The 56,968-nt window shown below is 40.1% G+C and overlaps 2 protein-coding genes across 2 annotated transcripts; one reads left to right on the forward strand and one right to left on the reverse strand.

The window, feature by feature from the left end:
- Positions 1 to 468: 468 nt before the first annotated feature.
- Positions 469 to 20,940, forward strand: PDZD9 (PDZ domain containing 9). Its single transcript, XM_036741473.1, has 4 exons — positions 469 to 565; positions 2,608 to 2,784; positions 17,167 to 17,362; positions 19,117 to 20,940. Exons 1-4 carry the CDS (start codon positions 490 to 492, stop codon positions 19,517 to 19,519), a joined length of 852 nt encoding a protein of 283 aa, XP_036597368.1. The 5' UTR covers positions 469 to 489; the 3' UTR covers positions 19,520 to 20,940.
- A 465-nt stretch (positions 20,941 to 21,405) lies between these two features.
- On the reverse strand, positions 21,406 to 47,423 carry LOC118834032 (cytochrome b-c1 complex subunit 2, mitochondrial). Its single transcript, XM_036741472.1, has 14 exons — positions 46,852 to 47,423; positions 44,296 to 44,382; positions 44,043 to 44,192; positions 42,551 to 42,615; positions 42,380 to 42,436; positions 42,135 to 42,259; positions 40,424 to 40,521; positions 36,497 to 36,554; positions 36,144 to 36,239; positions 33,537 to 33,736; positions 30,632 to 30,712; positions 25,013 to 25,089; positions 23,080 to 23,233; positions 21,406 to 21,672 (listed from the first exon to the last, which is right to left on the reverse strand). Exons 1-14 carry the CDS (start codon positions 46,882 to 46,884, stop codon positions 21,583 to 21,585), a joined length of 1,371 nt encoding a protein of 456 aa, XP_036597367.1. The 5' UTR covers positions 46,885 to 47,423; the 3' UTR covers positions 21,406 to 21,582.
- Between the last annotated feature and the right edge of the window lie 9,545 nt (positions 47,424 to 56,968).

Here is a 56,968-nt window from a genome sequence, read left to right on the forward strand (position 1 = left end):
GCGTCTTACCTAGCTCCCTTTCTCCTCTTATCCCCTTAACATCCTTCTGTTGCACTTCCTTCCCAAGCTTCCTTCCCACTCCTCCAGGGCCTGCCAGAGTGAGCTCCCCGCCCCTTCTCTCCCCACCCCTCCCCTCCCCTCCCCTCGCCAGCATTCAGAGAACGCCAGTGCGGCTGAGCAGCACCCCCTGGCGGCGTTGACTGGGCGCGCAAGGCTGGATCCTGGCGCCTGTGCTTCGCCTTAGCCCCGCGCTCACGGCGCATGCCCCCGTAGCTGTCGCCTCTGGCTGAACCCCGTGGCGTTCGAAGCTGTTGCGGGGAGTTGGAGGCTACGCTTTGCCTCCTCGGTGGAGGTGGGGGCGGGGTGGGAGATTTGGGGTAGAGGTTGGCTGTGGGTTCCCCCAGAAGAGAGCTGCCGCAGTCTCGGGGGTGGCGCTCGTAAGCCATCTCGCCCCAACCTTCCCCCGCGGCCCGCCCCCTCCTCCTCCCCATGGACCCGGTCCCCTGGGCTGACCCCCGGCGCAGAGCCTTGGAGAAAGACAACTTTCCTTTCGATGGTAAGGCAGGTGACAGGAGCGTAGAACCCCCGCCGGCAGCCCTCGAGGTCACCCGCCACATGTTATGGATAAGGAAGCTGAAGCCCCCGGGTCGGGTGGCTGTGTTTGAAGCCCGGTGCTCCTGCCTCCCGGCTCGCTGGGCTGCCTCGGAATTGGGGGCGAGGACCGGCACGTTAGTCCTGCCTGGAGACGAAGGGATGCAAATACCGATAGGACGCGGCTTCTGCCCCCAGGGCACTGACTGACCGCCAAGGTGACCTTGCGCAGTGTCTTCACTTTCCGGGGACGTGAGCCCTCTGCTATTAACCAGCCTTGTGGCCTTGGCTCCTTCCGTAAAAACCGAGAAGGCTGTTTCCACAAAGCTCGTGAGGCAGTTACTGTGTGGCCGGCGCTGTACCAAGAGCAGGGCTACAAAGAAGGCGCCCACAACATGCAAACAACTGCATACAAAATCTATAGTGGGTAAATTGGAGGTGGTCTCCTAGGGAAGGCATTCGCATTAAAGGGGACCTGACTAGAAGTGGGTACATTTAAGATCTCTGTGGTACCTTCCATGTCCCAGTTTCTGTAAAGTAGAGGAGTAATACATTGGCCTTGGAAAAGAAGCACCTGCCCTCTCAGCTCTTTTGGTCAGCAATTCTGGGAGAAACTTATAATAGCTGGCTATTTATAGGTTTAACGATATTATTTAATTTAATATGACAACATTGTTAAATAGGTGCTATTCTTACTGCGTTTTACAGATGAGGAAACTGAGGTTTGGAGAGGGTCTTTGTCCAGGCCAGCGTCACACAGCTAAGGTTAAAATGCTGTTTTTTTGACACCAAGTCCAATGTTTTTTAATCTATGCCACATGATCTCTCCAGAGTCTAGAGCAGGGATGTTCAACCTTAGGTTGTCTTAGGGCCGCATTAAAATAAAATAATTATTCGAGGGCCGCAGCCAGAATAAAAAATACAGTACACTAATAGAAAGTGGGGAAATACCCATCATCAATAGGATAGGCGAAGGCACAAAGCAAGAAAGCAAACACAAAGTAACAAATTGACAACACAACAGTATAAAGGTAGGTGCTTACTGACTAGTCTGCATCGTGCAGACAGAATGCACCCCACAGATCAATTGCTATGTGTTCCATCCCTAATGCTGCTTAAAAACAGCAAAGAAAGTTAACATCGAGATTATTTATTAGCAATGGAATTAAAAAATGTAATATGCATTCCATGCAAATTATTTTTTTTGCTCGTGAAAATTAAAACCCACAGGTGGGCCACATAAAATTGCACTCTGAGGTGCGTGTGGCAGGACAGCCCTGGTCTAGAGCAATATATAATTTAAGATGTATTAATATTAATATTTTTTTATTTCACTTCTGCAGAAGGCCACTAAATTGTGGTAAAATTTAAAATAGCGGATTTTCACAGTTCTGAATTTCTTGAGCATTATGGAAAAACTTGTACCAACCTTCCTGTCTTTTGCCCTCTTTGGTGACCATTGTTTTCAAAGAGATTTCTGGGAAACAGAGTAGTTAAGTCATAGTGAATTGTCGGTTAGGCTAAGTATTTATTTCCACAGACTGAGTCCCTTCCAAAGCTTTGATGGTGAAGTAAAATTAGATGAAAGGGAATAAATTTTTAACCATGGACCAACTCTTTCTCCACCTTTAAGGAAGAGGTTACCAAATCATATTTGAGCGTTTCATAGCACTAAGTGGCACTTTAGGTAGGTGGAAGCTGAAGAAAGTGCAATATTTAGTAGTCTAAAAAGTCCTTAATTATTGACTTTCAAAATAGGAAATTATATGGAATCAGAGAGAGCTGTAAAAGTAGCAATTCGTATCATTTTTCTTTAAAAGATAATTTGTGAAATATTGGAAAGAGAATTATCCATGACCTGAAACAATTACTGTCAAAAGCATTTCCCTGGGAAAGTACTTAATGGATTGAACTTTTTAAAAATAATTCTTTAATCCTCAAGATGTCTATTATGAAATTTATCTCCATGGAAAATAGATATTAGATAGACGTTACTATCTTTCTTTCTATTTAAAGAGGTGTTTCCACATTTAATGGACCCTTCACAACACCCCTTGAGCACAACAGTGAAGACTTCTCTTAAAATGACAACCCAAGGACTAGGACTAATTATCTTCCAACATGGGCCCTATCTCCAGATATCCAACCTTGTGGAGAAAGGAACAGCTGCCAAAGATGGAAGACTAAAGCCAGGTGATAATTGGATACCTAGGTTTTAGAGATTAACATAGATTAATTTATATAGATTATGCAGATTAATTTATAGATTAACTTCTTTAATCCACCTAGAATATATATTTATTCCATTCCAGATGCTAGCTGTAGTGTGTTATGTCCATCTTGATAAGTGAGACTCTACCAGTTGGCCAAATGCTCTTTGTCCTGATTGGTCTGATTGGTTTTCTTTGTGGGTAAAGGTTTTCTCTTTAGAAGAGGAAAGAAATATTTTGAATTAAATCCAGCAAGTATTTATTGAGTGCCTATTGTGGAAGCTAGGTATGAAATGTAAGACTGCCTCTGCCTTTAAAGAAATGAAAATCTTACTGAGGGGACAACATTTATATAGTTGTAGTAATTAGAAATAATACAAACCAGTAAATTATCAAATGTTAAATTGCAGATAATCAAGTAGCATAGTATATGGCATTGACTATAGGTATGAGTGATCGTTCATTCAATCCAAAGGTATTTATTGAGTGCTCACTGTATGGCAGGTGTTTCCCTGTCCCCCCAATAATGTTTATCTTGGGCAGAAGCTGTCTCACTGTTGTCTTTGTGCTCTCCAGCACCTAGCTTGTTGAATCTTGTTGCACCAGGGATACGGAGTAAGGAGACAACATGTAAATAACTAAGTATGTACGTAGTAGATGGGAAGTAGTTTCAGAGGGGAAAGTGGTAGCAGCTGGGGATGAGAAAAGCTCCAGTAGAAGAGTTGAGCTGAGGCTTGAAAGAAGGAAGGATAGCTTAAAGAGGCAGAAGGGAAAGGGTAGAGCATTGCAGTGCAGAGTGGGGCCCTGGCTCTTGGAGGGGTGTCATAGAATGTATGCAGGGGACTGAACGGTAGGAAAGGGTATGATATGTATTATGGGCTTTAAATGCCAAACAGGGGAATTTATATTTGATCCTAATGGTAATAAGGAGTTTGGTGGGGGAGGGGGGGTGTCATGTCATGGTCAAATCTATGCTTTAGAAAATCACTTAGGCATCTTTCACTTTAAGTGAAGGTTGGATCGAAATGGGGAGACATGAGTCAAGGAGATCAATTAGAAAGCTATTGCAGTAGTTCACGTTGAGAAGTGACAAGAGTCTGAACTAGGATGGTGATTACATGTGGTAAGAAGGGAATACATATGTGTGATGTTGTGAAGGAAACACCAAGATTTGGCAATAGATTCCATCCGCAGGGAGAGACAGTGAGAAGTTGAGGGTGACACCTAGGTTTTGAATCTGGGTGACTTGGAAGGGTGGTACTGCCCTCAACAAAAGTGAAGTTGAGAAAAGGGATGGGTTTGGGGGAAAGAGAAGTTTTTCTGTTAAGTTTGAGATGCCTGCGTGACATCCCCTTTGATATTTCCAGAAGGCTGTTGGTGAGAAGGGATTAGAGATTAGGAAAGAGATTAGATATGGGAATCATCTGCATAGAGAATCAACAAGCTAGGTGCTGGAGAGCACAAAGACAACAATGAGACAGCCTCTGCCCTTGAGGACCACACTTACGTTCCGCTGGGGGATATAGCTTGTACACAGATAAGTAAATACGATATATATACAAGATAAACATATTTGGGGGGACAGGGAAACACTAGCAACTGGATGAAATCAGGAAAGGCCTTTTATTGGAAATAGCACCCAAGTTGGGCCTTGAAGTGAGGGATTTCCAAGAAGTTGAGATTAGGAAGAACATTTGTCATGAATTACAGCTTGTGCAAAGGCACGGAGACAAAACATGAAATGTTATTTACAGGCAGCAGTTAGCTGGCATATTTATGTAAGATATATAGTTAGTTTGGAAAAATCGGCTGGAACCAGATCATGAAAGACTTTAAATGCCAAACAGGAGTTTGTATTCTAGAGTCATTAGGGACTCAAGAAGCTTGAGGAAAATGACATGGCTGGATCTCTGCTTTAGGAGTATCAACCTAGCAACTGTGTGGGAAAGATGTTGAAGAAGAGAGAGGCTGGATTTGGGGACATAAGTTAGGAGTCTGTTGCACTCGGCTAGTAGAGAGGACCTGAACTGGGGTGGTTGTGGTTTGAAAAGAGAGAATGGATTTAAGAGATGTAGATGTAGAATCAACAAGTCTTAGCAATGTGACATATAAAAAAGTTTGAGAGACATAGTTTCTGGGTAATTGATTATTTTATTAATTATTGCTAGAGGATAATTAACAAAAGGGGTCAGTGGCACTTTCAAATTCCAAAGATGCACCATGGTGGCTTTTTGATGCTTATGATGCCCTTGGAAGAGTGGGTGTTTCTGACAGATGGCAATCAACTCTGATTTGTTAACAATTAATGAGAAGAATGAATATTATGATGAGAGGTAGACCTATTCTAATGAGGGATTGGGGGACTTGACTTTTCACTCAAATCTGTCTGACCAGAACACAATTTGGCAGGATTTCACCAGGATTAGATTTTCTTTGTAAGGTTTTTCTAGTTGGGCAGAGCAACAATTCCATCTAGATAAGATAGCCTGAGTGTGGTAAAATTTTGGGCTAGGTCAAACAATTTCTTTGAAAGACTAAGACTTTGAATGAAGGAATTGGAAAAAGGAAAAAAAAAACCCTAGCTCTCCACCATAATTGACTATTTAATATGAGAGAAATAATCATTTCTCTCAGCAACGCGTGTCCCAAAGAGGAGTTTGTTATGTGATACTAGAGGGAATAGAAATCCACTTGGACTTTTTGAGTAGGAGAGTAACATGGTCAGACCTGTGCGTTAGGATAATCATTTTGCGACTATTTGGAGGATGGATTGGAGAGCTCTCAGATGGCAAAAAACCTGTGCCCAGACCTAGAGGGGTTAGAGGCAGGGGCTGGAGGCTGGATAGAAGGAAACCTGAGTCTGGAACCTGGAAGAGGGGAGATCGGGTAGCTGGAGTTTTAGGGAAAGGGTTTATCCAAGGAGGTAGAGCTTGAGCCAAATTTTTTGTTTGTTTGTTTTTGAACATCTGTTTTTAAAACTTTGAGTTCCAAATTCTCTCCCCTCTTCCCTTCCCACCCACCCTCCCTAAGAAGTCAAGCAATTCAACATAGGCCACATGTGTATCATTATGTATAACCCTTCCGTAATACTCATGTTGTGAAAGACTAACTATATTTTGCTCCTTCCCAACCCATCCCCCTTTATTGAATTTTCTCCCTTGACCCTGTCCCCTTTCAAAAGTATTTGTTTTTGACTACCTCCACCCCCATCAGCCCTCCCCTCCATCATCCCCCCCATTTATTTTTATCTTCTTCCCGTTTCTTTCCTGTGGGGTAAGATTCCCAATTGGGTATGTATGGTATTCTCTCCTTAGGCCAAATCTGATGAGAGCAATGTTCACTCATTCCCCCCCTCATCCGCCCTCTCCCCTTCTCCCACAGAACTGCTTGCTCTTGCCTCCTTTATGCGAGATAATCCACCCCATTCTATCTCTCCTTATCTCCCTCTCTCAGTATGTTCCTCTCTAATCCCTTAATTTGATTTTATTTCTTTTAGATATCATCCCTTCATCTTCACCTCACCCTGTATCCTCTCTCTCTCTCTCTCTCTCCCCCTCTCTCCCTCTCTCCCTCTCTCCCTCTCTCCCTCTCTCCCTCTCTCCCTCCCTCCCCCTCTCTCCCCCCCCGCCCTGTCTCTCTCTCTCTATATATATACATACACACACACACACACATATATATATATACATACATATACATATATACACACATAGATATATACATACCTACACATTCACCCATATATATACATAAACATATATGTATGCATATTCCCTTCAGCTACCCTAATACTGAGGTCTCATGAATCATACTCGTCATCTTTCCATGTAGGAATGTCAACAAAACAGTTCAACTTTAATAAGTCCCTTGCAATTTCTTTTTCTTGTTCTTTTTCTTGATTACCTTTTCATGCTTCTCTTGATGCTTGTGTTTGAAAGTCAAATTTTCTATTCAGTTCTGGTCTTTTCACTGAGAAAGCTTGAAAGTCCTCTATTTTATTGAAAATCCATATTTTGCCTTGGAGCATGATACTCAGTTTTGCTGGGTAGGTGATTCTTGGTTTTAATCCTAGCTCCATTGACCTCCGGAATATCGTATTCCAAGCCCTTCGATCTCTTAATGTAGAGGCTGCCAGATCTTTGGTTATTCCGATTGTTTCCACAATACTCAAATTGTTTCTTTCTGGCTGCTTGCAGTATTTTCTCCTTGATCTGGGAGCTCTGGAATTTGGCGACAATATTCCTGGGATATTTGTTTTTGGGATCCATTTGAGGAGGTGATCGGTGGATTCTTTCAATTTCTATTTTGCCCTGTGGCTCTAGAATATCAGGGCAGTTCTCCTTGATAATTTCTTGAAAGATGATATCTAGGCTCTTTTTTTGATCATGGCTTTCAGGTAGTCCAATAATTTTTAAATTATCTCTCCTGGATCTATTTTCCAGGTCAGTGGTTTTTCCAATGAGATATTTGACATTGTCTTCCATTTTTTCATTCCTTTGGTTCTGTTTTATAATATCTTGATTTCTCATCAAGTCACTAGCTTCCACTTGCTCCAGTCTAATTTTTAAAGTAGTATTTTCTTCAGTGGTCTTTTGGACCTCCTTTTCCATTTGGCTAATTCTGCCTTTCAAGGCATTCTTCTCCTCATTGGCTTTTTGGAGCTCTTTTGCCATTTGAGTTAGTCTGTTTTTTAAGGTGTTGTTTTCTTCAGTGTATTTTTCAGTATTTTTTTGGGTCTCCTTTAGCAAGTCATTGACTTGTTTTTCATGGTTTTCTCGCATCCTTTTCATTTCTCTTCCCAATTTTTCCTCTACTTCTCTAACTTGCTTTTCCAAATCCTTTTTGAGCTCTTCCATGGCCTGGGACCAGTTCATGTTTTTCTTGGAGGTTTCTGTTGTAGGCTCTTTGACTTTATTAATTTCTTCTGTCTGTATGTTTTGGTCTTCTTTGTCAGCAAAGAAAGAATGCAAAGTCTGAGACTGAATCTGGGTGCGTTGTCGCTGCCTGGCCATATTCCCAGCCAACTAACTTGACCTTTGAGTTTTTCAGTGGGGTATGACTGCTTGTAGACTACAGAGTTCTATGTTCCACGTTTGGGGAGGAGGTGCCAGCTCTGTCACACCAGCACTGCTCCTTCCCCAAGAACCCCCAACCCGAACTGGGCTTAGATCTTCAGCAGGCTGTGCACTCCTGCTCTGATCAGCCACTTAATTCCTCCCACCAGGTGGGCCTGGAGCCGGAAGCAGCAACAGCTGTAGCTGCCCCACCTCCGCTGCCCCCGGGGCTGGAAGCCGAACCGCGAACTCCTTCCACTCCCACAGCTTTTCCCACTAACCTTATCTGCAGTCTTTGGTGTTTGTGGGTTGAGAAGTCTCGTAACTGCCGCTAGGGCATGCTCTGCTCGGTTGCTGGTCTTGTTGGTCCACGCCGCTCAGGCTGGGCTCTGCTCCACTCGGCTCCCAGCTCCCAGCTCCGTGTGGGATAGACCTCACCCAGAGACTATCCAGGCTGTCCTGGGCTGGAGCCCTGCTTCCCTCTGCTGTTTTGTGGGTTCTGCCGTTCTTGAATTGGTTCAGAGCCATTTTTTTTATAGGTTTTTGGAGGGACTCGGTACAGAGCTCACGCTATTCCCTGCTTACCAGCTGCCATCTTGGCTCCCTCTTAGAATTTCTTCTTGAGCCAAATTTTGAAGGCTGCTTTGGATGGGAAGAGAAGGGGAAGAGCATTCCAGGAGGAAGGAAGGATATGAACAAAGAGGCTAAGCAGAGGTTCTTGACTTGGGGTGTGTGATTTAAAAAAAAAATTTTTTTTTGAAAACTATTTCAACATTTTTTGGTTTCCTTTGTAATTCTTTGTATTTTTATGCATTTAAGAACATTCTTCCGAGAAGGGGTCCATAGGCTTTACTAGATTGTCCAAGGGATCCATGAAACACACAAAAAAATAGCCCCTGTTTGGATGGTGACTGACTTGATGAGAATAGACTATTCATAGCTTACAAAGGGAGAGGTTAGAATTAGATTATGAAAGGCCTTCCTTGAGCTAAGAGTTTGTCTTCTAAGCAGTGGGGAACAGTGTCAGATTCTTTAGCAGAATAGTGGCATGCTGAAAGTGGTGACTTAAGAACAGTGAAAGGATTAGAAACAGATAAAATACTGAGTGGTCCTGATGAATGAGGTAAAAAACTCCTATTACTTAGTTCACTTGTAATATATTTCCCTAGACATATATATTATTGTAGGCAAGTTTTTTTCCATAAAAATATAGCATCCTAAACATTGAATGAATTTTTAAAAAATACAGAATTGATAATTGTGTAAATAAACCCAACTTACTTTATTAAGATAATCTCCAAATGGATTTATTAAAGGAAAAGGGAACCAAGCTTTGGACTATAATTAATAAAATAAACTAGAGAGCTGGATCAAACTGATCATCTAGGATAGTCTGCAGTCCTCTTGTTCTCCTGAATCAGTTTGAACATCTTGATGTTAACATTGAGTATACAAATGGGATGGCGTAGGACCGTATAGTTGTTAATGTAAAATGGAAATTGACAGCAATCGATAGCATCAGTACAGTTTCAGGGGTACCCAGTCAGTGGTTTCATAGAATTTAAAGTTACTCTTTATGGTAAGCCAGTTGCATTATTCTCAGCCAGTCGGTTTTGAATTGTACCTGTACTTTATCCTTTTAATTTTCAGTGCCAATAAATAATTCTAAGATCTCAGCACCTGGCACATTTTTTAGTTCTCAGAAAATGTTGAGTTTCTAGATGATATGCCTAGCTTTTGGTCCAAAGCCCTCAAAATCTATTATTTTTTAGCACCAGAAACCTGGTTCTGATTTCTGAGCATTTAATTTTTTACAATTATGGTTTATGGTCATTGGTTTTGATTAATTACTGTTAATCAGGATTTAATTTACTGCAAGAAATTCCTGTTAATTATTGCTTGTCTTTAGAACTTAAGTACTGTTGAGCCTTAATACTAAACTCTAAAAGAGATTTTAATCAGTTAAAAAGCCTTGGAGAGTATAGGTTCCTTGCCAGCTGCTGCTCTTTTGAAATGATAGGTCTGTACTTTAATTGTTTGGTGGATCTGTTATCTCTTCTGTGTGTGAGCACTCCATTTCCTCATATAAATACTCCAGAGGAGGTATTCCTAATGTGTTGGGGACTTCCCTTTGGATCTTTTCACATTATATAGGTGCCAAAACAGTATTCACTTATTCTGTATGTTACCCTTGACTCTCATTAAATGATCAGTCATACATCTCTTGGATGATAATCTTTTTTGTATACATTTCCTTGTTTGTTATATATCGCTGCTCATTATGTCCATCATGGATCTCTTCATTGCTTTTAAGTGACCTACAATTTTGATTTCTCTGATGTTGTGGTTTCAAATGTTTTGCAGCCATGTAGTATCACTAGCACTTAGAAAAAAAGGATGGGATATTCTTTCAGGAAAGAATTTGGCATCATTGAAAGATGCAATCCTGTCATACTGTACAGAGTAAAAATAAAATCTGCGCCCTTTAGTAGTGGTATGGCTTAATATAAGGATGATTTAAAAAATATTTCCTATAGTCCAGGGGTGGGGAACCTGTGGCCTTGAGGCCACATGGGGCTTTCTAGGTCCTTGGGTGAAGCCTTTTGACTGAGTCCAAGCTTTACAGAACAAATCCTTTTATTACGGAGATTTATTCTGTGAAGTTTGGATTCAGTTAAAGGGCTGCACTTGCTACACTTCAGTAGTATATTGCACTATGTATAACTTTCCTAGTTCTGTTTACTTTATTCTCTATCAGATCATTAGTTTCTCTGAAATCCTCACATTTGTTGTTTCTTGTGGCATAGTAATACTTCTTTACATTCACGTAACCACAGTTTGTTAAGCCTTTCCTAGTTGACAGGCACTTGATTTGTTTTGAGTTCTTTATATCCACTAAAAGTATTGCTATGAATATTTTCATATATGCGGAACCTTTCTTCCTGTCTTTGACTTCCTTGAGGTATATATACTTCAACGAAATGTTTCTGGGTCACAAGTTATGGTAATTTTAATAAATGTTTTTTAGTATAATTCCAAATTACTTTCTTTTTTTAAAAAATTATTTAATATATTTAGTTTTCAGCATTGATTTTCACAAAAGTTTGAATTATAAATTTTTTCCCCATTTCTACCCTCCCCCCACTCCAAGATGGCGTATATTCTGGTTGCCCCATTCCCCAGTCAGCTCTCCCATCTGTCACCCCACTCCCCTCCCATCCCCCTTTCCCTTCTTCTCTTATAGGGCAAGATAAATTTCTATGCCCCATTTCCTGTGTATCTTATTTCCTAGTTGCATGAAAAAACTTTTTTTGTTGTTGTTGTTTTTGAACATCTGTTTTTAAAACTTTGAGTTTCAAATTCTCTCCCTTCTTCTCTCCTCATCCACCCTCCCTAAGGAGGCAAGCAATTCAACATAGGCCACATGTGTATCATGTAAAACCCTTCCACAATACTCATGTTGTGAAAGATTAACTCTGTTTTGCTCCTTCCTAACCTATCCCCCTTTATTGAATTTTCTCCCTTGACCCTGTTCCTTTTCGAAAGTGTTTGTTTTTGATTACCTCCTCCCCCATCTGCCCTCCCTTCTATCATCCCCCCTTTTTTATCTTCTTCCTTCTTCTTTCTTGTGGGGTAAGATACCCAATTGAGTGTATATGGTATTCCCTCCTCAGGTCAGATCCGATGAGAGCAAGATTTACTCATTCCCCCTCACCTGCCCACTCCTCCCTTCCTAGAGAACCACTTTTTCTTGCCACTTTTATGCGAGATAATTTACCCCATTCTATCTCTCCCTTTCTCCCTCTCTCAATATATTCCTCTCTTATCCCTTAAATTGATTTTATTTTTTTAGATATCATCCCTTCATATTCAACTCACCCTGTGCCCTTTGTGTATATGTGTGTGTGTGTATAAATATATATACCTACATATATACATACATAGATACACACATATGTATATATATATATGTATACACATATATATATGCATATTCCTTTCAGCTGCTATGATATTGAGGTCTCATGAATCATACACATCATCTTTCTGTGTAGGAATGTAAACAAAACAGTTCAACTTTAGTAAATCCCTTATGATTTCTCTTTCTTGTTTACCTTTTCATGCTTCTCTTGATTCTTGTGTTTGAAAGTCAAATTTTCTATTCAGCTCTGGTCTTTTCACTGAGAAAGCTTGAAAGTCCTCTATTTTATTGAAAATCCATATTTTGCCTTGGAGCATGATACTCAGTTTTGCCGGGTAAGTGATTCTTGGTTTTAATCCTAGCTCCATTGACCTCCGGAATATCATATTCCAAGCCCTTTGGCCACTTAATGTGGAAGCTGCCAGATCCTGTGTTATCCTGATTGTTTTTCCACAATACTCAAATTGTTTCTTTCTGGCTGCTTGCTGTATTTTCTCCTTGACCTGGAAGCTCTGGAATTTGGCAACAATGTTCCTAGGAGTTTTCTTTTGGGGATCTATTTGAGGAGGTGATCGGTGGATTCTTTCCATTTCTATTTTACCCTCTGGCTGTAGAATTCTCGTTGATAATTTCTTGAAAGATGATATCTAGGCTCTTTTTTTGATCATGGCTTTCAGGTAGTCCAATCATTTTTAAATTATCTCTCCTGGATCTATTTTCTAGGTCAGTGGTTTTTCCAATGAGATAGTTCACATTGTCTTCCATTTTTTCATTCCTTTGGTTCTGTTTTATAATATCTTGATTTCTCATCAAGTCACTAGCTTCCACTTGCTCCAGTCTAATTGTTAAGGTAGTATTTTCTTCAGTGGTCTTTTGGACCTCCTTTTCCATTTGGCTAATTATGCCTTTCAAGGCATTCTTCTCCTCATTGGGTTTTTGGAGCTCTTTTGCCGTTTGTGTTAGTCTATTTTTTAAGGTGTTGTTTTCTTCAGTATATTTTTCAGTATTTTTTTGGGTGTCCTTTAGCAAGTCATTGACTTGTTTTTCATGGTTTTCTTGCATCCTTCTCATTTCTCTTCCCAATTTTTCCTCTACTTCTCTTAACTTGCTTTTCCAAATCCGTTTTGAGCTCTTCCATGGCCTGGGACCAGTTCATGTTTTTCTTGGAGGCTTTTGGTGTAGGCTCTTGGACTTTGTTGACTTCTTCAGGCCATATGTTTTGGTCTTCTTTGTCAGCAAAGAAAGAATGCAAAGTCTGAGACTGAATCTGGGTGTGTTTTTGCTGCCTGGCCATGTTCCCAGCCAACTTACTTGACTCTTGAGTTTTTCGTCGGGGTATGACTGCTTGTATAGCAAAGAGTACTTTGTTCCAAGCTTGAGGGGATGCGCCGTTGATTTCAGAGCTATTACAGCCAGCTCTGCCACACCAGCACTCCTCCTTCCTCAAGAACCACCAACCTGGACCTGACTTGAATCTTCAGCAGGCTCTGCATTCCTGCTCTGATCCGCCACTTAATTCCTCCCACCACGTGGGCCTGGGGCCGGAAGTAACTGCAGCTGTAGTTCTGTAGCTGTACCTCCCCCGCTGCCCCTGGGGCAGTGGCTGAACTGTGAACTCTATCACCCTGTCCCCCGCAGCTTTTCCCACTAACCTTCTCTGTTGTCTTTGGTGTTTGTGGGTTGAGAAGTCTGGTAGCTGCCACAGCTCACTGATTCAGGGTGCTATGGCCTGTCCTGCCTGGCTCCTGGTCTGGTTGGTCCTGCTGCCTCTCACGCTGAGCTCTCCTCCCCTCCACTCCATGTGCGATAGACCTCATCCAGCGATCATCCAGGCTGTCCCGGGCTGGATCCCTGCTTCCCTCTGCTATTTTGTGGGTTCTGCAGTTCTAGAATTTGTTCAGAGCCATTTTTTATAGGTTTTTGGAGAGATGTGGTAGGGAGCTCACACAAGTCCCTGCTTTCCAGCCGCCATCTTGGTTCCACTCCTGGAAGTCAAAGTCTGCCCCAAATTACTTTCTAAAGTAATTGTTCCAATTTGTAGCTGCTGTAACAGCACATTAGTGTGCTCATTTTCATGCAGCCCCTTCAACATAGACTATTTCCATCTTTTCTCATCTTTGTCAATTTGTTGTGGCATGTGAAACCTCAAAGTTATTTTAATTTTCATTTCTTTTACTTTTAATAGTTTGGAACAGCCTTTCTCATGATTATTTAGAGTTTGAAGTTCTTTTGAGAATTTTTTGCTTGTATCTTTTTACCCGTTATGTATTGGAGAATGTGTCTTGGGCTTATATTTAGCTCCATCTTTCTAAGCATTTACTTCTTAGAGCACTGGAAGCATCTGGGATTGATAGAGGATAGATTATGAAGATTTTTACTTGGTTTGTCCATTAGCTTTTTAGAACAAGTTTGGATTCAACCTCTTGACATAAATTTAGGTGATTCTTACCAGGGCTTACTTTACTATATTTTAAATCTGCCCTTTGTAATGTTAGTCTTCAGCTGTCTCCCTAAGGAAGGTATTTAAGATGTTCTAGACCTACTGATTTATTCTCTGTTATTGGTTAACTTCATTAAGTGTAAGTTATAAAGTCACATTTGGAGCAAGGGTGAATCTGTTCTTTCCAGAAGTAGGTTATGTGTGTTTTTTCTTTCTCTGCATGATTCATGCTATTTTTGACCTTAGGGTTATTGCAAAAATTGTGCTCTATAAACTGTAAAGCACTATATAAGTGTGAGTTATTACTATTAAAAATCACCTTGTTTGTTCTTTCATTGCCTTGTGGAGAATTGTTTAACATTTTACAAGGACAGATGATTAGCATTAATTCATTTAACAAAAATTTATTATATATGTACAAAGCATTGTAGATAGATTTGAGGGGGACTTTAGAGCTCATCCAAGTAATTCTGTTCCAGGCCCTTGTAATTTTACAAAAGGAATAAACTGAGTCACAGAGAGGTTAAGTGATTTCACCCAAGGTAAGAGACAAAACATGGCTCCAAATAAGGTTTTGATTCTATATCTAGTGCTTTTTCCATAATACCAGAATCCCTTTTCCCTTTCTTGGGGCTTAATAGTTACAAGGAGCAATGGGATTTCAGAGAAAGAAGATTACTTATAATTTTTAACATAATTTAATTTATTTTCAATGAACAAAAGTCTATTTTTTGCTCTTTCCATCCCTCCATTGGGAAAAAAAAGAAAAACAAAACCATTGTAACAAATATACAAAGTCAAGCAGAACAAATTCCACAAGATTATTTCTGACTATTCAAGAATGATATGATCAGGAGACAGTATGATTGTCAGGTAGGTAAAATATACCATATTTAACCAATTTATTCATTATTTAATGTAAATGGACCATCCCTAATAGCCTAAATATTTAATTTGAAACTATAATTCTAAGAGCTCTTAATAGCAATTAAAATAGTAGAATGCATTTACCTTTATTATATTTCTGACCTAGGAAACATTTCAAGTATATCACCAGCATTGTTATTAGGAAACATTATCCTTTTACTCATACTTCCAAAGATTTAATAACACTCATGACTTTGAATCTTAAGACTGGTCTTGGCGTTATGTAATGAATGCTTTTCATAGACCAAGTAATCAACGTACATTTGTTAAGCACCTGCTCTGCTGGGCATCTGCTAGGCATTAGAGATACAAAGACAAAAATCAAAGTCCCTCAAGGAGCTTACATTGTCAGGGCAAAGAATACGTACACATTTATAATTATATACAAAATGTATACATTATTTTGCTGGGGAAGTACCGGAAGCTGAGGGATCAGGAAATGCCTCCTGGTGGAGGGGGCACTAGAGCTGAGCTTTGAAAGAAACTAGGGATTTGGGGCAGCTAGGTGGTGCAGTGAGTAGAGCACCGGCCCTGGAGTCAGGAGGACCTGAGTTCAAATGCGGCCTCAGACACTTGACACATGTACTAGCTGTGTGACCTTGGGCAAGTCACTTAACCCCAATTGCCCTGTTCCCCTCCCAAAAAAACAAAACAAAAAAAGAAACTAGGGATTCTAAGAAGCAGAAGTGAAGAGGAAGTGCTTCCCACACTTGGAGGAGGCAGCTTCAGCAGTGTTGTGGAGATAGGAGATGGGATGTTATTAAGAAAATCAGATTGACTAGACCTTAGAACACATGAAGGGGAGTAACATAATAAGCCTGGAAAGATAGGTTGGAAACAGGTTGTGTTCTTTAAATGCCAAACAGAAGGGTTTTTCTTTGATCCTAGAGGCAATAGAGCCACTGGAGTTTTTAAAGAGTGTGACATGGTCAGACTTGTGTTTTAGGAGTATCACTTTGGCAGTTATGTGGAGACCGGAGTGAAAGGAGAGAAAAAAACAGAGGGTGGGATGTGAAGATCCTACAAAGAAAACTAAAAAAGGAACAGACAGGAGAACCTGGAGAAGCAGTGTCTTGAAAATTCAGAGAGGGGAGAAAATCTAGGAGAGCATGGTCAGTAATGTCAGACGCTGCAGAGAGGTCGAGAAGAATGAGGATTAAGAAAAAAAGTCATCACTTAATTCTTCAAATAATATTGTGCCATAAGACATGAACAAAGGATCATTTTCAGAGAAATCTAGGAAGACTTATAACGAATTGATAGACACTAAACAGTGACTACAACACTGTAAAGAGAAACAACTTTGAAACTGAATTAGAATCAGTATTCTTGAGAGAGGTGATGAACTCAAGCAGAGTAAGAAATAAATTTCCCAATATGGCCATTGTAGGTGGGAATTTGTTTTGCTTGACTGCGTATTTGTTCTAAGGGTTTTATTTTTATTTTTTCCCTAGCTGGGGGTAGACTGGGATAGGGAAAGAGGGCCTAGGCATGTTGTGCCCTCCCCCAGCCTCCCCTTCCCAAGAGAGAGAGAAACAGACAGAGAAAAGGTTATTGAAACATTTTAAAAATGCACAGAATAGAACAGACCAGAAAGAATTACAGATAAGCAGGAAAGCTTTGAAAGTTATGTTGAATTTATTATATATTTAAAAAGAAAAGCTGTACATAAGAGATTTGGTTTCATATACAATCCTCTTTTTCTGCCCTGCTGTATATATGGAAATGTCCATTTTACTTGTTTAAAGTTCAGAATAAATAACATATTTGAAAGAGATTATTGATAAATGTGAAAGCAATTTCAGTTGAGTAACAGAGTCAGAAGCCAAATTGCCAAGCCATATCATGAGAAATGATATGAGAAGTGGAGGCAGTAAGAGTACAGATGTTTCTAGGAGTTTGGCTGTGAAGTGGAAGAAAGAGATAGAACAATAACTAGAAGTAACGGTAAGGTTCCAAATTGATTTGGAATGACTTAAACTGTTAACTAAATTGCTGATTTTTTTTCAACTTTTTTTTCAGGTGATGTTCTGATTTCAGTTGGCCATTCAAATGTGTTAGGATATACACTTCGAGAATTTTTACAGATTTTGCACCATATCCCCATAGGTGCAATACTCCAAATCAGAGTTTACCGAGATTTTATTGACATACCACCAGAATGGCAAAACATAGATGACTTAATCCCTGAGACTAAGCCTGCAGTGGTAATAGCTCAGTAAGTGGCTGGTGTTTTTTTTTTTAACTTTTTCTGTTTTGGTATAAGTTTATTATATAGTGAAAGATACTTATGTAGATAAGATGTAATCCATATTTAAAGCTAGAGTAGATCAGATGGGTAGAAAGGATATTGGTAATAATTAGGATTTGCTAAGTTTCAAGACACATTTCTAAAATTATTGTTTTGGTATGTGGGATTATGTGTTAGGAAAATGCCTTTTCCTCACAACAGATTCATTCAAGTACTTCCCCAATTTCACTAATCAAAAAACCTTTCTTCCCAATTTTCCCTAATTATTCCTATTTTATGTTGCTGTTAAATCTAGCAGTCATGTACAACTCACACTTTATAGTGCTTTAAGACTTATGGGGCACTTCACACCAGTCTTATTTGACAGTAGTATATCTCCTTCCTTTTACAGAGGGAACTGAAGGTCAGGAAGGCTAAGAGCCTGTAGTCACCCTGCTAGTTTTGGAGCTGGGATATGAACCCAAGTCTCTTGATTTCCAAGGCCAGTGTGCTTTCCTCACATAATGCTGTTGCTTGTCTATAAGGCTATTGACAAGTACACATTTTATTAAGAATGAGAAATGACCTATGGTCATTAATTTAAACCAATGCAATCATCTGAACATGTTGGGACTGCAGAGGATAGGATGAGCTTGTGAACATGTGTAGGTTCTAAGGTCTTTTGAATTTTCTATAGGGGTGGGTTATTGATCTAAACTCACAGTTTAAACAGTAAGGTAAGAACAATTTTGTTCCATTTGCATGTTTTTTGTTAAAAGTTGATAAATTTATCATGCAGAATAATCTAATTAAATATTTATGAACAAATCAAGTTGGCAGTTACCTGGTAACTGACTAGTAAGTTAGTGATTATAATAGCAACTTCATGAAATGTCAGTATGGCAGTATATTGTATTATAGTTTGGAAAGAGAGGACACTGGAGTTCACTTTTCACAAATACATGTTTACCCATCTGGGTGGTAGCAGGACTACATGTGGGTAGGGGTGGATAATGAGCCACATACGTGTGTGTGTGTGTGTGTGTGTGTGAGAGAGAGAGAGAGAGAAAGAGGGAGAGAGAGAGAGAGAGTTAGGAGAGGTACAAACTATTCTTCAAATTAAGGGAAAACCTTAAGGCAAATTGCAGAAAAGTTGTTGGAGGTCCTTAGGGAAAAAAAAAGGATGTAATTAAGTGAGCAGCAAGAAGACCCTTGGATGGAAAGTAGTAAAAGAACCACAAAGCAATATATAGAAACACAAGACTGAATATGTTAATTCCAGTAGATAATGAAAAGAAGCAATGAATTTCTATCATTACTACAAATAGAACTTGGACTGTTTTGAAGGTACTTACTACCACTTCATTTGAACCCCCAGTAGATATATTTGCTTTGTGATATCATTTCACCTTTACTCAGTCTCTAGATAGAAGTCAAAGGAGGCCAGGAGTAGCTGCTGTGGACTCCACAGTCCTCTAGGAACTGAACTGGATGCAGTAAGAACAATAAAGCATTGACTTTTAGTTCTTATTCTCACTCATAGAAAAAACCTGGGTTTAATTTTAACAGTTTTTATAAATAGTGCAAAGTATTTTAAAGTAAAATCTAGTAATGGAAAATATTAAAGGTTACTTAAAAATTTTAAAGGGAGGTTAATGCAGATTGTAGGATAATTAATTTAATAATTCTAAAAATACTGCAAATTTTAAGATTCATTTCATTACTTGTTTTTCCCATTTTAGTACATCAAAGAAATATGAGCAGGAGGAAGATACATCTTTCTCTAGCAGTGAGGATGATGATGTAGAGTTAGATGAACGATTTAAGTACTATATGTCTCCACAGTCATTTCGGCATCATTCTTCTAGGAAGCTATCATCAATCTCCACGGAATGGCATGGATATAAAAAAAAGAATCACATGTTTACTGTAGGAGAAGACATTGGATGTGACGTTATGATTCATAAGGATTCCGATGAGCAGAACATAGATGTTCCGAAAGACTTTAGAGCACCTTCCCCATATTGGACAATGGTAAAACAAGACAGTGACCTTTCTTCTTCTTCCTCTTCTACATCAGATGCTTTTTGGCTTGAAGACTGTGCCTATGCTCAACAGGAAAAGGACCAACATTTTACAGCCTAGGAAGTTAATTCAGGATTAGATGTTTAATTTTCCATGCCATTAAAGTGCTAAATGTTTAATTTTGGCACATCATTACATATAGATTTATTTTACAAAGGGATGCATTACTCCCAATTGAATGTGTAGTAGTTGTAATCCAGAAGCCTTCATGGATCTTTTTTTAGGTGATATCAAAACGTAATTATAACTAGCTCTGCAACTTCATTCCCAAAGGAGCAGCACAATCCAGAACATTATAGATACCCCTTTCTGGAGAATATCAGTGTATATGAATATGATGATACTGCGGGATTTTAGTACCAGAATGAAGTATGAGGATGTCAAGACATTGATCTTTACCATTTAAGGTGAAAGGAATAGACTTTGGCTTAGGTCAGTGTATGCAGAATATAATTATCCCACACTATACAAAGCAGATAAATTCTAGGATGAATATTTACTTAGAAATAGTCATTACTTTTAAAAGGGAACTTAGATTGTGTGATCTGCTACTGTATTTATATTGGTTTACAGATTACTACTTCAGAGAGGAGATCTTGGTGAGAGGAAAGCTGAAAATGAGTTATAACCTAAATTGTTTAGAAAACAGGACTTTGATTTACTTCCACTTTATGCAATCTTTCTTTAATATACCTACCATGGAGAAATCCAATCATTTATTTTACTCAAATAACCACTACCTCTATGAATTATTTATCATGGATCATTCTAACAATTCTGAAATATTGAATTGACTATCCAGTTAGCCCTACCAAATTCCTAATAATTTTTTCAAAAATATGTATTTTTTTGTTTCTGTCAGTTATTCCCCCATCCCTATTTCTTTTGAGAAAGAAAAAACAAAGTGATATCTGACAACATGTTTGATATTCTGGGCCAAGTAGTCCATCTCCTTGCCATGGTGGTAGAGAATGAGGGAAATTTTGTTTTATTATCTCTTTTCTAGAAGTTTCATTGATGTTTTAGTAACTTAAAAAGTTTAACTACATATTTTTTTTGCTTCTGCTTTTTCATGTACACTCTAGTTTCTCCGATTTGCTCATTTGTCATTTTTTACTGCACAATTATATTTGGCTATGGGGAGTTTAGTTACTTCTTACATAATTCCAAGTTGAAAGTCACAATGCCTGAGCCACTTCACAGCTCGACCAAGTGTACCAGATTGTACCTATTTTATGTTCACTCTTTCTACCTTTGCCAGTCTGTATGGTATGAGGAGAAATAATTCTTTAATATGTATTTTTCTTATACTTAGCGATTTGGAGTCTTATGATAGTTTAGGGTTTGCACTTTTTGGGGAAAACTTCATATGCATGGGCCATTTTGTTGAGAATGGCTCTTGGTGTAATACATCTGTGTAATTTCTGTATGTGTTTTGGACTTGATTTTATGCAAAAGCTTTAAAATCTTATGTGGTCAAATCTGCCTACTTTCTTTTATCCTTGTTTGAATTCAGATACCCTGCCCTCTCCTCAACCCCATAGTTGTAAAAGGTACTTGAAGTAGTTATCTTTTTTTTAATGGTGTAAACCTTTTATATTAAGAGAGGGTGTGACATGTTGGACTAAATCTAATTCCTTTCATAACGCTTTCTAGTTTTCTTGACAGCCCTTGTCACTAAGGGAGTCCTTTAAATAGTAATTTATGTTCTTGGGTTCACTGAACAAGGGGCTCCTGTTTTTTGCTTATCTAATAATCTGTTCTACTGATCTACTTTTCAGTTTTTGTAGTCTGAAATCTAAGTGATCTTTGTGCAAATTTCTTATGCTTTTTTACTCAAGCAAAAAATAACTACCCCTCCCCACCCCTCCTTAGCATACAATGAAGTAGGCATTCAATAAACACTTCATAGACTAAGAAAAATTTAGGAAAAAAATTTAGCTAAAGCATTTTAAATAAAACGTTTTATTAGCTTTACGTTATTAGACCAGGTCTGCATTTCTTTTGCCATTTTTCATAAATAAAAAGATGAATAGTGTTAATAAATTCTGATCTTTCACCAAGGGCTATTATTCTGCCAGTTGTGTTGAGAAAGTTTTTTGTTTTCTTCCATAATAGGTTCTTCATTTTTCTAATTCATCAAGGAATGGGGTATTGGCCAGATTTCCACTTGCTACCATTGACTTCTTGCCAGAAACAAATTTCTTTGCTGCCTGAAAATGTTGACAGGAATAATAAGACATACATCACTACTTAAAACAATTTGTTTTTTAAAGAGTGGAAATATAATTTTATTAGTGTAGAGAGCTTCAATACAAATTAGCACTTTCTCTGCAACTTAATCTTAGAGAGGTACCTGCTGCTTTAAGGATTTAGAACTTGAAGACTTATAGTCAATAATTTTCTGTTACCAGTTCTTCAGATTAGAGTAAAAAATCATGGCTAGTGGTGTTTCGCTTTAATTTGTTCCCTCACCCCAAACATTTTTAAAAACCAAATAACTGACATTTTGAACTCAATTTGAAGAAATCATGCCACCTAGCATAGCAATATATAATAGCTAATATTTATGCAGTGCCTACTAGTGCCAGGCAGTGTGCTTTACAAATATTATTTCACTTTTATCCTCACAACCACCCTAGCAGGTAGATGCTACTATTATTCCCATTTTACCATTATGGAAAACTGAAGCAAAGAGAAGTAAGGTGATTTGCTCAGGGTGTCACACACAGGGTAGGGAAGCACAGTGAAGAAGTGTCTGAGGCTAGATTTGAACTTGGGTCTTCTTGAATCTAGGCCCAGTACTCAATCCTCTGTGCCACCTAGCTGTGTGTGTGTGTGTGTGTGTGTGTGTGTGTGTGTGTAAAAACAAATATAGTCTTTCATTAATATATACTTCATTTAAAAACTATTCCACTTAAAAATTAATGAATCGAGACACCTTTTATCTTTTATTTGACTAAGTACCATTAAACTAGACAAACATTTAAATGACACGAGAAAAGTTCTAGAAGCAAGATAATTTAGTATTTCAGGTTAAGTATACATCTATAGGCCTACTCTTGTACTGCAAAGAAATTCCCAAAGCAAAGCTGGTTTTTGAGAAAGAAAGGTGGTGACAGCACCTGTGAGAAATAGTTCTTGACAAATAGTTCAGGTCATGTGGAAGGGAATAGATAAAAGTAGCTTTTTCTTGTACATTTTTAATTAAATATACAAATGTAAAGCTAATCCCTAACTCTGAGCCATGCACAAAAGTATCTGTGACCATGCTAATGTGCTGAGGATTTTACAGTCATTTGGGTCTGGATTTCACACAGACACACACACTTGCATGTGCAAATGATTATAGTTTGAATAGACTGGATTATCAGATCAACAGATATCCAAACTCTTATATAAGCAACTATTTGAGAAGAAAGCTATTGATCCAGTGTGAACCAGACCAGCTGAAAATATACCAAGAATCTAAAATATCTGCAACCCAAAGGAACGCTTAAAAACAGTTGTACTTTTTATATAGGTGAAAAAGCTACATCATACTTGTGTATAAAATCATGAAAGTTTTAAGTATAGAAATAATTACACTCCAGAATTACAAAGTGATGTATTTTACTTACTGTTACAATATCAGCAGAAGTCACAGAGTCAATTGTTTGAAGAACAGATGATGGTGTGACATATGAACCAGATGCCAGGGCCTGGGACCCAATTTCATCCAGAAATCCCTCTGAAGACTCAATTAGCATCAAGTACCCAGCTTTTAGTTTGTTTCTGGGCAAGAAAATGTTCATTATGAAGGATTTAAGTAACAAATTTTCAACATATAAACATTAAGGGTTTCTTCTAAATAACTAAAAGGCAGTTGCAAAGTACTCCTGTAGTTGTATGCACAATGCCCTCAAAATCTTAAAGGACAATAGTTTTCTAATCTATTTTCTTAATTTACCTAGTATTTATTACTTTTCATTTTCAAAACTACTGTACACAAAATCTAGTAGTAAGAGCTGTTAAGTTTAATTGAATTCCACAGAAAGTATTCTGTGATTCCTGCCTGGACCCACTTAAAACTCTGGAACTACAGATAAAACCTTACTTTTTCTTGTGGGCTCCCCTTCAATGGAAGTTTTCAAGCAAAAACTGGATAAACTGCTTGTCAAGTAGGTTGTAAAGAGGATTCTATTTCAGAAGAGGATTCTATTTCAGGTATGGGTGAGATTTTGTGATTCCTTCTTTTAACAGAAGGCCCTCAATGTGGTTTTTGGCTTTTTTTTTTTTACTAAATCAAAAAGCCTCCCTCTACAATTGCTGTTTACAATTCACAGTGCACTAATGACCATAATAATAACAAAATATCTAAAATCTATTCCTAATTCCTCAAACTGCTATTAACAAAACTAATGAAACAAGATGTTAGGTCTCTCAAAGCAGTATCCCTAAGTTTCTAGTAAATTAGGAATGTTCATACAGCATCTCAATTAAGTTCCAATAGGTCATTTTCAAACAGTCAGTATGTTAACCTAGAAATATGAGAATGATATTGGGAATGGAGGGGAAGGTCTGAGCTCAGCAATTGTTGACTATATAGTAAATGGCTGATCTGGAGGGTCTTGCAGCCAAGAGGATGTGTCTAAAAAGAAGGGTATATATAAGGATCATTTTGAATCACAAACTAAAGATGTTAACTACAGTTCTTGCTTTGCTACTCTAGACCTCCACATAAATCAGTTTTTACATGTGCAAATTTGCTCATAGATGTGATGTGGGAAACTGAGGGAGGCAGGAAAGGGGGAGCACACAGTTCAAGGGCATGTGGGGGACTGGGACAGAGAAGCAAGAGCAGGAGGAGGAACACAACACATGGGGGCTGGACATAGACAAAGACAAGAGAGGACGGGCAAAGCTTCGGGGCTAGGGACAAATGTCGTATCTAAGGATGGAGGACACACGAGGGCAGGTGGGTGGAGCTAGACAAAAGTCTCTTCTCTCCCAACTGGAGGTCTCAAGAAAAGCTCCCGGTTCAGTGGTGGTGAGGGTTCTTCTGCTTTCGATTGGAGGTTGGTTTTTCCAGGGGGGAGGCAGGGGGCATCGGGGTAGGGGAAGGTCATTGAACGCAAGGTAGGGGCAAAAATGGAGGGAGAGTACACAGTACAGCAAAGTTAAAGTTAACATAGGTGGTTTTTGGGGAATGCCAATTTTATGTAAAGTCAAATTTACATAAAGGGAGAACTGTCTGTACTCTCAAAAGTAGATTTTTTCCTGTGAAATTAAAGGTTTTCTTTCTAATTTAATGGAGGTATTGCTAGTTGAAGCCAATCTGACATGCTGAGAGAAATGTCAGATTAAAAGGTGTGCAGCTGGATTCTAAACAAACTCTGAACCCCTTTAAAGAACAACAAAACATTTTACATGCAGAAAAAATAAGGAAGATTTAAAAGGGTGTGCCAGAAATTTAAAACTCTGCACTGGAGCCTATTATGGCTCAATGCTAACTTGAACCAAGACAGCAATCTCACACTCACTCACTCTCTCACACTCTCTCTCTGTACTTACTTAGCTGCTGTGACATCTGCTTCAGGAAGGTTACCATGAGCAACTGCTTTTACCTGGTTGTAAGCAGACCTGATAACCTAGGCAGAAAAGTAAGTTTAATCAGTAACTTTCAGTGCCGCTTACCAGATGACAATACAACTTTGGCCAAATTTGGTTGCAGAGAGCTGTTTAGAGGACAATACTATTCACTTATAAGCACTAGCTCCAAATCTTCCAAAAAACAACCAAACCAAACCAAACTTGCCACTAGACCATTCTATAGTCTTCCTATCATAATACACTGACCTCCTCCCTTCATGGAAGAGTCTTAGAAAACGTTAAGGACACACAGTGGAGGAAAGCGTAAGGTGCTAGCATAGAACGAAAAGTGCTGATTGAAAAGCCAAATAGAGGTAAGAGAAGACTGGGTAGAGAAGATGAACTTTTCATTATTTGGGTAAAGAAATGAAGAGGCTGTAAAATTCGAGCTGAAAAGACAGAATACTTTTTTGAGGGGTTGAGGTCCTTTTCCGTAGGCTCGAGGTTTTTAGACTCCTATAGACTTTATCTACCTTTTGTCCGTTAAACATTTTAGTTGTTTAGTTGTAGAAAACTAGAAGGGCCAAGGTGAAGCTCAGGGCATGGAGTTGGGGCTTTAGGCTTCCTTCAGGGCTTAAGGGAGGAGGTAAAAGCACAATACTTCCCTCGGACACTTCTTCATCTAAATCACTCATGGGTTCTTCTCCTGCCTATTTCCTCACTATCCACCTTCTTTTCAAACTGAATGCAACTGGTTATCCTGTCCCTACCACTCTAGGGCAGCTAGGTGGTGCTGTGGATAGAGCACTGAGCCTGGAGAAGACCTGACTTTAAATCTGGCCTTAGATACTACTAGCTGTGTGACCCTGGGCAAGTCACTTAACTTGTAGATGCATCAATTTCCTTAACTGTAAAATGGTAATTATAGCATCCTCCCAGGGTTGTTAGGATCAAATGAGAATATTCATAAGGTACTTAGCACAGTATCTGACACATACAGGCACAGTTAATAAATGCTTGTTTCCCTCTCCTTCCCCCACTCTAATAAAACTACTTTCTAAAGGTTACCTGTGATTTCCTCACAGCCAAATTCAGCAGCTGTACTTATCCTCTTGATCTCTTTACATGGCCCCCACCTCTTGTTGGGATGCTTTCTCTCCCCTTGGTTTCAGGGATACCACAATGCTCCTGGTTTTCCTTCTGTATTTAACTGTTCCTTTTTATGTCTCCTTCAGTGGCTCTTCATCAACTTCCTAGCTTTTCAATGTGGGTGTTCCCCACGGGGGAATTTTCACTTTTTCTCTTGTTAGTTATCATTCCCAAGTTTTAACTACCCCCTCCATATAGAGGACTCCCAGTTGGATATCTATAGCTGCCTTTCTTAAACACATCTGTTCAAGTCTCTCCCTTGTTTGAAAATCTTTAGTGACTCACTATTCCTTTTTCAAACTATTGCAAACTATTTAATAATCTGTTCTCAATTCTCAGGACACATACACACAGAGAATGGACTACTAAATGGTTCAGAGCAAGGGACACATAGTCTTACTGAACTATCTTAATTGGATCACATCTTTAGTATTAAGTCCTAAATACCAGATTTTGAGGTAAGCCATTGATAAACTAAAGTACATATATAGGTAAAGAGATGAGGACAGTGAAGGGTTTTGAAACTATGACAAGAACAAAGGCTGAAGCAACTAGAAACTTTTAATTTATAGGGAAAAAACCCAGAAGGGATACAGTAAGTTGCTTTCAAGGGTGTCATGTGGAAGACACATTAGACACACATTACCATGGCTTTATATGGCATAAAAAAAGAAGTGGTGGGAAGTTATACCAAAGTGGATTTTAGCTCAGTATAAAGAACTTTCTAGTAATCAAGGCTTTCAAAAAATGAAATGGACCACCTTGTGACACTGTGAGCTCCATCATTAGAAATGTTCGAATAGAGGATGTATAAAAGCTATTCAGTACTGACATTGTAAAGAATGAATACCAACTTCTCAGACCTTTAATTTTGTATAAATATAAAAAAAATTCAGCTTTTACCGATTTTATTTTTATAGGGTAACTAGGCTGGTAGATCAGGGGAATTTTATAAAATATAATCTATTTTTATTTCAGCAAGGCATTTGACATTCACATATATCCATGGGCAAGATGGAGCAATATGGTTTGAAAGATAATAGTCAGCAGATTTATCATTAACATGTTATCTTTTTCGACAGGGCGGAGCCAAGATGCCGGCTGGAAAGCAGGGACTAGCTTGAGGTCCCCGCCAAGTCCCTCCAAAAACCTATAAAAAATGGCTCTGAACCAATTCTAGAACTGCAGAACCCACAAAATAGCAGAGGGAAGCAGGGCTCCAGCCCAGGACAGCCTGGATGGTCTCTGGGTAAGGTCTATCCCGCATGGAGCTGGGAGTGGAGCAGAGCCCAGCGTGGGTGGCGGACCAACCAGACCAGGAGCCGGGTGGAGCAGACCCTAGCGCCCTGAATCAGTGAGCTGAGGCAGTTACAAGACTTCTCAACCCACAAACACTAAAGACAACAGAGAAGGTTAGTGGGAAAAGCTGCAGGAGTGGGAGTGGAAGGAGTTCGCAGTTCGGCTACTGCCCGGGGGGGCAGTGAAGGTGGGGCAGCTACAGAACTAGAGCTGCAGTTGCTTCTGGCCCCAGGCCCACCTGGTGGGAGGAATTAAGTGGTGGATCAGAGCAGGAGTGAAGAGCCTGCTGAAGATCTAAGTCCAGTCTGGGTTGGGGGTTCTTGGGGAAGGAAGAGTGCTGGTGTGGCAGAGCTGGTGCATCCCCCCAGGATTGGAACATAGTTCTCTTAACTCTAAAAGCAGTCATACCCCGCTGAAAAACTCAAGGGTCAAGTTAGTTGGCTGGGAATATGGCCAGGCAGCGAAAATGCACCCAAATTCAGTCTCAGACTCTGGAATCTTTCTTTGGTGACAAAGAAGACCAAAACATACAGCCAGAAGAAGTCAACAAAGTCAAAGAGCCTACACCAAAAGCCACCAAGAAAAACATGAACTGGTCTCAGGCCATGGAAGAACTCAAAAAGGATTTGGAAAAGCAAGTTAGAGAAGTAGAGGAAAAATTGGGAAGAGAAATGAGAAGGATGCGACAAAACCATGAAAAACAAGTCAATGACTTGCTAAAGGACACCCAAAAAAATACTGAAATATATACTGAAGAAAACAACACCTTAAAAAATAGACTAACTCAAATGGTGAAAGAGCTCCAAAAAAGCCAATGAGGAGAATGCCTTTAGAGGCAGAATTAGCCAAATGGAAAAGAAGGTCCAAAAGACCACTGAAGAAAATACTACATTAAAAATGAGACTGGAGCAAGTGGAAGCTAGTGACTTGATGAGAAATCAAGATATTATAAAACAGAACCAAAGGAATGAAAAAATGGAAGACAATGTGAACTATCTCATTGGAAAAACCACTGACCTGGAAAATAGATCCAGGAGAAATAATTTAAAAATTATTGGACTACCTGAAAGCCATGATCAAAAAAAGAGCCTAGATATCATCTTTCAAGAAATTATCAAGGAGAACTGCCCTGATATCCTAGAGCCAGAGGGCAAAATAGAAATTGAAAGAATCCACCGATCACCTCCTCAAACAGATCCCAAAAAGAAATCTCCTAGGAATATTGTCGCCAAATTCCAGAGCTCCCAGATCAAGGAGAAAATACTGCAAGCAGCCAGAAAGAAACAATTTGAGTATTGTGGAAACACAATCAGAATAACCCAAGATCTAGCAGCTTCTACATCAAGAGATTGAAGGGCTTGGAATATGATATTCCGGAGGTCAATGGAGCTAGGATTAAAACCAAGAATCACCTACCCAGCAAAACTGAGTATCATGCTCCAAGGCAAAATATGGACTTTCAAGCTTTCTCAGTGAAAAGACCAGAGCTGAATTGAAAATTTGACTTTCAAAGAATCAAGAAAAAGAAATTGCAAGGGGCTTAACTAAAGTTGAACTGTTTTATTTACATTCCTACATGGAAAGATGATGTGTATGATTCGTGGGACCTCAGTATTAGGGTAGCTGAGGGGAATATGCATATATTATATATGCATATGTTTATGTATATATGTGTGTATGTGAGCGTGTATGTATGCATGTGTGTGTATATACAGAGAGAGAGAGAGAGAGAGAGAGAGAGAGAGAGAGAGAGAGAGAGCGCACAGGGTGAGTTGCAGATGAAGGGAAGATATCTAAAAGAAATAAAATCAAATTAAGGGATGAGAGAAGAATATATTGAGAGAAGGAGAAAGGGAGAGATAGAATGGGGTAAATTATCTCGCATAAAAGTGGCAAGAAAAAGCAGTTCTGTAGGAAGAGAAGAGAAGGCAGGTGAGGAGGAATGAGTGACTCTTGCTCTCATCAGATTTGACCTGAGGAGGGAATACCATACATACTCAATTGGGTATCTTACCCCACAGGAAAAAAGGAAGATAAAAAAAAAGGGGGGATGATAGAAGGGAGGGCAGATGGGGGGGGGGGAGGTAATCAAAAACAAACACTTTTGAAAAGGGACAGGGTCAAGGGAGAAAATTCAATAAAGGGGGATAGGTTAGGAAGGAGCAAAATCTTTCACAACATGAGTATTGTGGAAGGGTTATGCATAATGATACGCATGTGACCTATGTTGAATTGCTTGACTTCTTAGGGAGGGTGGGTGGGAAGGGAAGAGGGGAGAGAATTTGGAACTCAAAGTTTTAAAAACAGATGTTCAAAAACAAAAAAAAAGTTTTTGCATGCAACTAGAAAATAAGATACACAGGCAATGGGGCGTAGAAATTTATCTTGCCCTACAAGAAAGAAGAGAAAAGGGGATGGGAGGGGAGTGGGGTGACAGAAGGGAGGGCTGACTGGGGAACAGGGCAACCAGAATATATACGCCATCTTGGAGTGGGGGGGGGAGGGTAGAAATGGGGAGAAAATTTGTAATTCAAACTCTTGTGAAAATCAATGCTGAAAACTAAATATATTAAATAAAAAAGAGAAAAAAAAAATTGTGGCACCTTCCCCACCCCCCCAAAAAACCAAAAAAAACCCCATGTTATCTTTTTCTCTACTTTCTAAATTGATCTATAAGTATCCACCTGGAAGGAGGTCTCATGATGTACCATAGGGTGTTATACCTTTTGAATTTTTACCAATTACTTATATGGATGACAAAAATGGCCAAGGGAAATATTCACACTCCCCTTTTCTTGCCTTTCAAAAAAGCTTATGTTTAGGCAGTTAGGTGGGGAAGTGGATTGAATGCTGCTGGAAGAGCTACGTTAAAATCTCACCTCAGAATCACTACGTGTGTGATACTGGGAAAGTCTTTCAACTTCTCAACTGTTTTCTCCTCAAAATTATAATAGCACCTACCCTACAGGGTGAGCATCAAATGAATGCACGTAAATTGCTTTGCAAACTTCGAAGTGCTATATATATATATGCTAGCTGGTATTATTATTATAAATATTTATAAATATGCAAACTTGAAACGTGATTAATTGCAGTATTCAAACATTTTATATTTTAATAAAAAAATTATTTGGGGAGGGGTGGTAGACTTACATCCTCAGCAACTGCAGCTTGAGATACAGTATAAATTCCAAAGAGTCCAGAATCAGAGTAATTTGCATTAAAGGCTGAAACCTGAAAAACAATTCAGCTTTACTAAACATAGTAATAAAAGTCAAACAGGATATGGGGAAGAGATATTCTTCCTAAGGTTGGCCAAAGACTAGTGTCTTCCTTTCTAAGCAAAATACTTCATAATCCCACATAGTGAGATACTACACTTTCCCCTTCTTTTTCAAAAGGTATTTTTAACCTCACACTGTAGTCCGAACCTCACATTATAGTCCCAACACTGTGTCTGTGTTCCCTTCTAAACTTGCATCTTGATTTTTTTGAAAAGTGACTCATTCATTAACCATTTTTTCCTCCCCTATTTTAGTATTACTATCCCTCTCTTTTCTTCTTCCCTAACAAAAAATAAAAGTCCTTGTCTGTAACAAATATAATTATGAAAGACACACATTGGCTGGCTCATTCTGCACTAACTTTCTGAAAAGAGGTGGGAAGCATAATTCAACATTAGTCTTTTGTAGTCATGATCGGTCACTGCACTAATCTCACATTGTTGTAGTCTTCACTGTTCTGATTCTACTCACTTCATTCTCCAACAGTTCATATAAAGCTTCCCGTTTCTCCAGATTTTTTCCTTTCTCATTATTTCTTATAACACAATGATATTCCATTAATTCACATACCATAATTTGTTCTGCCATGCCCCAGCTGATAGGCAACCAGTTTTTTTTTTTCCAGTTTTTTGCTACAACAAAAAGTGATGCTACAAATATTTTTCCTTTAAGAACAGTCTGTGCATATCCTTGGACCATTTATCCATTGGGAAATCTGTTCTTGTTTACATACATACACATATGTATACACTACACACACACACACACACTCAATATATTGAGTGGTCTTCACTATTCAGGGTGGGTTCCAAAAGCTCTAATACAGTAAAACTTCATCAAGACTTTTGTGACTACCCTGTGTATCTTAGACATCTGATCTTTATTAGAGAAATCTGTTGCAAATTTTCCCCCCCAAATTCAATTTCCCCCCTCTAGTTCTAACTACAATGATTTTATTTGGGCAAAATCTTTTAAATTTAATGTTGAAAATTACTCACTTTTTCTCTTGTGATCCTTTCTACCCCTCATTTGGTCAAAAACTCTCTCCATCCACAGCTGTGAAAGCTATTTCCTTTACTGTTTTTCCTTGGTGAGATGTCCTGATTTCTCTTTTAGGTTCTTGGTGGTTTACTTTTGTTATAACTTTTTGATGGAAATCTTTCTAACATATATTATACTTCGCAGTTTTATTATTACTTCAGTACTTATAAGGATATTTGTACTTTTTACAATGACTTACCAATTGCAATTCTTCTACTCTTTCTGGTAGATATTTTCAAATTGTTGTAGCCCCACCCCAAATCATCATCCTTTAGCCAACCTAGTTACCTCAGTGAACTTAACTAGGCTGGGCCTCATGCAACAGACTCATAATCTGTACTCATTCATACTCAAAGCCATTCTAGTATGGTAAGAACACTCAGAGCTTATGTTCTTCCTAGTAATAGGTTATAAGCACTAAGACACTGGAGGACTTTATTGGGTTTTTTGTATAAAATGCTTTACTCTTTTCTTGATGACTGTCATCACTGTGAACACAAATGAATATGATACGCACACTATGCAGGAATATATTAGATATGTTTCTGAGATTTTAGGGGCCTATGGGAAGTGGTTCCAGAATGTTGTTCTTTTAATGATAATAAAAAAACCCCTAATTTACTTTTTATCTCTCTGTTGATGGCTGGCATTTTCTCAGATGTACTATTTTTATGCAAAACCATCTAGATCATGGCCTGAGGGTGGCTTGAAGCCCCCAAGAAATTAGAATGCACAAAATTTGTGAAAGTTTTTGTGAAAGTGCTCTAAATAGTTGAAGTGGTTGGAAATCTGACACTCAGATAAATAGGGTCTTACTGCATTATTCCAAGCATGTAGTGGCTAAAGCTTCCATAAGTGAAACGTCTTTATCACAAATCCTTAAGCACTTCTTCATAAAAACTTTTATATAAACACACACATACACATACAACCAGTTCAATGCAGCATTTGTCTCAACATCTACATAACCAATTGGTCAAATACTGAGCCAGAACTATCAAACTGATGTTTAGTAAGAAACATTAATTTTGACCTAAGAAAAGGCTATTATTAACACTAACTAGAGTCAATAGGCATAGTAAAGATGAAGGAAATAGTAGGAAGACTATGGTGCAAAAAGAAAGAAAACCCTCAATGAAATAAATAAAAAAGGATAGCTTTACTTCCTGGTTCTACAGGACTGAGAAATAGAGGGAGAAAAGTAAAACACTTGTAATTAAGTGCCATCAGAGTATTAACTAACTAAAGATTTGCTAAGTTAACAAGAAAAATAATGGTTTTTTTATTGTTACTTATAGTTTATATTGAACTTTTAATTATATTAACTATGTTGCCATTCTCATTTCACCCCAGAACCAGGGAGCTAGGGTAGCATGCACTAGATGAAAGTGGTGAGAGTTAGAAGTGCAAACGAAGAAAGACAGAAAGAAACCTACATTAGACAAAGGACTAGCTGGAATCCACAGGAGTCCTAAACCTTTAAGTTAAAACATTCAGTTTGAATTTCTGATAGTTCTAAGTATTCTTTTTCTCTTTTGCATTAGAGTATCTGAAATAGATTTTACATTGGTGAAATGGGGGGAGGAAAAGGGTATGTCAAATTAAGTATGATTATTCCTTCAGTTTTTAAAAAGATTCCCTAAGATGTCTTAAATCTTAATTTTTTAAGCCTTTTCTCACAATATTCTAATACTGAATCCTTGAAAATAAAAGTAACAAATGTTTATACTAACATCAAATGGCTGGTTTGTCTTCTTGGCTGCAGCCTGATGAAGATGGCTGCTCGAATTGCTGCCCCTCTTAACATGAGGCCCTGCACCAAGGACATGCTGAAGGACACTAAATGCATTTGCCTCTGCACTTCCTGAGGCAGCCCCCTCGGCTACAATGGCAGCATGGACAAGACTATCACCATTTTGCACACGAATTTCACCTGGGGTGGGAGGGAAAACAAAAGGTTAATTAGGTTTTGTTTTAAATTTCTCATTAAATCAAAGTTGTGCCCTTAAATCAACTTGACCTCCACAAAAGTAATGGTATACACAAAAAAGAAGTGATAACTAAGATAATTAATTGGTCCTTTTCTCCTTTACCTACATACTCCTGCAGTATTGTTCAATTATATCTCAACTTGGATCACTGAAGAGACAACATAGGGGCAAATTCTTCCCTTCCAAACTAGCTAAGCCACTCACTACTCCCAAGTATTGACTTGAAGATATTATAGGCCTTATTCTAAAGACTAAGCTGGTTAAAAAAAAAAGTAATAAGTGGAAATCACCAGAGACTCCCTCTTTTTCATCTCCTATCACTTAGGTGCCTTATGCCACTCTCTCCTCTTTTACCCTGTATCACACGAAGTGGCCTTGGCATGGCTAACCGCTTTATTTGTTCAAGTGATCCCATTCTATCTCCTTCAAGAGACTGCCCCCTCTGTTACTTTTTCACTTATTTTCAGTCTCTTTCTGCCTACTGGTTTGTTTTCTACTGCCTACAAAAATGCCTGTCTCCTCTATTCTGGGAAAATAACAAAACAAACAAAAAACAACCCACTTGTTCCTTCCATCCCTGATAACTGTCATATGTTTTTCTGTAGCTACACTCCCTGAAAAGGCCATCTCTGATAAGTACCTCTACTTCTTCTCCTCTCACTCTCTTCCTAAGCCCTTGCAGTGTGGCTCCTGACCTTACTGCTGCATCAAAACTGTTCTTTGCAAAGTCACTAGTGATCTCTTAGTGCCAAATCCAATGGCCTTTTCTCAATCCTCATTCTTCTTGACCTGTATGTAGTCTTTGACACTGCCAGTCATTCCTTTTGGATACTTTTTCCTCTAGGTTTTTGGGACACCAATCTCTTGTGGTTCTTATCCTACCTATCTGACTGTTACTTCTCGGTCTCCTTTGTTGAATCATCCTCCAGATCACAGTCTTTAACATCTGTCCTGGGACCTCTTTTATGCTCTCTTATACTATTTGGTGATCTCATCAGCTCTCATTTAACTTACCATTTCTATGCACCTTTCCTGCCTGAAACTCTGATGACTTCCAATCTTGCTTCTCCAAATGTCTTTCAGACACCTCAAACTGGATGTCCAATAGACATCTTAATGTCTGTATATCCAAAGCAGGATTTCTTATTGATTTCCCCTAAACTTTTATTCCTCTTTGGGGGGAAATACTATCTTCTTAGTCCCTCAGGCTTGCAACCTAGGAGTTATCCTGGATTCCTCACCCTGTTCCGCCCTACTCTCCACCCCAATCCAAGCTCTTGCCAAGGCCTGTCAATTTCACTTTTGCAACATCTCTCAAATACACCCCCTTCTCTCCTCTGACTGCCAGCACTCTAGTACAGGCTCTCATCACCTCACATCTGGACTACTGAAAATAGCTTACTGGTGGGTCTACTTGTTTCAAGTATCTCTGTACTCTAATCCATCCTCCATTCAACCACTCAAGTGATTTTTTTAAATTGTAGATCTGATCATGTCACCTCTACACACCTCTCCATCACCCTCAGTAAGCGCCTGTGGCTCCCTATTGCCTCCAGGAGAAAATGACAAATATTCTGTTTGGCATTCAAAGCCCTTCATAACCTAGCCCTCTCCTATCTTCCACCTTATTCCCTTTACATGTACACTTTGTTCCAGAGACACTGACCTCCTGGTTGTTCTACCAACAAGACAACTTATTTTTCAGTTTTGGTCATTTTCTCTGGCTGTCCTGAATAACTGGAATGCTCTCCCTCTTCCACTCTGACTACTGACCCTCCTAACTTCCTTTAAATTCCAAACTAAAATCTCACTTTCCCCAACCTCTCCTCATTACAGTGGCTTTTCTCTTTTTTATCATGTCCTATTTATCCTGTATATAGCTTGCTTTGTATATACTTTTTTGCATGTTGTCTTCCTCATTACACTGTAAACTCATTGAAGGCAGATACTGTCTTTTGCCTCTTTCTGTCTCCCCAGCACTTAGCACAGGGCCTGGTGCATAGTAGGAACTTAATAAATGTTTACTGATGGAATCATTTTGTCCAACCTGTTCATTTTACAAAGAAACTGAGATCCTGATAGTTGAACCAACTTATCCAAAATCATATAGCTGGTGGTAGTAAAGGAAGTCATTCCCTTCATATTCCCGTGAAAATAGTAACAGCTAACACAAGAGCTCAGAGAGACAACTTACCCCATATTTAAAAAGCTAGTAAATATTAGAGATAAGACACAAAGTTCTACTGACTCTAAGTTCAGCACATTTTCCATTATATTACACTGCCTGCGCATGAAAAGAGACCAATTTTATGTCCTCTGATAAAACTACCCCTAACCAAAAATACCTACCTCCGCGGTAGACAGCCTTTGAACCAGACATGCCAAGCCCACCCCTCATGTTGAGAAACTGCTCAGCAACTTGCTTCAGGACAACATGGCTTATACCTGCAGTAACAGATACAAGCCAAAACTAGAGCTTATAAAATGAAAATTCAAACAGACTATTTATAAAGTTAAATATCAGATTCTGACTTAAAAACTGACATTAGAAATTAGACGAAAGGTAGCCACAGTATTTGAAGTCATGGACTAAAGGTCTCCCATTTACCTGTAGCCATTATTCAAATCAGCTCCCACACTGTATTTAGACTATGGTTTGTGTTAACTGAGAGACAATCAGAGATGGCTAAATCAAAACTTACCAAGTCCAACCAGAGCCATTCTTGCACTTGTAAAATTGTTCTGTATATAGTAATGAAGCTGAAGAAGTGAAAACACTTTAAGTTATTTTGACATTAATAGAAACAAAAACAGTGATAGTTCTGCTTTAACACTTGTTTTGAATATGCAAATTTTGAGTATGCTTATGCTTGATTTTGTCTGTGAGAAAAATGGTTCCAACATAGAAACTGCCCCCAGGGGAACCAGGCCCCAGAGAAATACACAAAACACGCCTTCAGAAATCTACCCGCTGCCACACCTCAGATCATGTGTGTTACCCTACAAGAGGCAAAGATAAGGAATGAGAATTTATACAGTGCCCTCTACATTCCAGGACAGTACTGTGCTAAGTAAGCGCTTCTCTGCAAAATTGTGTTTTGCTATTCTTTCACATTTGTGAACTTTTATATGTGCACACCCACCACATCTAACATCTCAAATGTGTCCAAGTGCTGTATTTATAGTATGTCTTTTGGTGAAGCAGGAGGAAGTGGACTGGTCTGTATCTGCAAATTCAACCCCCATCTTTTACCATGCATAGGAACACATATGTTGAGTTACAGCAGAACTGACTTTTGGAGTTAGAAGGAACCTTTTAGATCACCTAGTCCAAACCTCTCATTTTACAAACCCACTAGGTACATTTTAAGTTGCACTGAAATTTAATCACATTATGTTTGAAAGAATTGGGTAGGGGCAGCTAGGTGGCGTAGTGAGTAGAGCACCGGCCCTGGAGTCAGGAGGACCTGAGTTCAAATCCGGCCTCAGACATTTGACACACTTACTAGCTGTGTGACCTTGGGCAAGTCACTTAACCCCAATTGCCCTGCCCTCCCCACCGGGAAAAAAAAAAAAGAACTGGGTCACTTGGAAATATTACCATTATACAGGGATATTGTTGCAATGGTATTTAACTTGCACAACAGATTCAGATTGTCTCTGTATAGGTGATACTGAAATAAACTTATACTAGTTGTGTTCCAGGGATCAAGTGTGAGTGACCCAAAAGGCAACAGAATCTTCATCCTTCTTGACTTATCCAACATCTGACACCGTGACTACTTTCTCTACCACCCAGGGGGTTTCAATGCTCTACTTTCTCTTGTTTTTCCTGTCTCCTTTACAGGACCTTCATCCACGTCATGCCCACTAACTCTGGGTGTAACCCAAGGTCCTGCCTTGGACCTTCTTCACTCTTCTCTATTCTCTCACTGGCTCCCATAGGTTCAATTATTATCTTTATACACAGGACTCTCACAACTACTTATGCAGCTCTAGTTTACTTCCTTAGTTACAATTCAGTATCATGAATTGCCACTAGACATTCTGAACTGGATGTCTCACTGTCACCTCAAACTCAACATGTCTCAAACAAAACTCATTATCTTTCCCTACCCCACAGACCCACAATTTTCCAAAATACTGCTGAGGTCGTCACCATCCTTTTAGTCATGCAAATCTGCAGCCTCAGAATCATACTCAATTCCTCACTTTCACTTACCCAATATATCTAATCAGTTGCAAAGTCCTGTTATTTCTATTTTCATAGCATCTCTGGTATAGGTCTTCTTTCCACTCAGACAGCCTCAGAACACCTATGTCCTTCAGAATTCTCAGTTCAAGCAACACCATCTGCCTTTCACGGTCCTCCTAGCTGCTAAAATCTTGCCTTCTAAAATCTTGTATTTACTTTGTATGTATCTATGTACATGTTGTTTACTCCCCTGTAAGCTCCTTGAGGAAGGGATAGTTTTCACTTTTATTTTTGACCTTTTTAAAGCACAGCACCTGACACAAGTAAGTTCTTAATAAATGCTTGATGAATGATATTGATGGAGTCCTAATAGAGATGCCCCCAGCCCCAATATTCCAACTTCATTGTAGGCAGCAGGCCCACTCTACCTAGTCCTCCCACCAATGCCTTACTGCTCACTAGAACAACAGGTGTGTCCCTGAACTCTTAATTCCCACAGAAACAGCAGGCATGTCCATATGATGGAATCCCAGCCACTGCCCCCAGACCCTGTCCCACTGAAACCAGTGTGCAATCACAATCACATCATCTAGCTAGTCCAAGACAGGACCACAATATCTAACTATATATCCTGACAGGACAAGATCACAACAGCTAGCCAACTGGAGGGCAGCATGACCAGAATGCTTGACCACCAAATCAATAGCACCTGCACAGTTCCTCTGAGGCTAGGACCCCTCCTCCATTACCTAAGCCCTTAACAAACTCCTCCTGCCTTTTAAATATTAATCATATTCCTATATTCTATGTAAATTCTGATTGTATAAGCAGCATCTTTACCCAAAAATCCATACTGCTTTCTCTGAAGTTGCTGGTTCCTCTTGGAATTTAGCCTGCTTCATGAGAGGCGTCAATCTCAATGAATGCCTATACTTGGATTAGAGGTGGTCTGAATGAATTCGTTTTTTCCCTGCCTTTTTTTTTTGGCAGGGCAATTGGGGTTAAGTGACTTGCCCAAGGTCACACAGCTAGTACATGCGTCAAGTCTGAGGTCGGATTTGAACTTAGGTCCTCCTGACTCCAGGGCCAGTGCTCTACTGACTGCGCCACCTAGCTGCCCCTGAATGAATTCTTTGAGATGGTTCCACCACAACACATCATGAAGCCACAACAGTTTTTGGCCCTAGGTGGGCAGAAACTAAACCTCAACAATATGGGGATTCCTGACCTTTATGAACCAATGTAAGCAAAAGAGAAGGGGGAAAATGTGGCCTGTTTTCTTGTAGTGGTTGATTAAAAGTAAAATGAGGATGAATCTTTAATTTCTAGTTAAATAAACTTCAAAGCCATTATCTTCATTTTAATACCTGCTTTTGCAGGTCTGGAAAGCTACCTCAGCAGCGGACAAGGTCTGGTAGGTCTAAGAAGGCTAGAAAATCTTTGAGTACAACATGGCAACAGATATCACTTCCACCTTCTCCCCACTGATAATCTGGACGCTGCCCTCAGCTTTTGGTTTGTTATGTTGCTAAGAACTCAGCTTACATGCCACTTCCCAGATCACTTCATACTATGCTGCCTCTATTTGGACACCTTTACCTCCTTCCCACCAATAACCTGGACTCCCTAAATCATGCGTTATCCAAATGTGAAATGAGCTGGTGTAGGAGACAGTAGCTATCTCTCTTTTTTCAAGACTCAGACTCCCTTTCTTTTCCAGGCTAGAAGTACAGTGGCTACTCATAAGACATGATGCCAATAATTATTAGGGCAGAAGCTTTGACATGGGTCAGTTCACCCACCTATCCAGAGGCAATCCCCGTCTCTCAATCTCCCCCTCCCCCCATATTGGTGCTGGACTTGGTGCAGACACCTGATCATCTTTAGCTCTACTGCAGTTCAGATCACCTAAGTAAAAGCAATCTATGAGACTCAGCCTCTTTGGCAGCAAGGACCACAGGCATGTACCAATCACTAGACCTGGCACTGGGGGTTTCTCAATATCAGTTTTCAAGCTATGAATGATCAGTTGTTAGAGATATTTTAAAGGAGATTTTTGTTAACAAGGTATTGGTTGGACTAGATGGCCTATGGAGGTTCCTCCCAACTTTAAAATTCTGTAAAATCCCCACCCACCTCCTGCCAAATGACAAGCCTAGGATGAAGCATCAGACAGGAGAAGGCAGTGTTGTGATATCAAGACTCCTCTAATCAGGAATAGGGTAATGACTTCTAAAGCATACCAATTTCCTAGTAAAGTGACATTAGGGCACATAATTTAAGAACAAAAGTCCGTAGGGTTTTCTAAGTAGGCTTTTGTTAAAAGTAAAATTAAAAAAAAAAATAGAAAAATTTTCTAAAAACAGAAGTAGCAGATAAATATCATACTTAATATTAAAGCAACAGTATTAATTACACAGTGTTATATTAGTACCTCTTCTGGAGTAATTTTCCCAATCTTATAATCAGGACAATATAAGGAATTAGAAAGAGCATTCCGATAAGCTGCAGCATGCAGATTTTCAATCACACCTATAAAGAAGAGAGGAAAAAAAAATTCACATACAGATCACAGATTCACATACATAAATACAGATTAAAGTCATGATACTAAAGAAATAAGGAAAAGGACAAAGTATCTGGCCCTCTGACTGTTCTACTGTGTTTAAATATTTTTGGACTTGCCTATCAGCAAATATAAAATTTTGCTTGCTGGCAAAAGAAATGAAGGCTATCAGCAACAGTTTTTTTTTTAAATGTTTCACACTCATTAGTTTACAGTACTCCTAGAGAGTATATGTACTCTCAAGAGTACATAATTACACTGGCATATTGGCAATATACTTACTACCTCTATACCTTCCAGGACTACAACGCTAGAAAGACCACTAGTCCCTAGGCATCAAGATATCTGATTTTGACTTTTTAACTGTGTGACCTTGCCTAAGCCATTTAAACCTATTAGACTAGTTTCTTCATCTACAATATGAAGAATTGGATTAGATGATCTCTAAAGCCCCTTTTAGGTCTAAAATTCTATCGTCTAACATTCTTAGCACTAACCAATAGCATATTTTTGTTTTTCTTCATACAGCTCAAAAGTAATCCAAGTCTAAGTCCTTTACAATAACTAGCAGTACAAAAAACTCCCCAAATTACAAACTTCACTAGTGAAATTTTAACTAAGAGTAATCCTAAATCTGCAGTATTTATAATGTTTTTCCAAAGTTTTTTAAACATACATTATTCCACCTAATAATTTGGACAATCACTTAAGCACTGATGCAAGGATTTGACTCCTAATGCTACTTATTTCAGGACATTGGTATTTAAGATGAGAAAAACTAGCCTGAGACACTTCAATCAATGAAGAGGCTATTTTATACCTCATACATTTTTGTTTGTCTCATACATCTAGTATCTTTACTCACTGTCATTCCTAAGTTTTAATTATTTCATCACAAAATATTGCAATCACTAATTCACTGCAAAAGAACACTGCCAACTTTGATGAATTTATTGTGAAATATTTGCATTTCCTCATGAAGCTGTTACTGTTTCTGGAGCAGGGAATGATGATATATTTTTTCTGTAGACCCATGGGGAGACAAGACATGCCTGATATAGTACAATAATGATAGCAAAAATTAACCCAAAGTAATAGCTGACAGTCTCTGAAGGAATGCGAGTGAGTAACTGGGAGTGGGCCTAACATAAACAAGTTATGGCTCCTACGAAATCTAATTCACCAAACAATCTTCCGATATCAATCTGGTTTTTAAGGAAATATTCCTACTGGCAAAAATGCCCACTAATGACTAGCACACATGTTAATTCCCACTATCTCCAGAAAATATCCTCTAATAATGTTATTTTTGCACTGTAAATATTAAGTTGGCATTGTTTCTTAATCAGTTTCTTGTGAATTTGATTAGTGTAAATCAGTGGCCCAATCTGATCATGTCAGGTCAGATTGATAAAACTGGGCCCCTGACTGGGTACTGCTAAGGCCCATGTCCTGGCCCCATGGCCCTACCACTGTACAGGCACCTAAGAGGCCAGGCCCAAGTAGCCAGTCAGATCATGTTTAAGCGGTAACAGCACCATCATAAATGCAGTTTATCAAGAGGCTTTTTTTTTTTTACCAGTCTGGGGGTTTTGAAAAGCAACTGCTTTATCAATCTTTAACTGTGACTGAAGATCTGCTACTTCCCAGCGTCGAAATTCCGGTGCTGTGGTGACATTGAGCAGAAATTCCATTAGAATATCACTGTGAAAGACATAGAATCAAATTTGGAGACAATAATCCTTAAATAAAAACAATGCTAATACGCTTTCCTTGCAAAAAAAGGGCTAGAATTAGACACAGACAAAATAAACTGATACTTACACATCATCCCGGAGGCATTGTGCGGTATAAGCTATGTTTTCCCTTGTACTGGTGACACTAAACAAGAAATACATTAAGGTCACTGATGTGAATTAGTAAAATAAGTTATTTCCCCTATAATATGGCCACCTTGTAGAACCAACATTATTTATGAATTTTATTTTGACATACCTTAATTTACCACCAATAGCTTCAGTCCCTCGGGTTATCTTAAAAGAAGAAGCTCCTTTGGTAGTCTTTACAAAAAAAAAAAAGAAAAAAGAAAGTCTTTCTTGTCAGTAATTCTGAAATACCAAATTTACCAAAAGCAACACTAGAGTGGCAACAAATATCCAAATCAAAATACGGTTAAGGCTATTAGCAAGATCAAAAACTAAAATGAACCCTTATGAAAGTTAGAAATACACTTGTCCGATAAGGAAAGAATGATTTAATAAATGGTGCTGATCTCTTTATGTATCTGCCTGAAAAAGCTGAGCTGGTACTCTCTCTGAAAAGTCATCAAGTGGCTGTAATTTGATTCAAATCAATGACTTCAAAGATGAAAGGCTCTAAAGTATATCTTCTTTAGTTTTAATCAAGCAAAAATTATCTAAACTATTAGGACTCTATAGAACAGGAGCATACAAAAGCTTTTCTTAATGTATTGAGGGGAGCTGCTAAAGAAGCTGCTGGGCTTGAGGAAAGAAATCAAACAGTGTCCAAGGCATATGTCAGATTCCTCTTCTTCAAACAGACCAAATCTTAAAGGAAGGATTACTTTTAGCTCATCTGGTCAAGGAAGCCAAGAGAAGGGAAAAAAAAAAACAACCCAGTAGATCAACAACAGTTAAATTGTTAACAATATTACCTGAGTGGACAGATTCCAACAAAGATAATATTCAAACTATGTTGAAGAATCTTACCTTGAAGATACAAGCTACCTTACTAATACATACTATATATACATTACTAATTTATACAAATATACCACTTTAGTGATAAAAATCTTACTGTCCTATAAATTGCAATGCTTCATGTACTTTTCTTTTATCATTCATTCAGGCTCACATATGGTATTTCAAGAAGCATTTTCATGCATTTCTCTGGTTTTTGTCACATTCAGGCATCAGACAATGTATCTAGTATTGTTTTCATCAAGGACAGATTTTATCCTAATGCTTAATAAAAGATCAAAGTTCGTATACTATACAGAAGATTAATTGGGAATTTTTTTTAAGGTCAGTCCCTTTCAGGATTAGATTTTTTGATAATGTGTCAATATGCCTAAATGGTTTGCTTCAGCTTAAAATCTGCAGGTTTAATTTTTTTGTTTTAAGCATAAAAATTCAACTATACTTAAAAAAAACCTTGAATTGAAATAAAGCCATAAATTATCCTGTCTTGTAGGTGAAATTTAATAAAATTGTAATCTTCGTGTAAACTCTTAATATATCTTACCACTCTTAATATAAAAAATATATTGTACTTTTAATAGCTGCCTATTCACCACTATTTAAAATTTAAAGTTTATTTTTATTCACGTATATTTACATTAGTATACTATAAAAATAAAATAAATTATGCCAAGAAAACAGAACTAGATATGCATTTGTTTGCAAATATTTGTGATTTAAGAAATATGACTGAAAAAAAGTCAAATGTATTAAGGAAGGATCTTTACCAAATTGGATGCAAGACGGAGTAAATGGGAGACTCCGAAATTGGTAGAATCTTCATATCTACTACCAGCTTTAATGAACAAACCAATTCTTGAAGCTGGAGCATAGTTTTCCACAGAGGCAATCACTAAGCCATTTGGTAACTTTGTTAGCTATAGTCAAAACAAAGCAGAGATGTTAATTAATGTCTTCTTGTAACTAAATAATGAAAGAATTTTTTTTTAATCAACATCTGAGAGATTTGGTTAGACTCACTTCAAGTTCTTCAGGATGGAGTTGTACAGGAGCTTTCGCTGCAGACGCTTTAATTCTTGGGGCAACTTTGAGGGAATAAAATCGTTTCTAAACACAAAAGATCAAAAATATTCCTCACATTAATAGTGCTTTCTATAAAATCCAAGGCCTTGGTTGTATCCAAGAGTATTATGTTTTATAAAGACATTAAACTGAAATTACAAATGGCTACATGAATAGAATACACGTGGGAACTTAGATGGGTGTTAGATGACAAAAATCAACCTGTGGCTTAGCTAAGTAAACTAACTCAATGCCAAATCATAAAGCTAGAAAATTCAGGGCATGACCTTAAGTTATCACCAAGTACGTCAAACTTACCACCACCACCACTATCACCCTTTTCTCTAGGACCCTGATGGAGATAGCCCAAGAATCTTGGAAATAACAGTGCCTCCAGCCCAGTACCCTCCACCACCATCCTGGGAAGTAGCTCCTTAGGAGATGAATTCTGGCAACTGCTCCTGTAGGTGCTACAGCCATAGCCATTGAAGACCCAGAAAAGGAAGTTCTTGCCACCAAAGTCTTTGGCATCATCAAACAGTTCAGTATCAGAAAATTATAGGATTTTATCAGTGGAAATGACATTAGAGGAGAGGGATTAACCATCTGTTTTGCACCCTAAGGACAATGACACCTTGCTGTTCCAGACTTGCAGCTGAAATGCACTGTTTTCCCCATTCAAACGTGAGTTGATTGAAAGCAGGGACTGTCTTACTTTTGTACTTGTATCCCTAGTGCGTAGTATAGCTAAATAAATGCCTCATTCCTTCATTCATTCACATTAGTCAACATGTATTCGAAGAACTAGAGATATAGTGTTTCATAATTCAAGAGGGAGCAACACAAATATAGTAGGAATAATAGTACTAGTTCTTTCTAGCGCTTTGAAGCTTAGAAAGTGTTTTACATATATTAATCTCATTTGATCCTCATGCAAACCCCAAAAGGAAGGCACTATTATTAACTGGAGTCAGACTGGCTCAGTCACTAATTTCCTCTTTGACTCTGGACAAGTCACTTCAACCTCTCCCTGTTTCCATTTCCTTATTTATAATATGAAGGAACAGAGGAAGATGATGTCTAAGATTTCTTTGGGTTCTAAAATATGACTATGTCCAGCTACCAAAAAAAGGTCATCACATGAAAGTGAAGTGGATTTAAGAAAAATGGGAAAAGGTTTTTTGTTTTCTTATAAACGGCACTCATCTGGAGAATACATTAGAGCACTCATGTAAAACTCAAAACAGAAAAGGATCCCTATGAGCAGTATATTGACTTAGAAAACCACAAATTAACATTACCCACACAGTACTGCATTTGTATTTTTGTTAAACATTTCCCAATAACATTTCTATTTGGATGGCCACAGTTTGATACATCTGCATTAGAGAATAAAAGGTGAGTAAAAGGATTATTACCTAATATTAAGTAAGGTCCACAAATGTAAGATAAATTCATGTAAAAATATTTTACATGGAAAGGGCCTTAAAGATTACCCTTTCCTGTCCTCTCATTTTATAGATGGCCAAATGAAGGCCCAGTCCCAAACCACAGTTAATGGCAGAACCTGAATAGGAAACCAGTTATTTTGACGCTCAGTCCAGTGCTCTTTCCACGGACACGTCCATTAAATAGCACCGTTTTGTAGTAGAAACAATTTGTACAGTTTTATTACTTTTACCACTAGCAACCCTCGACAACTTCTTCAGGGAAAGGGGATGATAGAAATTCCCTTTAGAGAACAAAGGGAAGTACAACATAAAGTCAAGGGTCCCAGGGTTCTTAGTGAAAATATCACTGAAATGAGTGTAGCAGAGGCAAAGGATGTCAAAAGTGGAATGATGGACGGGGAAAATACACAAGAGTGCCAGCATTCTAGACAGAGGGGACATTAATAGATTTGAAGGCGTGGGAAGATAATTTGCATGGAGCAAGAGAAATCTGCATTAAGAGAGAATAGAGCCTTTGAAGTAAAGATCATCAAGGAACTTTAATATTTTTAGTAAGAGCTTTTAAATGGCAACTAGGCAATCCTATCTTAGAAGGGGCCTTAAAGGTCATTTGGTCCAGTCTATCTGTTCTTTATATCTGCTGCTTATACAATTTCCTAAGGTAGCCAATTGTGTTTATCATTTACGGTGTGCACTAATAACCCCTAACTACATGGTCCTGTAAAGTCCCTTTGCGGGCTGAACATGTTAAGACTGGGCATTGCTATACATACCGAGCATACAAGACTTTCCAGGGGTTACGCTTTACTGTAGCCACCAGATAACCCCTGCGCCCCTTCCCCGACCCCCTCCAATTCATACCTATTCATAATTATAATTTAAATGTTTCACTGGTCTCCCCCCAGCCGCCCCGGGGAGGATGCCCGGTCCTTCTGCAGGGTTCAGCTGAAGGACAAACGGAGAACAGGGAAGTGGGTCCAGGGAACCTGGGCCAGGCGACCCCACCAGCCCCGCCCCTCCCCTCGAAGCCCATCACGCTCTCCGCCAAGCCCACTGCACTCACCGAGAGGGATCCAGCGCCCGTTAGCAGCTTCATGACCCCGACTCACTCGTGACCCCGTACTCACAGGGATCAGAGAAAGGAAGATGGTGGCGGAGGACCTCCGTTTCCCAGAATGCCTCGCGCTCCCTCCCAGAGGCCTCTCTTCGCGGAGCGCTCTCTACTGCTTCTCTCCCGGGGCGGGGGGCCGGAAGAGGCGCTTGGTCCCGCCCCGTGCATGAGGAGGCCTTTATTTCTTATACCGATCCCCTTGTTGCCTCTGCCTCTAAATCTTAAAGCTTCCGTTAAAAATACTTTAATATTAGCCCAAGTTCATTCAGCTAGGGTGACATTTTCCTTATCTCTTCATGACGGGATAAAGTGCTAATCGGTAGTAACGACCTCCCCCACCGCCATCTTGGGTTATTCCTGCCACCAATTAGCGCCTTAAGGCCTCTAGGCCCAGCCTCCCTTACGTCCCCGCCCACTTTTACTACCTGGGTAGGCGGAAGGCGGGCTGATCTTCAAGCAGAAGGCGGGGCCAGAGAGATGTTTGATTTAAGCATTTGGTTCCATTTGCCTCGCGCTAGGTAGCTGCTTGCTGTGCGCATGCTCCGTAGAAGCCGGGGAAAGGAAAAGGCAGAGACGTGGAGGGAGTTCGTTCCAGGCATGGGAGACTGTTGGTGCATAAGGGCACGTCTAGAAGTGGAAATGCTGTTTTCCAGAACTGCGAGGCATCCAGAGGGGAGTAAAATGTTGGAAAACTGGAAAGGTGGGACTAGGTCGGGTTATGAAGAGCTTTAAATGCCAGAGGACTTTATATTTGATCATGGAGTGAGCAGTAATGGTCAGGACACGCTTTAGAAAAATCACTTTGGCAGCTGTGTGGAGAATAGAGGGGAGTGGAGAAGGCTTGAAGTCCGCAGATGAACTAGGACGTGATTGCAATAGTCTAGGTGAGAAGGGAAGAGCGCCAGACCAAGGGTGGTGGCTGTATGAGTAGAATAAAGTGGAGAAGGATACTAAGGGTGCAAGCCTGAGTGACGAATTTGCCAGGGGAGTTGGCCCGAAGGAAGTGGTCGCTTAAGGGAGAGGCAGTAAGTTCTGTTAGACCTGTTGGGTTTGAGATGTCCCAAAAGCACTTGATGTAGGACTCTAGCTCAGGAGAGACGAGTGGAATTTGATACATAGTTCTGAGAATCTTTTCATAGAGAGGACAACTGAAGCCGTAGGAATTGATGTAATAATAGGATCCTTTTGGATGGCTCTCTGGTGATAAATATCGGGTGGAGCATAAAACAAGGGAGATCTGTGTTTGCCAGAGGTCACCACCACTGTGATGGAGGAGATCCAGTGTAAAGTCCTAGTGGAAAAGGGATTCTGTTTTGGAAAGACATATTGCTGATTACCTCAAGCCCCAGGATACTGCGGAGCTTCTAGGAAAGGATCTATAGATATGTTTTCTTCTTCTCCAGTTCATTCTGTGGTCCCCTCTTGATACCTTCCCACCCTTGCTCAGCTGCTAAGTCTTACATATTGTCTGATTAGATCTCACTCTGCCATTGTCAGCCTCACTAAAACAAAGCTTCCAGAGGACACAGTGTTCCAAGGACTAACTCTTCCGGTTGTTCACTAATACACTTTGTCCAGTTCTAATTGGTTGTAGGAGTAGACAGATGAGCAGCCACTCATCCTGAGGCCTGTCCCCTACTTTAGTTCAACTCTGGTTCAATGGGTCAGTCCTGACTGGGACTGATCTTTCACTAACTTTTACCCCAAACTGCCTTCAATTTAATTCAATGGCCATTTATTAAGTGACGAAAGGTTGGGAGTACAAAGACAAAAAATTCCCTGTTCTCAAAGGGTTTATATTCTTTTTTTTTTTAGGAGGGGGGAAGGCAAAGCAACTGGGGTTAAATCACTTGCCCAAGGTCACACAGCTAGTAAGTGTGTCAAGTGTCTGAAGCCGAATTTGAACTCAGGTCCTCCTGACTTCAGGACAGGTGCTCTACTCACTGCACCACCTAGCCTGCCCCCAGAGAGTTTATATTCTATTTCTCTGATGTTACGTGACATTCTTCTAATCTACCAGATCCATTACAATCCTAAACTCATCAGATCATAGATTTAGAGCTGGAAAGTATTTCGGAGGCCAGTTAGTCCAATCCCCTCATCTTATAGATTCAGTTCCTCAGGGGAAATTGAAACCCAGAGGAACTTAATTCACTTTCCCGAGGTCACACAGCTAATAATTATCAGAGATAGGACTTGAACCCAGTTCCTTTGACTCCAGAGCTAAGGCCTGTCCACATTTTCCCCTATTCTGTCCCTCATATCAAATTTATCCACAAATCAAAGAGTCAAAGAATTTGGATATCTATGGTGGGTAGTGAACAGACTGAAATATGTAACCAATGAGGAGCTCTGAAGTACAGGAGTAAAGGATGCCATCAAAGAATTCTGACAAGAAGAAAATTTGGGCTGGTCATGTGGCAAGAGCAGGGGATAATAGGTGGTCAGCCAGAGTACGCATTTGCTACCATGGTAATTTCTAGAGAGACTGAGAAGGGCTACCTGCATGATGGGGATGAACTTTTGAGAAAACATGGGCGCGAGTCGCATAGGATGGACAGGCATGGATGGATTGTGATCTGTGTAGGAGGAAACTCCTAAATTATTCAAATTGTAGATCCATTTGAATATTTGAGTATTCATAGAAGCTCTATTTGTAATAGCATAAAGTTAAAAAGAAATTATGTGCCAGTTGTTGGAGACTGGTATATGTTTGTTTTTTTTTTCTGGACTTCTAACTTCAATACTGTAGTAAACTTCCTCTACCAAGGCAGCTGCCATTCTCTGATTTATCACCATAATAGAGTTCCCTAGCATTATTATGCCAGTATGTGTGATAGCTGGTGCTTGAATCCAGTGTTTTGTGACTCTGAGGCCAGTTCTCTATCCCTTATACCTTGTTTTGAAAATTATGGACTATAACTCAGGAAATGATAACTATGAATAATTCAAAGAAATATGGAAAGATTTATATGAAAATATACAGAATGAATGAATTACAGCAAAAAGAACTATTTTCGTGTTACCCACAACTGAGCATAGGTGCCGTTTTCCACAAATGGCTTGCCTCTGGGCTTAAACAACTTTAAGTCCTTTGGGAATTTGGTCTTAAAGAAAGGGGATCAGACATCTCACATCTCACACTCTCTGTATCATTATGTGCCCACTCCAAAGTCATACAGAAAAATCTCTTAGTTAAAAGCTTAGGTGTGGCTGGTGTATAGGACGTTCCCCAAAAGGATTAAGAGGAAAATTACTCAGTGTTCAAAGGAGCAGCAACTAAAGGTTCCTATTATATGGCTCTCCAGGAATGATTACCTCATTCTACTGGGGTGGTCATCTCCTCTGAGAAGGGTGTAGTTGTAGGAAGTATCTCCTATTTCCAGTCAGCACCCAGGAACTCTTCTTGTGCAAAGCATGATGTAGCAGCTGAAGAGAGAAACCTCCATCTCAGGATTCTTGTGCTCAGGGAAAGGGCAATGGAGGGAGGAAAAGAGAGAGGACGTGGAAGAATGGAAATGGATAGAGGGAATAAAGAAGGAAAAATCCTGTCTTGGCCCCACTTGCATAGGTCTTTAGGAGCAGAGGATGGCATTGGGGAGAGAAAGTTGATTTCATCCAATTTCAGAGTTGGGAGGGACCTCTGAAGCCAAGTAGTCCAATGCATGCAACTAAGATCCCCTCTCCACATTCCAAGCAAGTGCTAGGATCTTAGTCTTCACCTGTCTCCAGGGCAAAGCTGAACAAGTCTAGTCTACATTTCAGCTCCTTTTTAAAGACATGTCCCCTGCTAAATCTTCTCCAGGTTTAAACATTCTTAGTTATTTGGTTGCCTTCCTCTGGACTTCATATTCTGAACTGCTTCCTAAAATGTAGCGCCCAGAACTGAACACAGTATTCCAGATGTAATTTGACCTGGCCAGAGTGTGATAAGACCTTGCATGTTCTGCGTCTCTCAATGCGGCCCAAGATTGAAATAGATCTTTTAGTGACCGTATCACACTATTATCTCAAATTACTCTTTGTCAGATGAACTCATCTAGCTAGACCTCTGCCGTGTTGTTCTGGTGTAACTAATTTTGAATTTAAGTGTAAGATTTCACCTTTATTGAATTTCATTTCAAAAATATTTTTGTCTTGTTCTTTACAATAGAATCTCCCCCAGTATCTCTCACTCCCGGAAACCATCTTATTTAACAAATAATATCATTTTAAGAGGAGAAAAAAAAGAAGAGAAAAAAATCAACAAAATCAACCCATGTATCAAAAAAGTCTGAAAACATATGTAATATCCTATGCCTCCCAGATCTGCAAAGAAGTGGGGTAGGGGTGTCTTCTCAGATCTCTTTGGAGCTATATTTGTTGTTTGTAATTTTTTAAGATCTTTGCTCACAATAGTTTTAATATGTGTTTTAATATGACAGTTTTGTCCATTAATTTAGGCTTACTTTTGGCCCGATGAATTCTCTAGATCATTTGTTGTAACTATCCAATATGTACCTTTAATTCAATCTCATAGGCCAAAAAAAGTTTTTTTTTTTAGGGATATCAGACCCTAAATTTGATAAAGATGTTTTTCCCATTCAAAAACTTTGCTTCTTAACCTAGATACATTTTGGTTGTGCGGAACTTTTCAATTTAATATAATCAAAAATTATCTATTTTACCTTATGTAGTTGCCTCTACCTCTTGTTCAGTTAAGATTACATATTTCCATAGCAGGGGAAAGGTATATGATCATCTCTTCTTATTTTTTAATGGATGATCTAAAGTGCAGCTAGGTAGTGCAGTGGATAGAGTGCCCAGCTGGAGTCAGGAAGACTGATTTTCCTGAGTTCAAATCCAGTCTCAGACACTTAATAGAAGTGTGATCCTGGGCTAGTCACTGAAACCTGCTAGCCTCAGTTTCCTCATCTGGAAAATGAACTGGGGAAGGAAATGGCAAACCACTCTAGTATCTCTGCCAATAAAACATCAAATGGGGTCAGAGTCAGACATGAGTGAAAAATGACTGAATGACAATGACAACATGATCTTTAATACTAATATAATGTATCCATTTTGAATTTATTATGGAATACAGTGTAAGATGCTGGTAGAAATTTGTTAAACCCATCATGTTAAAACATTTATCATATTAACATTATGAAAGAAGAGTTCATCTGACTGAAAATTAGAGGAGCAAACTGAAAAAAAAGATGGGGAAAAACAAAAAGGGCAAGATACCTCATGGACTCCTGGTACAATTATGTGAGCTTCCTATGTATTAGTCATATTCTTCGGGCACTGAAGTAGGAATATGTGTTTCTTGAAGCTCTCAGTCCTACTTTTGTGTTTTAACTCTCTTATGAATATCTGTCCCTTTAGAAAAAATGATTGCAATAATTGTGCCTATTTGTTGGGGTCTGCTGCCCCCCCAACACCCAGGCCTTTGTCCAGCAAAGAACCTGATCTCGCGGACAATGAATGAGGCGGGAGACGAGGTGGTTAGTATCTCCGATTTATTCAGATTAGTAGCAAACTTTTATATCTTTGGTGACGTAGGCACTAGGACTGCCCTTAATGAGGGCACAGTCTCTGGGAACCCCCTTGAATCGGGAATACAGTCTCTGGGAGCTCCCTTGAACTGTCCTTGAATCTTCCAACTGGATCTGGCCTTCCCCTAAGGCCACAAGCCTCACATTATCATTAGGCCCAAATCTCTACCTAGCCTCGCCCTTTGTTGTGCAGCTACTTCCCACCCTTAATCCCATTACCTTACCTTGCCCTCCTTGGACTTCCCCTCAAGACCCTCCCTAAACCCCTCCTCTAGTCACCCCAGACCACCCCTCAATCCCTCCTACAATCTTTGTGTATATAATCTCCATCTTGCCTCCATGAAGGTGCTCAGATTCAATCTAATTCAGTAGGTTGAATCTGGCCCGCTTGTGGAAACAGGCGTCACAGGGTGGGGGGATTTCTTAAGACAGCCCGTTGTGGTGAATCCCTAATAAACTTTGTCTTTTCCCTTGGCTGAGAAGGCTTGAGTCGAATTCTTTCGGCAGGACCCGGTGTGTCAATATTTCGGGGTGCCGAGCACCTCTCAACCTTTTACCTCTTCATTTTATGGTGTGTTGGCCGGGAATGACTGCTAATCTCAAGTTTTTCTCCAGCCGAGACTGGAAGGTAAGCCTCTCCCTAACCCAAACCCTTTCTCGCTCTCCAAGCATTTTTGAAGTGCTTTTTGGGCCTGACTTCCCAGGTCCCAGTAGGTCAGACAGCTGTTTTCTGTCTTGGACTCAACTTAGCCTGACGCTCTCAGTTCGGTCCAGTGGTTTACGTTCAAGGCCATGGACCTGGGCACACCTTCTGAAGCATAGAGGACAAGGACGGACGCCCTATCCGGAAGTGCGCCCCCAATTTTCCCAATTCTCTCAGCTCTAAGGAATGGGAAAATCTCAGGTACCTTTTTGTGTTTGTTTTTTCCTGTCTTGCTTTGTTCCTTTTTGAGGCTTACTCCCAGATCCTCTTTGCAGAGGAAGGGACTTCCAGCCACCTGGGCTCACAATGGGTCAAACCTCCTCAATTCCCAAAAATTCACCCTTAGGTTGTCTTTTACAAAATTGGAAAAAATTTAAATTCTCTAAAGAACTTAAAAAGAAAAAGCTGGTATACCTTTGCAATACTGCTTGGCCACAATATCACCTAGAAGACCATGAAGAGTGGCCTTATTTTGGGACTTTACAATATAATACTCTTTTACAGTTAAATTTATATTGTCAGCGAGAAAGAAAATGGACAGAAATTCCTTACATAATGACCTTCGTGGAGCTCTCTCGGAACCCTGTTCTCACAAAAGATTGTAAGATGCTCATAGCTAGAGCTCCCCCGCAAAGGGGCAATGAGGGTCAACAGGACATTTTGGATAACCCCTTCCTTATGGTCCCCAGGGCTTCAGCCCCAGCCCCTTCTCCTGCTCTCCAACCTCCTCGGAGCACCTATGTTTCCTGCGCTCCCCCTTCCGTAGCCATCCCCTCTTTCTCTTGGTTTCCTGTAGTGCAACCCTCCTCTTATCCTGCCTCCTTCACGGTCCAAGTCTCCTACCCTGCATCTCCTCCCATGGCCCCTGCCCCCTTGGCGACCCCTGTTCAGGTCCCAGCCAAGGGTCTTGTTGCGATGCCTCCCTCTGTGGCCCCTTCCCCTGAAGGGACCCCTACTCAGGTTCTGGCCTCACGGCCTGCCCCTATTTCAGGCCCTGCAGTATCTACCACCATGGGCCCTACCCCTGAGGCAACCCCTACTCAGGTTCCAGCCTCAGGCCCTGCCCCCAAGGCAGTACGTCCTCCCCCGGCCCCTCTCTCTGAGGTGGCTCCCACTCAGGTCTCTTTGGTATCTCCCTCTCTGACCCCTACCCCTCCTCAGGTACTAGCTGATCTTCTCCCTTGCCAGCCAGATGACCTGGCCTTGCAGTCTAATCTACCTCAGTCCGCAGCTCCCAGCCCCTCCCTCACCAGAAGCGGGACTTCCACAGCGCCTTCAAGGCTTTTTCCCCTGAGGGAAATGCCTGCCTCCCCTGCTGGGACAAGGAGAGTGCATGTTCCATTCTCCATTTCAGATCTCATCCAAATTAAAGAAAAACTGGGGAGGTACTCAGAAGATCCCACTAAGTTTACTGAGGGTTTTAGGGATCTGTCCCTGCAATTTGAACTTTCTTGGTGTGATTTGCATATCCTTTTCTCTACCTGTTGTACCACTGAGGAGAAGAGGAGAATCTGGGAACACGCCCAAAAATTTGGGGATAGTTTGGCTAGCAATAACCCCATAAAATATCCCCCAGGTACAGCTGCTGTTCCCACTAGTGACCCAGGATGGAATTATCAAAGGAGTGAGGATAGAGAAAAGAGAGACCATATGGTACTTTGCCTGTTAGAAGGCCTAAGAACTGCATTTCAAAAGCAAATAAATTTTCAAAAAATCAGGGAAGTTACTCAGGGAGAAAAGGAAAACCCTGCTCTTTTCCAGGCCCGGCTAGTAGAAGCTATTAAGAAGTATACAAATTTGGATCCTGATTCTGTTGAAGGGGCAGCAATACTTAACATGTATTTCATTAATCAGTCTGCCCCAGATATTAGGAGGAAACTGCAGAAATTGGCCATGGGACCCCAAACACCTCAGGTCCAGTTGCTGGAGACGGCCTTTGGAGTCTTCAACAACAGAGACCTAGTTGCAGCAGAGGAAAGAAAATGCAGGGAAAGAGCTAGAGACAGAGAACACGCTCGATTCTTGGCTGCTGTCGTTGCCAGGAAAAGACCCAAGGAGTGCCCTTCCAGGGCGCCCCCCTTGGAGGAAGCCCTGAGACTTGGGCAGTGGGGAAACCTGCTTTTGATGCCACAGGGAGGGTCACTGGTCTAAGGAGTGCCCCTCTAGGGCGCCCCCCTGGAAGAAGCCTCCAGGATCCACACCTCCAGGACCGTGCCCAGCATGTCCCCGAGGCTGGAAAAGTGGTAGAGTCTCCTCCCAGCACCCTGTCCTCCAGTCTTCTCAAGACTTGGAAGGAGGGGAAAGCCTGGGGCTTGGCAGTGCTCCCACTTTCTCCACCTCTCTCGGGGAGCCCTGGGCAAAATCGAGGCAGAAGGTAAGGTTACCCACTTTATCATGGCTATGTTCTCTTGTTTTAACTAATGCCTCTGGCCCCACATGCCCCTCGACCCATCAGGTCATGGGCATCAAGGATCTGTTGTCTGAACACTCCTCTGGCCCTGCCCTCTTGGGAAGGGACCTGATGGTGAAATTGGGAAGCCAATTTTCTATAGTTAAACCTCATAATTCCCTTTTCCCTCTGTTTCCCAGACCTCCCCATGTTCCCCCAGAGGCATGGGAGAAGGTTGAGCCAATTGTTTGGGATCAGGGAATTCCTGGGCAAGCTACTTCTGCCACCCCAGCCATAGTTCCCCTCCATAGCCTTCAATATCCAATTAAGCCCAAGGCTTGGGAGGGACTGCAACCATTAATTGCCACTCAAGGCCCTGACTCACTCCCTCTAGAGTGGGGCCCCTACCCAGCACAAGCTTTTGGGACTTTGAAAACTAAACTGACCACCACTCCAGCATTAGCTTTACCTAATCTAGAAAAACCTTTCACTCGGTATGTTGATGAAAGGAGAGGACAGGCTTTGGGAGTCCTAACCCAGTCCTCTGACCCCAAGCCAGCTGCCTGTTTTCCAAAACAATTAGATTCTCTGGCTGCTACAGCCACTCTAATTGAGGAAGCTTCTAAACCTCTAGCAGACCAGCCCCTAGAAGCTCTGACTTGCCAGAGCACCCTGGAAGCAGAGGGCCACTAGTGGCTGGCTAACCACAGGCTCACCACATATCAAACCTTGCTCTTAGATACCCCCGCCCTAATTTGGATGTACTACACACTCGTGAACCCCGAAGCAGTGTGGTACACAGAACAAGTGATTAGGGGAGCTAGGTATGAAATAGTCATCTTTAATTCCCACCAGGGATATTGTCTTTTCTCTATACTCCTATACTGCCTGTTTGCTGCTTGTTTGCTTAACCTCTTTGCCAAGTTTGTCTCCTCCAGACTCCAAGCCATCAACTTCCAGATGACTGTGTACCCCTTGAACTGGACCCATCGAGACCCCTTGAACTGGACCCATCGAGCCGGGAACAGATCTACACCCCTTGCCAGCAGGAAGCAGTTTTAGAAGCTGAGATCTTCGTCCCTGACCCCAAAAGAATTTGGGTCCTATATGTTTGAGGGGGGAATAATGAGGGCACAGTCTCTGGGAACCCCCTTGAATCGGGAATACAGTCTCTGGGAGCTCCCTTGAACTGTCCTTGAATCTTCCAACTGGATCTGGCCTTCCCCTAAGGCCACAAGCCTCACATTATCATTAGGCCCAAATCTCTACCTAGCCTTGCCCTTTGTTGTGCAGCTACTTCCCACCCTTAATCCCATTACCTCACCTTGCCCTCCTTGGACTTCCCCTCAAGACCCTCCCTAAACCCCTCCTCTAGTCACCCCAGACCACCCCTCAATCCCTCCTACAATCTTTGTGTATATAATCTCCATCTTGCCTCCA

The sequence above is a fragment of the Trichosurus vulpecula genome, chromosome 1 (assembly GCF_011100635.1).
Source record: "Trichosurus vulpecula isolate mTriVul1 chromosome 1, mTriVul1.pri, whole genome shotgun sequence".
NCBI classification, from domain to species: Eukaryota; Metazoa; Chordata; class Mammalia; order Diprotodontia; family Phalangeridae; genus Trichosurus; species Trichosurus vulpecula.

Excerpts from the sequence above, each read along its gene's own strand:
- PDZD9 (XM_036741473.1), top strand. The coding sequence starts at position 490 with ATGGACCCGGTCCCCTGGGCTGACCCCCGGCGCAGAGCCTTGGAGAAA. Across the intron at positions 566-2,607 it reads TCCTTTCGATGGTAAGGCAG|AGGTGTTTCCACATTTAATG; the intron begins GTGACAGGAGCG and ends TTCTATTTAAAG. Across the intron at positions 17,363-19,116 it reads CCTGCAGTGGTAATAGCTCA|TACATCAAAGAAATATGAGC; the intron begins GTAAGTGGCTGG and ends TTCCCATTTTAG.
- LOC118834032 (XM_036741472.1), bottom strand. The coding sequence starts at position 46,884 with ATGAAGCTGCTAACGGGCGCTGGATCCCTCTCG. Across the intron at positions 42,260-42,379 it reads CAATGCCTCCGGGATGATGT|TGATATTCTAATGGAATTTC; the intron begins GTAAGTATCAGT and ends TGTCTTTCACAG. Across the intron at positions 25,090-30,631 it reads AAGCTGCAGTTGCTGAGGAT|GTTATCAGGTCTGCTTACAA; the intron begins GTAAGTCTACCA and ends TTTTCTGCCTAG.